This window comes from Carcharodon carcharias, chromosome 15 (genome assembly GCF_017639515.1).
Source record: "Carcharodon carcharias isolate sCarCar2 chromosome 15, sCarCar2.pri, whole genome shotgun sequence".
NCBI classification, from domain to species: domain Eukaryota; kingdom Metazoa; phylum Chordata; class Chondrichthyes; order Lamniformes; family Lamnidae; genus Carcharodon; species Carcharodon carcharias.
In genome coordinates this window covers 27,262,187-27,323,376 of record NC_054481.1, presented here as the reverse complement: position 1 = coordinate 27,323,376, position 61,190 = coordinate 27,262,187, and the positions used below count along the sequence as shown (strand labels likewise).

The 61,190-nt window shown below is 42.4% G+C and overlaps 2 protein-coding genes across 5 annotated transcripts; one reads left to right on the top strand and one right to left on the bottom strand.

Annotated features, from left to right (window-relative positions):
- Nucleotides 1–8,499: 8,499 nt before the first annotated feature.
- On the top strand, nt 8,500–45,308 carry mettl9 (methyltransferase like 9). Of its 4 annotated transcripts, XM_041207037.1 has the most exons (6): nt 8,757–8,985; nt 10,822–11,012; nt 14,025–14,234; nt 16,750–16,934; nt 43,862–43,956; nt 45,142–45,308. In XM_041207037.1, exons 1-6 carry the CDS (start codon nt 8,893–8,895, stop codon nt 45,163–45,165), a joined length of 798 nt encoding a protein of 265 aa, XP_041062971.1. In that variant the 5' UTR covers nt 8,757–8,892; the 3' UTR covers nt 45,166–45,308. The 4 variants fall into 4 exon arrangements, with proteins under 4 accessions (XP_041062969.1, XP_041062971.1, XP_041062972.1 ...); XM_041207035.1 differs by lacking the exon at nt 8,757–8,985 and adding an exon at nt 8,500–8,567 and having other exon boundaries at nt 43,862–45,308; XM_041207038.1 differs by lacking the exon at nt 43,862–43,956.
- Nucleotides 23,081–41,231, bottom strand: LOC121288498 (immunoglobulin superfamily member 6-like). The gene is made up of 6 exons (XM_041207039.1): nt 41,014–41,231; nt 29,864–30,226; nt 28,103–28,194; nt 26,913–26,969; nt 25,828–25,917; nt 23,081–24,233 (listed from the first exon to the last, which is right to left on the bottom strand). Exons 1-6 carry the CDS (start codon nt 41,081–41,083, stop codon nt 24,177–24,179), a joined length of 729 nt encoding a protein of 242 aa, XP_041062973.1. The 5' UTR covers nt 41,084–41,231; the 3' UTR covers nt 23,081–24,176.
- Nucleotides 45,309–61,190: the final 15,882 nt, after the last annotated feature.

The window sequence follows — 61,190 nt, the reverse complement described above, 5'->3', positions numbered from 1 at the left end:
AGTGCAGAGACCACAGAGAAAATAAACATTGGCTCATGTGGATCCAGAGTCCAGAAGCAAATGAAATATTTCTTTAAGGAAGTCAGTGGGTTGAAAACCAATGCTGTATAATTCTTTAGTGCTTCTTTAATGCTAAGTAGGCAAATGAGTATAGCTTTGGGACTGAGTACATACCTGGGGGTTTGGTGAGTGGGGGAGTTAAGTGAGGAGGTGTTCCATTCCTTTTGCTTTTTCTACTTTTTTCACCCTGTAGGAATTGGTTCTTGCTATAACACAGGGTAAGGAGCTAGCTGTTTGGTGAGTATCTGGTAAGTGGTTAAGGTCTATTTCAGTCCTAAGCTTTAAAATAGTATTCAAACTGGTAGTAGCCTTAATAAAACATATAAAAAAAAAATGAATAATATAATTAAGTAGTTGATTAAAATATATTAAGGATAGCTGGTGGTGTCAAAGCTGCAGCATGTGGGAGCTCCTGAGTCCCAGTGTGATCCAGGACAAACACGCCTTCAGTAAGTCTTTGTGGCTCGAGCAGCTTTGGCTCAGAGTCATTGAGCTGGAGGCTGAGCTACAGACACTATGACACATGAGGGAGGGGGGAAGTTATATGGATGCTTTTTTACCAGGAGGTAGTCACAACACTTAGAATAGGGTCTTCTGATTTGGTCAGGGATAGGAGGGTGTGACTGATTGAGGCAGGTAAAGGGACCCAGAGTGCAGGAGCCTCAGCCTTTGCAATTGTCCAATAGGTTTAAGGTTCTCTCAGCTTGTTTGGATGAGTGTGGGAGCTGCAGGATGGATGAGCAAACTGACCATGGTACTGTGGTACAGAAAACCATGCAAGTGGTGGGAGCCAAAAGAAATGTAGTGGTAGTAAAGGACAGTATAGTGTAGGGGATTGACACTGCTCTCTTCAGCAAAGAGCAAGAGTCCAGAAGGCTGTGTTGCCTGCTTGGTGCCAGGGTTTGGGACATCTGCTTAGGGCTGTAGAGGAACATACAGTGGAAGGGGGAGAATCCAGTTATTGTGGTCCATGTAGGTACCAACGACATAGGCAGGATGAGGAAGGAGGTTCTGCATAGAGAGCATAAGGAACTAGGTACTAAATTGAAAAGCAGAACCTCAAAAGTAATAACTTCTGGATTATTACCTGAGCTGTGTGTAAATTGGCATAGGGTACATAAAATTAGATGAATGCATGGCTCAAAGACTGGTATGGGAGAAGTGGGTTCCAATTTGTGGGGCACTGGCATCAGTACTGGAGAAAGTGGGGCTGTACCGTTGAGATGGTCTACACCTGAGCTGTGCTGGGACCAGTGTTCTCACAAGCCGCATAACTAGGAAAGTAGAGATGGTTTTAAACTAAACAGTAGGGGCAAGGGATCAAATGTGGAAAGATGTGGCAAGTCAAAAGAGTAGAGGAAAAGCAAGAAAGGTATTAATGTGGGAAATGATAAACAGACTTTGACAGGAAGGGACAGGGAGTACAAATCTAGTAGTAAAACAACAAAGAAGGCTGGAGGTTACATAAATAATAAAATGGCAAAACTAAAGGGTCTGTATCTGAATGCACATAGCATTTGAAACAAAACAGATGGCTGCAGATGACATAGATTGGGACCTGAACGTTAAAGGGTACATGACATTTAGGAAGGACAGGAAGCTAGGAAGAATTGGAAGGGTGAGGAGGCGATGCGTGGCTATGTTAATTAGTAGTGATATTAGCACATTAGAGATGGATGACCTAAGTTCAGGAAACCAGGATGTAGAAGTGGTTTGGGCAGAGATGCAATATGATAAAGGCAAGAAATCACTTGTGGGAGTGATGCACGCCCCCTAACAGTAACCATATGGTAGGGCTGGATATAAAGGAAGAAATAATGGGAGCTTGTCAAAAATGTATGGTGATAATCATTGGGGATTTTAATCTGCATACACACTGGGAAAATCAGATGTGCAAACCTAGCCTAGATGAGGAATTCATAGAATGTTTTCAGGATAGTTTCTTAGAATAGCACGTTCTGGCACTAACCAGAGAGCAGGCTATACTAGACCAGGTATTGTGCAACAAGATAGGATTAAATAATGACCTCATTGTGAAGGTGCCCCTAGGTAGCAATGATCATAATATGATTGAATTTTCCATTCAGTTTGAGGGAGAGAAGAATGGGTCCAAAACTAGTATTTTAAACTTAAATAAGGGCAATTATGATGGCATGAAAGCACAGCTAGCTGAAGTGAATGTGCAAATTAGGTTAAGATCAATAGAGATCTAGTGGCAGTCATTTAAGGGAATATTTCAGAATATACAGATACATTCCAACAAGAAAGAAAAATTCCATCGTGGTTAACTAAAAAAATTAAAGATAGAACAAACTTAAAGGAAAAGCATATAATTATGCAAAGATGGGTGAATTGATAAGGAAGGAAAAATTAGAGTATGAGAGAAAGCTAGCTAAAAATATAAAGACAAATAGAGTTTCTTTAGATATTTTAAAAAGAAAAAAGTTAAAGTGAGTGTTGATCCTATAGAAAGTGAATTTGTGGAATTAATAATGGAAAATAAGGAGATGGCAGATGAATTGAACCAGTATTTTGCATTGGTCTTCATTATAGAGGATACGGGTAACATCCCAGAAATAGCTGTAAGTCAGGAAATGGAAGGAAGGGAGGAATTCGTGGAAAATTACAATCACCAGGGAAGTGGTACTGAGCAAATTGTTAGAGCTGCAGACTGACAAGTCCTCGGATCCTGATGGACTTCATCCTAGGGTCTTAAAAGAAGTGGCTAGTGAAATGGTTGATGCATATGTTTTAATTTTCCAAGTTCCCTAGATTCAGAAATGTTCCATTAGATTGGGAAATAGCGAATATAACTCCCTTATTCAAAAATGGAGGGAGACAGAAAGCAGGAAACTACAGACCAGTTAGCTTAACATCTGTCATAGGGAAAATGTTAAAAGATGTTATTAAAGATGTTATAGCAGGGCACTTGAAAAAATTCAGCATAATCAGGCAGGGACAACACGGTTTTTTGAAGGTAAAGCATGTTTACCCAATTTATTGGAGTTCTTTATGCTGTGGATAAAGGGGAACTGATGGATGTACTGTATTTAGATTTCCAGAAGGCATTTGATAAGGTGCAAAAAATAAAAGCTCATGGTGTAGGGGGTGACATATTGGCATGAATAGAAGAATAGCTAGCTAACAGGAAACAGAGTTGGCATAAATGGGTCTTTTTCTGGTTGGCAAGATGTAACAAGTGGTGTGTTACAGGGATTAGTGCTGGGGCCTCAACTTTTTACAATTTATATAAATTATTTGGATGAAAGGATAATAGGGATGGTTGCTAAATTTGCTGATGACAAAGATAGGTAGAATAGTAAGATGTGAAGAGGACACCAAGAAGGCTACAAAGGGATATATAGATAGGTTAAGTGAGTGGGCAAAGATCTGGCAAATGGAGTATAATACGGGAAAATGTGAAATTGTCCTTTTGGCAGGAACAATAAAAAAGCATATTTTTGAAATGGGGAGAGAATGCAGAGCTCTGAGATGCTGAGGAACCTGGGTGTTCTAATGCATGAATTGCAAAAGGCTAGTATGCAGGTACAGCAAGTAATTAGGAAAGCTAATAAAATATCATCAGTTATTGTGAGGGCAATTGAATACAAAGGTAGGGCATAGTTAAGACCACTGTAGGATCGGAATCCCATCCACCTGGACTTTATCAAGCAAAATAGGCCAACCCTCAACCCAGAGGCAGGCTGTACAACAAAGCAAATGCCATCAGACAATCCAATTAAAGAAACTGGGAGACCATCACAGCAAATGGCCCTAGACAACAGCCACCACACAAATAAACATCAACAACAGCTAAGGAGAAATGGATCTTATCACATGCACATTAACTTGAGATCCAGAGACATCACACTGGGATGGGGTCCATTGTTGTGAAAACAGCATCGTGATGAATGGGTTGTCTGAACCAAGGCAGGAACTAGACTAGAGAGATTAAGCACTGACCATCCAAACAGAATGTGCTCCAGGAAATGCACTTTGATACTATAAACAAGATTTGTAATAAAAAGGCCAAGGCCATGGGGGTCTGGCACTGCAGTCACCAAGGAGGATCAGGAATGGTCAACCTGATTCACAGACATTCAGCTCGCATTGGAATGACTACCAGATGGGGGGTTGTAAGTATTGGCCAGATCCATGGATTTTGGGGCTGAGAATTAAGAATAGCTTTAAGGGTAATAACTAAATCCTGTAAGGGGGTTTGAGTTGGACCGAGTAAGTTTTGGGGCAGAAATGTGGGGTTGCCTGTGGCTCTACTTTTCAGTGGAGTTTTATAAATGAGCTTGCGGTTTAGAGTGTTGTGCAGCATCATTACAATAGTTCAGAGTTCTTGTATTAGGGGCAGTGGAGGAGTTCTGTCAATAAATAAGTTTGTGCTTGAGCCTAAACCCCTGTGTCCCTGTGAGTTTGTCCTTTATAAAATCCTAAAGTCAAGAACCACCAGTAAGGGTAAATGAGTACTGACTGAATCCCTTACACCACATTGAGGGCTGTGTACAATATTGGTCTCCTTATATGAGGAAGGATGTAAATGCGTTGGACGCAATTCAAAGAAGATTTACTAAACTAATACCTGGATTGGGTGGGTCTTAAGAGGGGGATTGCACAGGCTAGACTTGTATCCGCTAGAGTTCAGAAGAGTAAGAGGCAACTTGATTGAAACTTATAAGATCCTGAGGGGATGTGGAGAGGATGTTTCCTTTTGTGGGAGATTCTAGTACTAGGGGCCACTATTTAAAAATAATTGATCACCCATTTAGGACAGAGATGAGGAAAATGTTTTTGTCAGAGGGTTGTGTGTATTTGGAACTCTCTTCCTCAAAAGGTGGTGGAAGCAGAGTCCTTGAAAATGTTTTAGGGCAGAGGTGGATAGATTCTTGGTAAGCAAGGGGTTGAAAGGTTATTGGGGGGTAGGCAAGAATGTGGATTTGAGGTTACAATTAGATCAGCCATGGTCTTATTAAATAGCAGAGCAGGCTTGAAGGGCCGAGTGGCCTACTCCTACTCCTAATTTGTACATTCATATGTACGTACTTTTCCAGTGGTGTTGACTTTGCACAATGAGATAGGCATACAAAGATGAATCTGTTTTGTAGGTTATGGTACAGAATTTCCAGCAGAAACAGAATAAATGGAACCAGGTGTCCAACCTGGGCCAGAGCTCCTTGACTGAGAGGTTGCTAGTCAGTTGATAAAAAAGCAGATTGAGACTTTGCAGTTCAGCAAGGCAATATTACTGGTTCCACAAACCAAATTCCCATGTCACACGACTTGCATCTCTCCACACTGTCTTTGACAAAGGATGTATACCCCTTGTCTGCGTCGCCAAGATTGTTAAATGTCTCAACCATTAAGAATTGAAAGGAAGGTGGTGGGGCACTTTGTCTTAGCTGACAAGCAGACTCCTGATGCCCAGCCTGGGTTATGAAATGCAGATGGCATTTGTATAGCTCTTTTTGAATTTGGCCTGTGCAGCCCACAGGGGGTTGTTAGTAGCTTTTCAGGGATAATGATGTGCGAGTTTCCCTGATACTGCCAGGTAGCTTATTTTCTTTGGGGTCACACATGGACATGGATTCAGCCATTTTAGATATTTGTCCAATTTGAATGTGCATATGTTTTATTAAAAAGATATACAGAGTGAGGTCTTATTCCCTCACAATATAGGAGTAACCATCCACATTCAGTGTGTGCTGACTGAAGACTTCAGATGTGGAAATCCAACAAATCTTTTACAAACAGAAAGGAGATCATTGATGGAATATGAACTGACAACCAAGTGTGATCAGTGTGTCGTGGAAATGGTATCCATTCTTTCAAGAATTAAGTATCGCTTAACAGTTTTGTTTTTAAGGTCACTCAGTGATTTCCGCAATGACAAACCTTAAACATGAATCCCCAGTTTAATTGGGGAAGATGACCTCATTACCTATTTTGTGAGATTTGCTATCTCCATGGTCTAAAATCTTGAGCAGGAAGTGGATGCCTTCACTCACTCAGATTCTAGCTCCTTACTGAATTAAAGTGGACACTGAGGAGAGACTGAAACAAAACAAAAACAGAATTACCTGTAAAAACTCAGCAGGTCTGGCAGCATCGGAGAAGAAAAGAGTTGACATTTCGATTCCTCAACGTCAACTCTTTTCTTCTCCGATGCTGCCAGCCTGCTGAGTTTTTCCAGGTAATTCTGTTTTTGTTTTGTTTTGGATTTCCAGCATCCGCAGTTTTTTGTTTTTATCACTGAGGAGAGACTGTATTGACTGCAGAACCCATGATTTATGCAAATATGTTTTGCACAAATTAATTGTATCAGTGTTTTTTTCAATGTTGCAAAAGTGTCCATCCGCAAGATGGAACTGCACTCAATTTGTTACAAAGAATCTCTCATTTCTCAGAGGTGCCCATGCTTTAGAAAGAAAATATTACAGGAATTAGGATATTCTAGAGTGCTTTGAAGTCAATTGAAGTACTTTTGAGATGTAGTCACTGTTGTAATGTGGGAAATGTAGCAGCTAATTTACGGACATAAACAGTGATGTGATAAAGATCAGATCCTCTGTTTCAATTGATGTTGGTTAAGGGATGAATGGTGATCAGGGCAGTGAAGAGAAATACCCTGCTTTTCAAAATAGCTTAATTCCTTATTCCAGAGTTAAAAATCTCACAAGGCCTAAAAAAAAGTTCAGATGCCATCAGAATATTCCAACATACATTTGCATCTAAATATCTTGATTTGCTAAGACTAGGAAAGCAAAGTGATGATGTTGAACTTGTACAAGACCTTAAGTCTGATGTTGGAGTATTGTGTACAGTTGTGAGCATTCAATTGTAGGAGGGAAGTCATTCAGTCCAACATCTGTGCTGGCTCTTTGCCAGAACAATTTAAAACTAATACCACAGCCCCACTCTTACCCAATAGCTTCATCAGGGTGACACCTGAGATGGGTGCCCATCTCTCTTTTCCAATACAGCCCTATTGTACAATTTCAGCATCCTATTTTACTGTCATTTAAATTTCCATTCATTTCAGTGGTATAACTGGAGCTGAAGGTTTTTTTAAAACTATTGATGAAGGAGTTTAGCTGAAAGGCTAGGTTGAAAGAGCTGGAGTGGTTCTCCTTGGAGCAAAGGAGTTTGAGAGGAGATTTGGTAGAGGTGTACAAGATTAATTCAGGTTTAGACAAGGTAAACAAAAAAAAAAGTTGCTCCCATTAGCTGATCGTACACAGACTGTGGGATACAGATTTAAGATTTAGGGCAAAAGATGCGGGGTGATGTGAGGAAGAACTTTTCTTCCCAGCGACTGATAATGACCTGGAACTCAGCCTACAAAGCTAGTGGAGGCAGAAACAATTAATGATTTCAAAGGCAAATTGGATGGGCACTTGAGGGAAATAAACTTGCAGAGCTCTGCTCTTTCCTGGGGATCGAACAGGGAATGGGACTGACTGGATTGCCCTAGAGGGAGCTGGCATATGCTTGGTGGGCTAAATGGCATCCTTCCGTACTGTTATAACTCTGTTTAACAGGTTAAAGAACAAGGAAGATGACTGAAAGCATGATGGAAATGAAAACAATACCAACTTTCAAACCGGAACTGGATGTATACTCAAAAAGGAAAAGTTTGCAGAGTTATGGACGGTAGAGCTAATTCAATGCTCTTTCAAAGAATGAGCAGAAACACGATTGGCTGAAGGTGACCAGCCACACCAGATTTTACGGGACCATCCTGTAATTGGGGCCGATGTCCCACCGCCCTGGGGTCTTTGCTGCCAGGATGCCATTTGTCCTGCATTTCTGAAAGTGTCTTGAAAACTTATTTTGAGCATGTACCTGCACATGTGTACTACCCTCTCCCAAGGTCTTGCCCCTGAACCCCCCCCCCCAACTGTTTCCACGATCTTGCCCCATCACTCCCCCCTGCTCCCATGGAATTGCCCCCTCACCCCTCTGTTCCCCAAGTTCTTGACCCCTCACACCCCCTGCTCCCAAGGTCTCACCTCCTCACATGGTCTTGCCTCCTCACCCCCCACCTGCTCCCACGGTCTCACCCCCTCACCTCCACCATAGTCTTGCCAGCACCGCCCTACATAACCCCTCCCTTCCGAAGTCTGGACTCCAGACACCCAGCTCCCATGGTCTTGCCCTCCTCCACAATCACCCCGCCCCCCCGCAGACTCAACCCCTTCCCCTTCCCCGTCCTCCACCCCCACAGCTTCCCCTCCCCCAAGACAAAGTGTCCCTTATTTTTCCCGGAGAGTTGGTCACTTCTGTACCATTTCATTCTGATATTTATAATAGCGAACATGTCGAAAACAAACATTATCCAGGCGTCGAGCTTGAGTTTCATTGACTCCGAGCGATTATGGGCAACGAGCCAACGCCTCCTGTCGCCTAGCAGCAGAGGGAGGAAGAGGAAATTACATTTAAATTGAACGTGGCCGATGCCGCCCGGGAACGGAAATTTCTGGGACACAGGAAGTCTGCGGGTTCGGTGAACTGGTCGGCGGTGGCGGGGGGTGGGTGAGGGGGAATGTGAGACTGTCGGGCTGGATTTACAAACGCAAATTGAAATTGGGATTTAACGGTGAACTGCACCATTGCCGGGGGCGGGGGAGATTGAATGCAGCTGCTGGCTGTACTTTCCACCGGTCTGCTGTATTTCCCGCTTGTTTGCAAAATGTGTGCCCCCTGTTAACCCAGGACCCCCGAAGGGGGTGGGGGGGGGGGTGTTCCCCCGGGATTCCCAGGACGGCTCTGACGCGCGTGGCATTCCTGCTCTGCTACTTTGTTGCACTCTTACAGCTGAGGAAAATGTGGAGCAGCAAATACCTGCGGAGTCCCCTGACCCGCTCATTGCTCCTCAACATGAGGCATCAGGGCGACGAAGAACGCGACCAGTTCCAGGTGCATCACTCCTATTTTTTGTTTGCGATGGGAGTCTTTTTTTTAAAGTTTAGACGCCGTTGTGGTATTTCAAGGGATCGTCCTCCTGAAGTGACGTGCAAACAATTTTTCTGAACTTATCTACATTACTTTGTAAAAACCTTGTTGCAATGCATCTCTTGACGCAGTTTATTCTTTCCCTCCCTCTCCAATTGTCACACATTGTTTTCATGAAGATACTGAAGATAATTATCCGCCTTGGTTCAGTGGGTGGCCCACTGAGCTGAGTCAAATGTTACCTTGTGGGTTCAAGTTCCACTCTAGAAACTTGAGCACAAAATCCAGGCTGATTCTGTGTAGTACAGGCGGTGCACTGCATTGTCTGAGGGGCAGTATGGAGGGAGCTCTGCATTGTCTGAGGGGCAGTACGGAGGGAGCTCTGCATTGTCTGAGGGGCAGTACGGAGGGAGCGCTGCGCTGTCTGGGGGATGGTACAGAGGGAGCACCGTGCCATCTGGGGGGCGGTATGGAGGGAGTGCTGCACTGTTAGAGGGTCAATGCTGAGGATCAGGACTGAGGGTGTGCTGCTTTGTTGGAGGCACCACTGTTTGGATGAGACTGAGGCCCTGTCTACCCTCTCAGGTAGACCTATGATGACTCAATTCCTTACTTTGTGCAGAAATGGACGCTATGCTGCTCACATAATAACAGTCAGTGCACTTCAGCTGTCTTTCCTCAGAGGCATTTCATAAATTTTTCCTCTTTCTATGTTATTTTTGGCTAGTCTCTGATCTATTTAAATCCAGCCCATTTCTTTCATACCAACCTGATTTTATCCCTGAAACAATTTAAAAACAAAAACAGCCCTACATAATGTACTGGGAGAGGGTGGGGTGGGGGGAAGATGGACGCTTAACCTTCTCCCTTCAGTAAATTAGGGGAGACAGTGGGGGTAGGAAGAGGAAGGAGGGGAAAGATTTTAACAGTATGAGAGTTACAAGATGACCATATTTATTTAATTTGCCTAGAGTACAATGTGTACAGGGAAGCAATGAACTTTTCCATTTGAAGAAACAGCATTGAATTCCATCCTCTCACGTGGACCGATTCTCCCTGTTAATGTTCCAGTTTCTTTCTTTACCTATTTTTATATAAACTCTAGGGGTGTTGCACAAGTTTCCCAGTGTAACTAATAGGCAAATACACAAGTACCACCTCAAACGGGAGCGGGGGGTTGGGGGTACTGCTAGTGAAATCAAAAATAAAATTTAACAAAAGTAAAATAAACTTATAATGTATTATTGATCTCACATTCTGTGCCATGTGGTGCCCACTGGTCACAGGATGCCTCTAACATACTGTGGGTGGGGAGCATGGCATGGTCCTTTGCCATGGCAGCCTGGACACAAAGAGACCAGAAGAGAAAGAGGGGTAAGGTGGCTCCTCACCACCACCACCCCCTGCCACTTTTAATGTAGTAAAGCATTCCACGATTAGACTTAGAACCAAGGAAATAATGGGACCAGTGACTAAAAGCTTGACGAAAGAGAGAATTTTTAAGGACCATCTTAAAGGAAGTAAGAGAGAGGTGGTTCAAGGAGAGAATTCCAGAACTTAGGCCCCAGACATCTGAAGGCATGACCAATGATGGAGTGATTAAAATCCAGTATGTTCAGCAAGAGGCCAGAATTCAGCCAGTAGAGTTGAACGATCTCAAAGTTGCAGATGGGAGTCCAGCCAGGCAGACATTGGAATAGCCAAATCGAGGTAACAAAGGCATGAAGGAGGGTTTTGCGGCATGTGGGATTGACAGTAATTTCTATTGAGGGTGCTGACGCTGTTGTCATTCTTTTGCAGTGGTACGTTTGTGACACAGAATTGCTGCCAACATGCCTGCAGCCGCTGTTTGTTCAGAGTCACCTGGATGTGGGGACCCGTGCGTTCCTCAGGCAGTGCTCCGAGAAATCTAGCTGGCTTTTTGTTCAGATTTATTACTCCCTCGTCACCTCTGTGTTTGGCCTATTCATGTCGAAGACTTCTATCAACGGGTAAAAAGTTTAAATTAAACTTTTGTTCAAATTGATATTTCAGATTCTCCAACTCTTCATCCTGAGCGAAGTGACTCCCAGATCCCCACCACATGGTTTTATAGCCAGAGGTGGTGAACAGTGTGAAAACCAAGTAAAAAGACCTTTTTAACTGAAAAATCCATTTGAAAATTGACCAGCCCAGATGATCAGCATTGCTTTGATACATTTTGAAGAAGAGCAGGGGAGTTCTCTCCTAGTGTCCTGGCCAGTGCTTATCCCTCAACCAACAGGACTAAAAACAGAGATAAAAACAAAAAAACTGCGGATGCTGGAAATCCAAAACAAAAACAAAAACAGAATTACCTGGAAAAACTCAGCAGGTCTGGCAGCATCGGCGGAGAAGAAAAGAGTTGACGTTTCGAGTCCTCATGACCCTTCGACAGAACTTGAGTTCGAGTCCAAGAAAGAGTCGAAATATAAGCGGTTTAAGGTGTGTGTGTCGGGGGGCGGAGAGAGAGAGAGAGAGAGAGGTGGAGGGGGGGTGGTGTGGTTGTAGGGACAAACAAGCAGTGATAGAAGCAGATCATCAAAAGATGTCAACAACAATAGTACAAAAGAACACATAGGTGTTAAAGTTAAAGTTGGTGATATTATCTAAACGAATGTGCTAATTAAGAATGGATGGTAGGGCACTCAAGGTATAGCTCTAGTGGGGGTGTTTTTTTTTTTAAATAATGGAAATAGGTGGGAAAACCCCCAACTTAGTCTACTGCATTCGTTGCTCCCAATGTGGTCTCCTCTACATTGGAGAGACCAAACGTAAACTGGGCGACCGCTTTGCAGAACACCTGCGGTCTGTCCGCAAGAATGACCCAAACCTCCCTGTCGCTTGCCATTTTAACACCCCACCCTGCTCTGTTGCCCACATGTCTGTCCTTGGCTTGCTGCATTGTTCCAGTGAAGCCCAACGCAAACTGGAGGAACAACACCTCATCTTCCCACTAGGCACTTTACAGCCTTCCGGACTGAATATTGAATTCAACAACTTTAGGTCGTGAGCTCCCTCCCCCATCCCCATCCCCTTTCTGTTTCCCCCTTCCTTTTTTTTCCAATAAATTATAAAGATTTTCCTTTTCCCACCTAATTCCATTATTTTAAAAAAAAAACACCCCCACTAGAGCTATACCTTGAGTGCCCTACCATCCATTCTTAATTAGCACATTCGTTTAGATAATATCACCAACTTTAACTTTAACACCTATGTGTTCTTTTGTACTATTGTTGTTGACATCTTTTGATGATCTGCTTCTATCACTGCTTGTTTGTCCCTACAACCACACCCCCCCCCTACCTCTCTCTCTCTATCTCTCCGCCCCCCACATACACATCTTAAACCAGCTTATATTTCAACTCTTTCTTGGACTCGAACTCAAGTTCTGTCGAAGGGTCATGAGGACTCGAAACGTCAACTCTTTTCTTCTCCGCCGATGCTGCCAGACCTGCTGAGTTTTTCCAGGTAATTCTGTTTTTGTTTTTGTTTAGGACTAAAAACAGATTACCTGGTCACTTATCACATTGCTGTTTCTGGGAGCCTGCTGTGTGCAACTCGGCTGCTGTGTGTCCTTTTTTTGCAGCAGTGACTAAACTTCAAGTGAATTGACGTAATTGGTTTAAAATGCTTTGGAAATTCTTGAGAAGTTAAAAGGCACTAGAAATGCATGTCTTTTAGTGAGATCAACGTGCATTCTCACATCATGCCACTTAGCAGTGGAATGCTGCAACACTTGGCCATTTCTTTAAGGCATTTTGTTTTCAAATTGTGTGAGTGGGGTCAGTGAATGTGTTAAAAAGATCCAAAATGCATTCTTCTTTCTCTAAATCTATAAAAAATACTTCTCATTAGCAAGTCAAACCCACCCTAGCGATCACTGCAGAAATGCCCATTGAAACTTTTGCTGATTTTTAAAGGGTAAATTTACCACCTGTTGAATGTGATTTTGGAGTCAATTTCCTTGTCTGAGGCACTGAGGCCAATTAAAGCAAAGTGACTGAGATCAGCTGATTCACCACAATCTTGGGCTCTCCTTGCTTTGACTGACAGGGTGAGTGAATTTACTCATAGCTACTGAAAACCTCTGCTGACCAATGATTTATATTGTGGTTTTATTTTGCTAAAGAGAAGCTTATTTTAATACAGAATACATTTAAGAATTTTTCCTAACTTTTTTTAAACTTGGATATGGGTGACCCCAGATTAGCCCATATTTGCTTCCTGGAGGACATTGAGAGTTAACCATGTTGCAAGGGGCAGAGGTTACATGGAGACAGGGTCAGGGTGGAAGGGTATCAATGACTTGCTTGCAGAATACATGCCAACTCACAAATGAATTCAGTTTCACGCTTTACCAAGGTGGGATTTGAACTCATGACCTCTGGACTGCCAGTCCAGGACCATAATTGCCACGTTACCAAACTGGTGCATGCTCCTGAGCCAGCTCCAGTTTATTAAAAGGCGATGGAGACACTGGAGGAGGTGCAAAAAAAAAAATTCCATGGTCAATACCAGAATTGATAAGTGAAACTGTCAGGAAAGACTGAACAGGCTGGAACTCCCTTCTTCAGAAAAGAGAAGGCTGAGAGTTGACCTGATAGAGATCTTTAAAGTAATGAAGGGGTTCGATAGGATAGTGAATGTGCTTCTGCTTGTGGGGAAAAATAGGCTGGGGGCCATGAGTATAAGATAATCCCTACTTTATTATTAGTGACTTCAGGAGAATTATCTTTACCAAAAGGTGAGGTGAGAATGTGGAACTTGCTACCACAAGATATAGTGGAGGTGAATAGCATAGATGCATTAAAAGGGAGGCCGGATAATGCATGAAAGTAATAGAAGGATACGCTGATGGATTGAGATGAAGAAGGTTGGGAGGAAATTCACATAGAGCATAAGCAGCAGCCTAGACCAGTTGGGTCAAATGGCCTGTTTCTGTGCTGTTCATTCTGTGTCTCTGTCTTCCTATATCGGTACAGGTTGTTGGGAAGAGGATCAATGTTCGTCTTCTCTGAGGAGCAGTTCCTTCAGCTGCTGAGGATGGGACCAGACTGGAAGGCAACCAGGGTGCTTGATCTTGGAGCTGGAGATGGAGAGGTTACTAAAATCATCAGCCCCCATTTTGAAGAGGTCTATGTGACTGAAGTGTCTCCCACCATGAAATGGCAACTTAAAAAGAAACAGTACAGGTAAAAAGAACATTGCTTCACTGTAATTACCTGGGGTTCTACAGAATGATTAGGTGAAACATCTGTTTAACCGGGCAATATTTAAAACAAAATATTAATTCTTAAGATGTGGACATCACTTGCGAGGCTGGCACTTATTATCCAACCCTATTTGCTGGGAGTAATTTTCACGCAACTGAGTGACTTGCTGAGCCGCTCCAGAGCGAATCAGCTATGTAAAGTGGGACTAGAGTCACATGTAGGCCAGACCAGGTAAGCACAGCAGGTTTCCTTCCCTAAAGGACAGAAGTGAACCAGTCAGGTTTTTATGACAATCCGACAACTTCAAGGTCACTTTCACTAATCCCAGCTTTTTATTCCCGATTGAATTTCAAATTCTCAAATAGCTTTGGTGGGATTTGAATTCGCATTCTACTGAATTATTAGCCCAAGCCTTTGGGTTACTATTCCTGCAACATAACTACACCACAGTAATATATGTGACAATCTGTGCCTTTACTATTCTAGACTTCACTATTCTAACGCACTCTTGGTTGGTTTCCCATGTTTTACCCTCCATAAACTTGAGGTCATCCAAAACTCTGCTGTCTGTGTCCTGACTTACACCAACTCCCGTTCACCCAGCACCTTAGTGCCCACTGACCTACAGTGGCTTCTGGTTAAACAATGTCTCAATTTTAAAATTCTCATCCTTGTTTTCAAATCCCTCCATGGCTTCGTCCCTCTCCATCTCTGTAATCTCCTCCAGCCGCACAACCGTCTGAGGTCTCTCAGCCCCTCTAATTCTGGACCTTTGAGGATCCCCGATTTTAATCACTCCACCATTGGTGGCTGTGCCTTCAGGTGTAAGGGCCCTAAATTCTGGGATTCCTTTCCTTCATCTCTCCATCTCTCTTTCCTCCTTTAAGACATTCCTCAAAACCTAGCTCTTTGGCTGAGCTTTTGGTCACTTGACTAATACCTCCTTACGTAGGCCTGTGTCCAATTTTGTTTCCTGATACCTTTGTGCAGTGCCTTGTGATGTTTAAATCTGTTAAAGGTGCTATATAAATACAAGTTTTGTTATTGTAACAGTATGCAAGGCAACAGAGCCCTTGCATGTAACAAAGTATTTATTGATAAAATGTTACAATCATTTAGAATAATTTGCATTTAATTTACCCATGATATAACACAGAGCAAAAGCAATTTAATTGATACTCAACATTGTAACAGTTACAGACAGGAAAAGACCTTCGGCCCATCTAGTCCACACATCCACCATTTCTTAGGTGCATTTCTAATGATCCTGGATCTCATTGGTTGACGAGCACCTATCTGGTTTCCTTCTTAAAACACATTAAAATTTCTTATTCAGTCCCTGTGCCTCTGTAATCTGTTCCACACACTGACCAGCCTTTTAGTAAATAATACAAAAATGTTTGCTTGCATTTCCTTCAGGAGCAGATTGTGTAACCAAGCCATTTATACAGGTGCCTTCTTATGAGCTATTTCTCTCAGGATGTGAACAATATTGACAAGGCTACATTGAAATTTACCACATTTACAAGGCCACATCTCTAGTGGTGGTGCCTCTCACGTAGCCAGTGTTTGTACATGTGCTTGTTAGTCCACTTCTGAGTAATGCTGGTAAGGCCAGCAATCATTGCCCATCCCTAATTGCCCTTGAGAAGGGGTGGTGTGCTGCCTTCTTGAATAGCTGCAGTCCTGGTGGTGTAGAAATGCCCACAGTTCTGTTCGGGAGGGAGTTCCAGGATTTTCACCCAGCGACAGTGAAGGAACAGCAATATATTTCCAAGTCAGAGTGGTTTGTGACTTGGAGGTGCTGGTGTCACATTTAGGTCAGACTAGGCAGAGGTGACAGAGTCCCTGAAGGATAGTTGTTGGATCTTTATGACAATTCTGAAGCTTTGATGGTCATTTCTTCGGTGCCAGACCATGAATGAGCTGAATTATTGAACTCAGTTCTGCAGTTTACCCTGGTAGGATCTGATCTCATGATCTCTAGGTCATTGAATCAGTAATACAACTGTTTGGTTATGATTCCCTATCATGGTTGATCAGGTTTGACATTGAGTACCAGAAGCTATCAATTATGGCATGGAAGCCCATTTGGATCCTGACCCTAACCTTACTCTGTTGAACCATTCGTTGTACAGTTCTAGGCCACTACAGAGAATTTGACTAAAGATAAGATATAATGACACCAGATGGGGATTTTTTCCCCAATCATTTTTTTTCTACCATCTTCTTCTGAAGGTGGTAGCAGCCACCTTGCAGCGTGCAGTCCATGTGTCATGGTACACCCATAGTGCTGTTAGGAAGGGAATTCCGGGTTTTTGTCCCACTGAGAGTGATGGAACAGCGATATAGTTCCAAGTCAGGATGGTGTGTGACTTGGAGGGGAACTTGCAGGCGACGGTGTTCCCATGTGTCTGCTGCCCTTGTTCTTTTAGATCGAAGATGCTGTATTGAAATAATCTTATTTAAAATGTGTTTCCTTTGCATTTTATAGAGTCCTGGGGATCGACGAATGGCAGGATACTGGTTTTCACTACAATGTGATTAGCTGCCTGAACTTGCTGGATCGGTGTGATCGGCCCCTGACCCTCCTGAAGGACATCAGGAATGTTCTGGAACCAATTAAAGGCCGACTGATACTGGCCGTGGTCTTGCCCTTCCAACCCTATGTGGAAAATGGTAAGTTCTACAAAAGATAGTAGGGTGATAGGAAGGAGTCACAAGCCCAGAGAACCATGGATGACCAGAGACATTCAGATTACGATGAGAAGGAAAAGAGATGTTTTTATGAGGTACAAGGGAAGCAAATCAGCAGAGGCATTAGTGGAGTACAGAAAGTGCAGGGCGGAGCTTAAGAAAGCAATTAGGAGAGCAAAGAGGGGATATGAGAAAGCTTCCAAGATATTCTATAAGTATATCAATGGGAAGAGAAAACCAGGGAAAGAGTAGGGCCCATAAGGGACCAAGCAGACAATCTATGTGTGGAACCAGTTGACATCGCTAGAGTGTTGAATGAATACTTCACATCCATCTTCACCCAAGAGAATGAGGCTGAAGGTATCGAACTTGGGGAGAGAGACTGCGAGGTTCTTGAGCAAATTGTTATAGGCAGTGTCAAGGTATTGGAGGTGTTGACAGGCTTAAAAGTGGACAAATCTCCAGGTCCAGATGATTTGTGTCCCAGACTGCTGAAGGAGGAGATCGCAGGGGCTCTGATTCAAATTTTCAATTCCTCTCTGGCCACGGGGGAGGTGCCAGAGGACTGGAGAACAGCTAATGTGGTTCCACTATTTAAGAAGGGTTGTAGAAATAAGCCAGGGAACTACAGGCCAGTGGGTCTCACATCAGTGGTAGGGAAATTATTGGAGAAAATTCTGAAGGAGAGAATCTATCTCCACTTGGAGAGGCAAAGTTTGATCAGGGATAGTCAGCATGACTTTGTCAGAGGGAGGTCATGCTGAACAAATTTGATTGAATTTTTTGAGGAGGTGACCAGGTGTGTAGATGAGGGTGGTGCAATTGATGTAGTTTATATGGATTTCAGCAAAGCCTTTGACAAGGTCCCACATGGGAGACTTATAAAGAAGGCAAATGCACATGGGAAACGGTAGTTTGATAAGGTAGATTCAAAATTGGCTTAGTTGTAGGAGTCAGAGGGTGATGACAGAATGATGCTTTAGTGATTGGAAGCCAGTGTCCAGTGACGTACCACAGGGATCTGTGCTGGGTCCCCTATTATTTGTCATTTATATAAATGACATAGATGACTATGTGGGGGGTAGGATTAGTAAGTTTGCGGATGACACAAAGATTGGCCAGGTGGTTAACAGTGAGGTTGAGTGTCTTGGGCTACAGGAAGATATAGACAGGATGGTCAGATGGTCAAGTGGCAGATGGAATTTAACCCTGAAAAGTGTGAGGTGATACACTTTGGAAGGAGTAATTTGACAAGGAAGTATTCAATGAATGGCATGATACTAGGAAGTTCTGATGAACAAAGGGACCTTGGTGTGTGTGGCCATAGATCTCTGAAGGCAGAGGGGCATGTTAGTGGGGTGGTTAAAAAGGCATATGGGACACTTGCCTTTATCAATTGAGGCATAGATTACAAAAGTAGGGAGGTCATGTTGGAGTCGTATAGAACCTTGGTGAAGCCACAGCTGGAGTAGTGTGTGCAGTTCTGGTTGCCACATTATAGGAAGGATGTGATCGCACTGGAGGAGATGCAGAGGAGATTCACCAGGATGTTGCCTAGGATGAAACATTTAAATTATGAAGCGAGGTTGGATAGACTTGGGTTGTTTTCGTTGGAGCAGAGAAGACTGAGGGGCGACCTGATCAAAGTGTACAAGATTATAAGGGGCATGGACAGGGTGGATAGGGAGCAGCTGTTCCCCTTAGTTGAAGGGTCAGTCACGAAGGGACATAAATTCAAGGTGATGGGCAGGAGGTTTAGGGGGGATGTGAGGAAAAACATTTTTACCCAGAGGGTGGTGACGGTCTGGAATGCACTGCCTGGGAGGGTAGTGGAGGCAGGTTGCCTCACATCCTTTAAAAAGTACCTGGATGAGCACTTGGCACGTCATAACATTCAAGGCTATGGGCCAAGTGCTGGTAAATGGGATTAGGTAGGTAGGTCAGGTGTTTCTCACGTGTCGGTGCAGACTCGATAGGCCTCTTCTGCACTCTGTAGATGTGGGGTGGGGAGTGGATCTGGACACTGCAACTATTAAATTAGTTCAGTCAGAAATATTTTGCGTGCAAAACTAATGTGAGAAAACAAAATTGGAAACATAACCCCAGTGTCAATCTGGATTAGAAAGAAATGTCATCTTGTTAAAACAATCTTTGTGGAAAAATTAGTCTAGATTATTTTTCCTTCTGCAACCTTCCTCTGTCAACTGGGAGTGTGGAACTGTCCAGTTTATAATGTGTCCATCATTCACACAGCATTGTCACTGGGCTGTTTAATGCAGGGTTGTCTAATGCATTTGTCACTAACTACATGTGATTCTTGTTGGTCATGTGATTTCAATTCTCCTATTCACTCTGAGCATTGACCTTGTGTGCATGCATGCATGCATGAGGTGAAAAGCAGAGAGTTTTGAGTGTTTCTTTTATCATTGTGGCTGGCTTACTTCCTCAGTCACTGTTTGGTGGCAGGTGTTTGTTGAGTAAATGTCCACATATGAGGAACATTTACCTGGCACTTACCCTCAAGGAGAGGAACAGACCTGTGGGAGAAACACAGACTGGGGAACGGATACATAAAGCCCGAGGAGCGAGACCTACAGTACTTATCTTCAGGGGGCGAGGCAGAGAAGTCCAGGAGCACCCTGAGTTTGAAAAAAACCGTGAACAGTGATGTCACAGGAAAGCTGAAAGTTGATTGGCTGGTGAGTATTGTCACTTAGGGACTGAGTCTAAATAACTGGGAGTTCAACAAACATTAAAAATATTAATGATGAATTATAAGTAACAAGTAAGTAGCTGGTGAGTCTTATCTTTTATTTTTAAGGTATATTAAATAGTAGGAGGATTTATTAGTATTAGTAAGGTTTATTAATAGCAGTAAGCTTTATTTGTGTTGCTAAGGTTTATTACCAACAAAGTTTTATTAGTAGTAACAAGGCTATTAATTAATAATTAGAGGAATTTTACCCAGAGAGTGGTGACAGTCTGGAATGCACAACTAATAGAAACAAAGAGGGAATATGAAAAGAAATGGCATCCAACATGAAACCCAAAGTATTCTGTAGTCATAGAAGTAGTAATAAGTAGGTAAAAGGAAGAGTGGGGCTGATTAGGTACAAAGAAAGGGGTTTACACATGAAAGCAGAGGGCATAAATGAAGTATTAACTCACATCACAGACTCTTTACAGTGCAGAAGGAGGCTATTTGGCCCATCAAGTCTGCACTGGCTCTCTGAAAGAGCATTCCACCACTCCCCTGCCTTATCCCTGTAACTTTGTATATTCATTCTTTCAGGTAGCAATCCAATTCCCTTTTGAATACTTTGATTGAACCTGCCTCCACCATCCTTTCAGGATGTTTGTTCCAGATTCCAGACACCCTCTGGGTGAAAAAAGTTTTCCTCACATCACATTTACTTCTTTTGCCAATTATTTTGAATCTGTCCCCTCTAGTTCCCGATGCTTTCTTGAGTGGAAACAGTTTCTCACTATTTACCCTGTCCATACCCTTCGGGATCTTGAATACCTCTTTCAAGTGTCCTCTTAGCCTTCTTTTCTCCAAGGGAAACAGTCCCAACCTCTCCAATCTATCCTCACAGCACCAGTTCTTTATCCCTGGAATCATTCTTGTGGATCTCCTCTATTATTCCCAGTGCCTTCATATCCTTCCTCAAGTATGACGCCCAGAACATGACACAGTACTCCAGATGAGGCCAACTACCACAGGAATTCATCAAAGCTCCTGAGGCAGCACCTTCCAAACCCATGACTGCTACCATCTAGAAGAACAAGTCTGCAGATAGATGAGAATACCACCACCTGGAAGTTCCTCTCCAAGTCATACACCATTCTGACTTGGAAATATATCTCCTTTCCTTCACTGTCACTGGGTCAAAATCCTGGAACACTCTTCCTAACAGCACTGTGGGTGTACCTACTCCACATGGACTGCAGCGGTTCAAGAAGGCAGCTCAGCACCACCTTCTCAAGGGCAACTAGGAATGGGCAATAAATGCTGGCCCAGCCAGCAAAGTCCACATCCCAAGAATTAATTTTTAAAAACTAGTGTCTTATACAAGTTCAACATGACCTCCTTACTCTTGTACTCAATGCCCCTATAAATAAAGCCTAAGATGCTATATGCTTTATTAGCTGCTCTTGTAACATACCCTGCCATCTTCAATAACCTATGTATATATACACTGAGGTTCCTCTGTTCCTGCACCTCCTTTAGAGTCTCTCCCTTTTATTTTATACTGTCTCACCATATTCTTCCTGCCAAAATGGATCACCGTACACTTCTATGCATTGAACCTCATCTGCTACCAGTCTACCCAAAACACCAACATGTCTATGTCCTTTTGAAGTTCAAGACTATCCCTATCACAGTTGACAACATTTTCAATCTTCGTATCATCTGCACATTTTGAAATCATGCTCTGCATACCATGATCTAGGTCATTAATATACATCAGGAAGAGCAAGAGCCCCAACATTGACCCCTGGGGAACTCCACTATAAACCTTCCTCCAATCTGAAAAACAACCCATTTATCACTACTCTGTTTACTGTCATTCAGCCAATTCCTTATCCAAGTGCTTACTTTTCCTTTTATTCCATGAGCTAGAATTTGGCTCTCAAGTCTGTTGTGTGGCACTCTATCAAGTGCCTTTTGAAAATCTATATACACCACATCAACAGTGTTTCCCTTATCAACCTTCTTTGTTAACTCCTCAAAAAACTCCAAGTTAGTAAAAGATGATTTTGCCTTAATGAATCCATGCTGGCTTTCCTTAATTATCCTGCACTTGTCTAAGTGACTATTGATTTTATCCCAAACTATACTTTCCAGAAGTTTCCCTGCCCCTGACGTCAAACTGACTGGTCTGTAGTTGGTGGCTTTATCCTTGCGCCCCTTTTTGAACAAGGGTGTAACATTCACAATTCTCCAGTCCTCTGGCACCTCCCCTGTGTCTAAGGAAGACTGGAAGATTATCACTAGTGCCTCTGCAATTTCCACTCTCACATCCCTCTTTTCCTTGGATGCATCTCATCCGGTCCTGGTACCCTATCTATTTTAAGTAAACATAGCCTTTCTAACACTTCCTCCTCCTCAATTGTAAATTCTTCTAGTGTATTTACCAAGGAAGAAGATGCTACCCGGCCATGGTGAAAGAGGAGGTAATTCAGACACTAGAAGGGTTTAAAATTGATAAAGAGGGTTCTTCCTATCAAAGTGAATCACTTCACATTTCTCTGCACTGAACCTCATCTGCCACCTGTACGTGGGCTTCCAAAGGCGTTTAATATAGCGCCGCACAATAGACTTGTGAGCAAAGTTATAGCTTATGGAATAAAAGGGACAGTAGTAACGTGGATACAAAATTTGCTGAGTGACAGGAAACAGAGAATAGTGGTTTAAGGATGTTTTTCAGGCTGGAGGAAGGTTTGTAGTGGAGTTTCCTAGGGGTCAGTGTCGGGACCCTTGCTTTTCCTGATACATAATTATTGACCTAGACCTAGGTGCAGGAGCAGAGAACCCTGGGTGTATATGTGCAGAAATCATTGGAGGTGGCAGGACAGGTTGAGAGCGGTCAATAAAGCATACAGTATCCTAGGCTTTATGAATAGTGGTTTAGAGTACAAGAGCAAGAAGCTTATAAGTGTCTTGTATAAGACACTATTTTGACCTTGGCAAAAGTATTGCATCATGTGTGTACATACAATGTGCACGTAAAAATGTACTGACTGAGAATGTGGTGGTCGATTGAAGCATTCAAAGCGGAATTAGACTTATCTGAAAAGGAAGAATGTGTAGGGTTACAGGGGAGAATGGCACCAAGTGAACTGTTCATTCGGGGAGCTGGTGCAGACATGATAGTCAAATGGCTGCCTCCTGCTCTGTGTGTATATGTTGTGTGAAGGGATTTCTATTAAAATTGGTGCATGTGACTAAAATGTTGTTGCTGTAGCAACACCTATAGCTGGCCAGCGATTTCTATTGGATGACACAAGATTATAGTAATGGTGCTAAACAACGCCAGGTAAATATCATCACTGCTAAAAACAATCCCTTCAATGAACATTAACTTATTATGCCAAAAAATAACAGTACAATCACAATAAAGCAGTTAATTGTGTTGCTCGACACTGCACTTTACTGAAATCTTAGTGACACTTCCAGTTAGCAGAGGCTAGGTTCTCCGCATTCTTCTGTGCCTGATCATGTGACGTGGCCAGGTGATGGCTGCTGTAGTCGAAGTTTTGTCCTCTCAAGTTCTTTCAAAAAAAACATTGTTCTCAGTTGTGGGTGTCACTGGCTGGGCCAGCATTTATTGCCCATCCTGAATTTGCTTTGAGAAGTTTGGGGTCTGCTGCCTTTTTGAATCACTGCAGCCCATGCAGTGTAGGTACACCCACAGTGCTGTTAGGAAGGGAGTCCCAGGATTTTGACCCAGCATCAGTGAAGGGACAACAACGTAGTTCCAAGACAGGATGGTGTCAACCAAGTGGGTGTACTTGCAGCTGGTGTGTTCCCATGTGCCCATTGTCCTTGTTCTGCTAGGTGGTAGAGGTCACTAGTTTGGAAGATGCTGTCAAAGGAGGGTTGGTGAGTTACTACAGAGCATCATGTAGATGGTACGTGTCGTTGTCACCGTGAGCTAGTGGTGGAAGGTGTGAATGTTTTAAGGTGTTGGACACGGACTGCTTTGTCTTGGATGGTTTTGAGCTTTGAGTGTTGTTGTAGCTGTGCCTAAGGTTTCTGTTGGAAAAAAATGAAAGCCCTCTGACTGTGGAAGGCAAATTGACCCTGGAAACAAAAATTTTGGCGTTGACCAATCTGACCTGCATTGGTGGTTAGCAATTCATAATAGGCTTCAGGTACTGGTCTGAAGTCAACCAGTGCAAAGGGTAGGTTGAAGTATAGGAAAGCAATGTTGTCCGGATATGACAAGGTGAGCATCTCAGAGTTTTAAAAAAAAGACTACCCTTTCCTGGATTAAACGCAGATCAAAATCCCCTTCTGCATTGTTGCCTGATGGTGAAACTTGTTGATTGTGAATCTCCTTTAGTTTCTTTTCTAGTTAAGTGAAAGTCCATTATCACCAACTTGAAAAAAATGTTTGGGAGAGAAGCCCATCTGGTGTCATTATATGTTACCTTTATTCAGATTTTTTGTAGTGCTCTGAACTGTACGTTCATCTCTCTTGTTTGGTGATTGAACCCTCAGGCATTTTGATAGATGGTGTCATCGTACTGAGCACAATTGGGTTGTGTCTCTTGCTACAAATACAAAGAGCAGAATAGACATAATTATACAGTGACAATGAGTATAACTGCATGAGTATAACTGGGTCAAAACTTCCTCGGTTGTTCATGAGACTGAATCTGACAATGCCAAGATAAACTGGGCCAAGGCAAGAAAATGTTCCGCATTGTGTGTTGATGCCATGTTCAGGCTGCACTTTGTTTTGGGTTGGATCAAGATCTGAGTCAAGCAGCTGGGGAAGGTTGGACTGCTGGGGGGCGTTCAGCATGGGTGATGGGAGGGCACAGTAAGGGTGCGTGAGGTAACTTTTTATGTGGCACCTTATCAAATATCTTCCGGAAATCCAAATACACTATACCTTCTGGTTTCCCTTTATCGAATCTGCTTCTTATATCCTCAAAGAACTCTAGCAAATTTGTCAGACATGATTTCCCTTTCACAAAACCATGTTGATTGTGTGAGGGGAGGGAAGATGAGAGTACTGTGAGTCACTCATGAAGTGTGTGTCCCAACTGCTTGTAGCCTTTCCAATCAGCCTAGCAGAGATTGGTCCACTGTCCAAACTGGGAGTGGCTAAATTGGAATGAGTTTTTCATTGAGACCAGCAGACTCCTACCTAATGAAGTGAAGAGTATGATGTAATACTTACCACTTGTCTGAATGAGTGCACTCAAGAAACTCAACAATCTCCAAGACAAAGTAGCCCACTGGATTGGCATCCCATCCACCATCTTAAACATTCACTCCCTCCACCACTGGCACACAGTGGCAGCAGTGTGTACCATCTACAAGATGCACTGCAGCAACATGCCAATCTCCCTTCAACAGCACATTCCAAACCCATGACCTTTACCACAGAGAAGGACAAGCGTAGCAAGATTTTGGAAAAACTACCACCTGCAAGTTCCCCTCCAAATCACACACCATTCTATATTGCTGTTCCTTCATTGTCACTGGGTCAAAATCTTGGGACTCCCTCCCTGACAGCACTAGTGTACCTACACCACACAGACCACAGCAGTTCAAGGAGGTGGCTCAGCACCACCTTTTCGGGGCTATTGGGAATGGGCAATAAATGCTGGCCCAGCCAGTAACGCCCACATCCTGTGAAAGCGTTAAAACAAAATGCTCCTTCATAGCCACAGATTAATCCTCAGGTCACAGTAATTCATCCCAAAACCATCAGCTGCAGGATATAATTCTGAAACTGATGGGCAGGTACAAGGGGATATTACCAGATAATATTCGGTGCAGGAGGGTCTTTGAGTTTTCTGGTCCTAGTTTCCCATTATTCTGCTTTCTGACGATATTTAACTACATGATAGTGAGAGTAGGATCAGCAGAGCAAACTTTCACAGCATCTGTCAGAGGCCACATGCAAACTGAAAACCTCCTCTAAGAAGCATGTGTTTTAAAAACTCATGGTGGGGGCATTGGGGGGGGTCTCTGATTTTAATTCTGTAACTCACTCAGATCCCATTCAGTTGCACAGTCTCAAATACACAATTCAGCAGGAACCTGCTTTCTCCCATTCTGTAACCTCTCTGTACAGAGCTCTTTACAAACAGGGGCTAGATTCACTTGGGTTCTCACTCGTACTGCACTTACTAAAGTTGCCTTCTGGTTTTTATTTCTGTATTTTCTGTTGAACTCCAGTGCAAGGTCTTTGAAAGCTTGGCTCTTCTGCTCTTCATTAAGCTGTGGGCAGTGGGCAGAAAATGGTCAGATAGAGAAGGGAAAGTTGGAGGGACAAATTGAGAAAAGAAAGACTTGCATTTTGATGGCAACTTTCACAACCACCAGACATCCTAAAGTACTATAAAGCCAATTAAGCACTTTTAGTTGTGTAGTCACTGTTGTAAGGTAGGAAACATGGCAGCCAGTTTGTGCAGAGCAAGTTTCCACACACAATTTGCCAATGACCAAATAATCTGTTTAGTGATATTTGAGAAATAAATATTAGCCCAAGACATCGGGGTGAACACCCTTACTATTCCTCAAACCTGTGCCTTCTACATCCACCCGTGGGGGCAGACAGGCCCTTGGTTTAATGTCTCAGCTGAAAGACTCAACCTCCAGCAGTGCAGCAGTCCCTCAGTGATGCTCACATCCCGTGAAAGAGACTTGGCCTTGATTTTTGTGTTCAGGTCTTTGGAGTGGGACCTGAACCCACAGCCTTCTGACCTGGAGGACAGTGTGCTACCCAATGAACCATGGCTGACACTGGCTTTTATCAACCAGTGCCCTGGCATAAGGAGGAGGATAGGCACAACTTAATGATGAGATACCTGATAGAGGGTAAGTGGAGAGTTATTTGACTCTGAAAAGGAAGGGTCTGCATTTATATAGCACCATTCGCCCCCTCAGGATGTCCCAAAGCTACACAGCCAATGAGCGACTTCTTGAAGCGCATCCACCACTTGCTGCCCAGAAAGATCCCAACAGTTAAAGAGCTAAATAAACTGTTAATCCATTTGCTTTTCTTGCAGGTTTTGGTTGAGAAAGGATTGTCAGATTGGACATGGTGGGGAGGGAGGGGAAGCCATTCCCTGGTCTTCCAGTGTCCCAACCAGTATTCTGTCCCCATGGGATCTTTACTTTCCATTAGTATAGACAAACAAAGCCTCAATTTATAACATCACTCTTAAAAGAATAATGCATTTCCAATTAAAAGGGTAATAATATCAACGTACAATGTTGCTGCTGTGATTTTGAACGGAATTAGCCTTTTGCATCAGCCTGATGGTTTGCTGTAGAGAGATAAAGACAGGTGAGATATGGAGGTTGCAACTATTAACCTTTGTTACACATTTTCACAAGTTCAGTACTCACCCCTTAAATCACCCAAGTCAGGCAAATGGCACTAACCAATTTCCATTTACTGTTATTGTCAATTACAGCATATTAAGCGTAGCAATGGTTTCAGGCAGCTCTGGTTATGTTGCTAGACTAGTGGGACAGGGGTTGGGTCCAGTAATCCAGAAAAGGTGAATTTGAATACAGTTTAAGAAAAAGAAATTGGAAGTTTAAAAAAAAACTTGGATCAATAGAAATGACCATGAAGCTGTTGGATTCTTGTCAAACCCAACTGGTTCACTGTTGTCCCTCGGGGAAGGAAAACTGCTGTCCTTGTCTGGCCCGGAACTATATGTGACTCCAGTCTCACTCAATGTGATTGATTTAAGGGGCCTAGCAAGTCACTCCATTGCACCCTCATCTTCGAGGCAATGGGGGATAAGCAATAAATGGTGGCATTGTCAGCAGCGCCCACATCCTGAGAATGAAAATTTTAATAAAATTCGCAACAATGGTATAATTTTAAAGGGGCTCAGGAACAAAGACACCTGGGAGTTCACATGCACAAATCTTCAGAGGTGCCAAGAATATATGGGATCCGTAGCGATATAAACAGATGCATTGAGTACTAAAGGAATTTGTGGTAAACCTTTTATAAAATACTGGCTGAGCTCCAGCTGGACTATTGCTGTCAATTCTGGGTACCACACTTTAGGAAGGCATGAAGGCCTGGGAAAGGATGCAAAGGAGGTTTACTGGAATGATGAGCCGGGATGAGGGACTTCAGTATGGGGAGAGATTGGAGAAGCTGGGATTGTTCTCCTTAGAGCAGGGAAGACCAAGGATAGATTTAATAGAGATCTTCAAAGTTAAAAGGGATTTTGTTAAAGTAATTAAGGGGAAACTGTTCCCAGTGGCAGGGGGGATGGGCAATAAATTCCAGACACAGCCCAAGAATTAATTAAAAAAGAACCCTGAGCGGCCCCAAAATTCCTTTTTTCTTTGAGCTTGTTTATTTTCTCTCTCCAAATTTGCTTTCTTTGGATGGCAATAGAAAAGACGTCGAAATAAACTGTCAGCAACTCACTACAAGGAGAATGGTGATGCTGATGCTGTATAGGGAGAGAATGATTATCAGCGTTGATTGGAGCCATAGATCTGATTCCTTGCCAGTAGATTCTGCAATTAAAAATACACAAATCTCTTATTTAATCTTTGCTGGAACATATTAATCATCAACCAGAATTTGCTGAGCTTATGTTACCTTTTCATGGTAATTTATTTTGTTGTACTCCTCTGATCAGAGTTGTCACAGTTCCTGAAATTCCTGTACTTCCCAGGAACTCAGATCGGGAGCGGGTCAAGATAATGAGAATGCATCCATTTTGTACTGTCATCTGTCAAAGGGCAGTGGTTAAAGCCAGCCTGGAATGGTCATAATCAGAGACAGGGCAGAGGGGAAGCAGGAGCCAAGGAAGGAGGAATTGCATGTGACATATGGCACAGAAACAGGCCATTTGGCCCAACTAGTCCATGCTGGTATTTTATGCTCCACTCAAGCCTCCTCCCATACTCTGTCTAATCCTATCAGCGTTTTGCTGTGATATAACCTTAATTCATAGGACTTAAAATATACATTTTAACTTTTTTACTGCCAACTATATGGTATTTCATGATGTGCAAGGTTTCTTTAGGAACATAAGAACAGGAGGAGGCCATTTAGCCACTGGAGCTAACGAGGTTATGGCTGACCGAAGACCTAACTCCATATACCCATCTTTGCCTCAGATCCTTTAATACCTTTAGTTAACAAAATATATCCATCTTGGATTTAAAATTAATAATTGATCCAGCATGAATTACAGTTTGAAGAAGAGAATTCCAAACTTTTACCACCTTTTCTGTGTAGATGTGTGTCCTGATTTCACTCCTGAAAAGTGTGGCTCTAATTTTTAAGCTATGCCCCAAAGTCCCAGACACCCCAACCAGCTGAAATAGTTACTCCCAATCTACCTTAGCTATTTCCTTTAATATCTTGAAAACTTTTATCAAACCACCCTCCTAACTTCATGAATTTCAGGAAATACAACCTTAGTTTGGGTAATCTTAGCTTAACCCTTGAAGTCCAGGTATCATTCTGGTAAACCTGCTCTGCACTCCTTCAGGCTAATACTGTATATCCTTTCTATGGTGTGATGTCTAGAACTGCTTGCATACTCCACGTGTGACCTTACCAGGGCTTTGTACAGCTGAGGCATGAATTCTGCCCTCTTGTATTACATTCCTCTAGATATATTCCATTAGCCTTTTGGATTTACCTGTTTGTGATATTATAATGATCTATGTACATGGAACCCCCCTGCTCCCCAACCCTGTAACCAAATCCCTTTGGACCTCCACTATTTCTGGCTTTTCATCATTTAGAAAGTACACTGTTCTATCCATTTTAGGTCCACAGGGGATGATCTCACATTTGCCCATATTGGTTACATGGCTTTCTATTCCATCGTCTTAAGTCGGTAATGAATAAAGTGAATAGTTGAGGACCCAACACAGAGACTCTTGCAGGACACCACTCGTCACATCCTGCTAATTAGAATACCTTTATCCCTTTATCCCTACTCTCTGTCTCCTTCCACTCTGCCAATTTTCTAACCAGGTCTTTGATTCAATTTCACCCACTGTCTGTCCCCACCCACCCACCCACCCACCCACTTGCCACAGTTATGCCCAGTCACTTAATCTGTGCAAATGTTTCCAAATGTGCACAAGTTGGTGCAATGATTATACAATGTGTTATTGCAATGGTATCCAGTGCACTGACACCAGCCAAGCCTATGTAACTTACCTTTGACCACCAGCATTGTACCATTTCCTGTTTGTTTGGACTTGGCTGAAGAGGATCCCTGAAAGGCTACGCCACAATAATACATGCCACTGTCAGTTTTGGTCACATGTTGAATTCTCAAGGAGGCATTACCTCTGGAACTCGAACCGGACAGAGTAAACCTCTGGTTAGTCAATGTGTTTGAACAGGCTCCCGAACACAAATTTATCGTTTTGTTCGTGTTGATCCTGAACCACAGCACTTTAACGTTACCCTTGCAATTGATAGGAGTGAAATTGCAGCTGATGATTATGCTGTTGTTCAAGTGTCCTTCAATGAAAGGTTCTTGGTTGATGGTTACAGTACATTCTTGAGCAGCAAAGCCTGTTGAGATTACACATTGTTATTTCATTCTACATTTCCTTGCAGCTGAATATTAAATGTTAAACATGGCATAAAATGTTGAACATGGCATGAGGAAAGATCATTCAGCCCATTCTGCCTTGGGCTGATAAGTGGCAAGTGACACTTGCACCAACAAGTGCTGGGGAATGACCAAATGAAAAAGAATCTCACCATCTCCCATTCATATTCACTGCATTACCACTGTTGAATCCTCCATCAACATTGGGGGGTTATTGTTGACAAGAAACTCAACCAAACCAGTCATATGATCACTGTGGCTACAAGAACAGGTCAGAGACTGGGTATTCTGTGCTGAGTTACCTACGTCCTGACTCTCCAAAGCTTTTCCACCATCTATAAAGGCACAAATCAGGAGTGAGATGATATCCTCTCCACTTGAACTTCTGATAGCTAGGTGGTGAAGTAGCAAATCAAATGCCAGTCTTTTACTTAAAACTAGATTTATTTACAGAATGGAACTTTAAAAATGCCTACAACCTCCCTAACCAACACCCACTGTCCCAGGAGTCTCTTTATATATTTTTAAATTAGCATTTGGTCAGTTTTGCAAACACGGTCTTCAAATGGGTTTGCAATTCCATCTCTCATCAAAAAGTTCTCATATTCCAAAGCTCAGGTCTGAGAGTTGTGCAGATCACATTACACTTTTGACATTTACGTCTGCCACTTTCTTGGCCTCTGCTTGGTACTAGGGTTTTAGAGGAGCCCTCACCGCTTGTGCACAGATTCAAGAGTTTAACTCAGTCCAGCCTGCCTCCAGAACACCACAATTTTCACTTTGCTCCTCTCACCGCCTCAGCAAAGCAAGTCTCTCTATATATTCTTTTAATAAAACAAAAATCAGTAAATGAAAGGGAATGACACCCAGTTGGGCACTGCAACTAAAATAAAAGGTCAAAGGAAACTTGATTAACTAAACCAAAATATAATTTCCAGGGGTGATGATGTACTCCAGCCCCCACAGCACCAGTCTCTATATAGACTCTAATGAAGAACAAATTTTTAAAAATTTAATAAATCAAAGGGGGGTGACAACCCCTGGTGGGACATTGTAACTAAAACAAAAAGGTGAAAGGAAATGTACAAAATCAAATCAAAATGTCATTTTCGGGGGTGATGATGCATCCCAGTCCCCGCAGCACCAGTCTCTCTATATATGTGCTCAAGGTCCTTAATCAATGCCTTCCACCTGTATGTCCTTAACTTTAATAATACAATTAGCATACCATTAACAAAGACACTTAACACCTTCCAGGACAAAACAGCCTGCTCGATCAGCACTTCATCTATCACCTTAAACATTCACTCCCTTCACCACCACACACAGTAGCAATAGTGTGTACTATCTACAAGATGACCAAAATATGGTACATTAGTTACTATACTACAGCAACTCGCCAAGGCTCCTTCAAGAGCACCTTCCAAACCTGCAACCCTTACCACTTAAAAGAACAAGAGCAGCAGATAACAACTAGTATATATATATCCCCTTTAAAATATTGAAACATTTCAAGGTGCTGCACAGAAATATTATAAAACAAAGCATGACACTAAGCCACATAATGGCAATATTAGGTCAGGTGACCCAAAACCTTGGTCAAAGAGGTGGGTTTGAAGAAGTGTCTTAGAGGAGGAGTGTGAGGAGAGTGAGACTTGGAGAGGTGTAGGGAGGGAATTCCAAAGCTTGGACCTAGGCAACTGAAGGCATGGCTACCAATGGTGGAGAAGCTATATAGGGAATGCTCAGAAGTCTGGAATTAAAGGAACAAAGATATCTTGGAGGGTTGGAGGAGATTACAGAGATGAGGAGCAGGGCCACAGAGGGAGTTGAAAACAAGGAAGAGAATTTTAAAATCAAAGCATTGCTTGACTAGGAGCCATCATAGGTGTAGGAGCACAGGGATGATAGGGAACAGGAATTAGTGAGAGTTAAGACACAGGCAGCTGAGTTTTGGATGACCTCCATTTTACAGAGAGTAGAATGTGGCAGACCAGCCAGAAGTGTATTGGAGTAGTTGAATCTAGAGGTCAAGGGATAAAAATAATTTCTTTTTTTTTGAGGGCTCTTCTTCAGATTTTCTGGAGGGCTATTTTTTCCATTCTCACTAACCCCTTTATTAGATGATACAGTCATGTGGTAACATTACCTTCTGTATTTGTGTTGACATGGGGTATTTGGACTCACACAGAAGCAGCATTAGAAGAATTCCTCAATACCCTCCTTAATCAATCACCCCTTCATTAAACTTAAAGCCGCAACTAACACACCATATTAATTTCCCAGACATCACAGTATTTAAAAAGGCACAAACAAACAACAAGCATTAGCTAGCAACAGAAGTTTTTTTCCCCCAAAATAACTGACACATTTCTACGCACAAAAAGCCATCACCCTGAATACGCCTTCTGTGAACTGGTGAGGTCACACCTGATTTATTTTCATTGCATACGCACAAAGCTGGAAGATTTTTAACCAGGCAGTTACTACCCTTTATACTGCATCTCAGATCTCAATCTTAGATTTAAATTTAACAATTGATCTAGCATCAAGTGCTGTTTGTGGAATAGAGTTCCAAACTTCTGTTGCCCTTTGTGTGTAGAAATGTTTCCTAATTTCACTCTTGAAAGTTCTGGTTCTAATTTTTAGATTATGGTCCCTAGTCCTAGACTACCCTAAATTAATTGATCATTTGTCCCATTCCATTTCCTTCATTAAAACAGTGACTACACTTCAAGTATTTCATTGACTGTAGAGCTCTTGGGATGCCCTGAGATCATAAAAAGCACTACAAAATTGCAATTCTTCACTACTATTTGGGATCTTAGTATATGCAAAATAGTTGCATGTTGTGTCTAGCACAGTCACTGCACTACAAGTAATTCACGGCATGTGAAGTGCTTTGAAATGTGAGAACAAATGCAAATCTTTATGAAATAAAATTGTTCAGCATTAAATTATTCAATTAATGCAGTGTGAATTATAATAGCATCCACCACATTTTTTCCATACAGTATCTCCTGAACTTATGCAGCCTTAAACTAGAGCCTCCAGATTAATTTGCAAGGAATCCAGTACCTCAGTGACTTCCAAGTTTTTATGGCTCCCAGTTAGCTGAGTATTCCTTCACTGGCAGATTTGAAACTCTTCTCTCACATCCTCAGCCTCTCCCACTCTTCGCAGCTTCCCCACCTTGCAGCCTGTCTCCCTTTCCGCACTCCTTCCCCTTCGCAACTTTTCCACACCCCTGCAAGCTCTTCCCATCCCTGAAGTGCCTCTTCCCCCTGCAGCCTCTGTTACCCCACCAACAGCCTCCTCCCTCCCCCCCACAGCCTCTGTAACCCCACCAACAGTCTCTCTCCCTCCCCCCACATACCCTGCAGTCTCATTTGCCCCTCCCATTGCAAAAGTAATTGGTCAGTTGTTAAGTGTGTGGGACATCCTGAGGACATGGAAGGTGCTATCTAACTCCAAATGCCTATGTGACTATTCAGAAGGCATTTGGCAAAGTTCCTTGTGCAAGGCTGGGGAGGAAGAAGGAGAATTTATATGATTACTGAAATGACAAATGGAAAATGCACTGGAAGGAAAAAAGTGTAACCAGTGCTGTTCCCCAAGATGTGTCCTGGGATCCTTATAGGGAAAATCTCCTGGGACGCTGTGAGAAATCTTCTGAGACCCCAAACTATTCACTATATTTAGGTAGCTGAAAAATAAAAGGATTTAAAGTTGATTATTGATCATATTTGTGAAGCAATTATTAACAAGCTAACACTGGGATATATCTAAAAAGGATATTAGAGTATAAATCGGAACAAGTTACACTGACAGGGCAAAGGGTCAATGCTGAGGCCACTTCTCATCTATGGCACACTGTTTTGGTCAACCTACCTCAAAAATGATAGAGCTATATTACTAAGGGTTCAAAGAAGAGCAACTCTATGATTCCAGGTTTTAACAGGCTAGATTATGAAGAAAGACTCTAGTGACTAAACTTACTTTCACTGGTGGGAAGGGGGCTTTATTCTTCATTCATGGGATGTGAGTGTTGCTGACAAGGCCAGCATTTGTTGCCCATCCCTAATTTTCCCTTTAAAAGGTGGTGGTGAGCCACCTTCTTGAAATGCTGTGGTCTACCCATAGTGCTGCTAGGGAGGGAGTTCCAGGATTTTGATTCAGCAATGTTGAAGGAATGGAGAGATATTTCCAAGTCAAGATGGTCTGTGACTGGAGAGGAACTTGCTGGAGAGTTGTGTTCCCAGATATCTTCTGCCCTTGTTTTTCTAGGTAATAGAGGTTATGGATTTTGAAGGTGCTGTTGAAGGAGCCTTGGTGAGTTGTTGCTTCTTGTTGCCACTCTGCACAGGTAATAGAGAGGGTGAATGTTTAAGATGGTGGATGGCTGCTTTGTCTTGGATGCTGTTGAACTTCTTTAGTGTCGGCAAGTGGAGAGTGTCCCATCAGACTCCCAACCTGTGCATTGTAGTTGGTGAACAGACTTTGGGAATCAGGTAGCAGAATTCCCAGCTTCTGACCTGTTCTTCTAGCCACAATATCTAAATGGCTGGTCTAATTAAGTTTCTAGTCAATGGTAACCCCCACAACGTTGATGGTGGGGGTTTCAGCAATAGTTGTGCTATTGAAAATCAAGGGAACATGGTTAAATTCTCTCTTGTTGGAGACGTTCATTGCCTGGAACTTATGTAGTGCAAATGGTACTTGCCACTTTTCAGTCCAAGCCTGAATGTTGTCCATGTCTTGCTGCATGCTTGTGGGCATGGAATGCTTCAGTGTCTAAGGAGTCACGAATGGTGCTGAACTTTGTGCAATCATCAGTGAACCTTCTTCTGACTTCTGACCTTATGATGAAGGGAATGTCATTGAAAATGCAGCTGAAGGTGGTTGGACCTAGGACACCACCCTGAGAAACTCCTGCAGCGATGTCCTGGGGTGTAGATGACTTCTAACAACCACCACCTTTGTGCTCGGTATAACTCCACCCAATAGAGTTTTCCCCTAATTTACATTAACTTCAATTTTGCTAGGTCTCCTTGATGCCACACCTGGCCTTGATGTCAAGGGCAATCAATCTCACCTCACCTCTGGAGTTCAGCTCTTTTGTCCATGTTTAGACCAATGCTGTAATGAGGTCTAAGTGGCCCTGGCGGAACCCAAACCGAACATCAATGAGCAGGTTATTGCTTCATAAGTGCTGCTTGATAGCACCGTCTGTGAGACATCTTCCATCACTTTGCTTATGATCAAGAGTAGATTGATGGGGAGTTAATTGGCCAGGTTGGATTTGTCCTGCTTTTTGTGGACAGAACATATCTAGCCAATTTTCCACGTTGTTGGGCAGATGCCAGTGTTAGCTTGACTAGGGGTAGGGCTAGTTCCAGAGCCCCTTCAGTACAGGAACCAGGATGTTGTTGAGACTCATAACTTTTGTTGTGTCTATCACACTCAGCCGTTTCTTGATATCAGATGGAATGGATTGAATCGTGTGAACCACTATACTGTGGTTGGTGGGAGATATGACAGATCTTGACAACAAACATATAGAAAAGGATGAATAGGCAAGTCACTAAATGTGGATAGTGAACCATGATTACAGAACTCACAGCCTTTAAGGTGAGAGATGTGGGGAGATTTTCTCCACAGGAGAGTAGAATTGTAGAATAAACCTCCTTTAAAAAGGAGCTGATTGATATCTGTTGAGGAGAAACTGGAAGATTGTAGAGAAAAAAAGTTTCATTTGTGTGGAACTTGGTGTCACTTGAAGTAGGAAATCTGCAGGTTGGGGAAGGGAATCCACAATGGGATAATCGTTCATGGTGAAGGAGGGGCTGAAGAGGCGGAATGGCTTTTTCATTGTTCTTATTTTTCATTATAACCTCTGGCTGTCATCTTACCTCCTGTGCTCCTCACTCTTGGTGACCCTTTGGTGGGAGATGTCAGATGAGGTCCAATTGATGTTGGGTTGCACCATCTCCTACATTGAGTCACGAACTTAGCCCGTGAGTCTGTCTCTTTGCTGATGGTGCTGGATGTAATGGGCTGTCCCTGTATAATATACAAGTCTTGCATGGGGCGAGGGTTTGGGGGGGGCGCCTCCAGTCAGACCAAGACATAAACCAATGAGATATTTTAAATGGAATTCCTACAAACATTTGCCACTCAGGATAAGGGAGCACAATTTTAGTGGAAATTGGTTTTATTTATCAGTTGAGTATAGAAGTATTAGAGAAGTGAGCCAGTCACTTATGGGGAGGCAATGGTGGAGCGGTATAAGACCATAATAAGATCATAAGACATAGGAGCAGAAATTAGGCCATTCGGCCCATCGAGTCTGCTCCACCATTTAATCATGGCTGATAAGTTTCTCAACCCCATTCTCCCGCCTTCTCCCTGTAACCTTTGATCCCCTTACCATTCAAGAACCTTTCTATCTCGGTCTTAAATACACTCAATGACCTGGCCTCCACAGCTTTCTGTGGCAATGAATTCCATAGATTCACCACTCTCTGGCTAAAGAAGTTTCTCCTCATCTCTGTTCTAAAAGGTCTTCCCTTTACTCTGAGGCTGTGCCCTCAGGTCCCACTAATGGAAACATCTTCCCCATGTCCACTCTATCCAGGCCTCTCAGTATTCTGTAAGTTTCAATCAGATCCCCCCTCATCCTTCTAAACTCCATTAAGTATAGACCCAGAGTCCTCAAACGTTCCTCATATGTTAAGCCTTTCATTCCTGGGATCATTCTTGTGAACCTCTTCTGGACCCTCTCCAGGGCCAGCACATCCTTCCTGAGATACGGGGCCCAAAATTGCTCACAATATTCTAAATGTGGTCTGACCAGAGCCTTATAAAGCCTCAACAGCACATCCCTGCTTTTACATTCTAGTCCTCTCAAAATAAATGCCAACATTGCATTTGCCTTCCTAACTACTGACTCAACCTGCAAGTTAACCTTAAGAGAATCCTGGACTAGGACTCCCAAGTCCCTTTGCACTCCAGATTTCTGAATTCTCTCCCCATTAGAAAATAGTCTATGCCTCTATTCTTCCTACCAAAGTGCATGACCTCACACTTTCCCACGTTGTATTCCATCTGCCACTTCTTTGCCCATTCTCCTAATCTGTCCAAATCCTTCTGCAGCCTCCCCGCCTCCTCAATACTACCAGACCCTCCACCTATCTTTGTATCATCTGCAAACTTAGCCAGGATGCCCTCAGTTCCTTCATCTAGATCATTAATGTATAAAGTGAAAAGTTGTGGTCCCAACACTGACCCCTGCGGAACTCCACTAGTCACTGGCCGCCATCCTGAGAAGGACCCCCTTATCCCCACTCTCTGCCTCCTGCCAGACAGCCAATCTTCTATCTATGCTAGTACCTTGCCTCTAACACCATGGGCTCTTATCTTACTGAGCAGCCTCCTGTGCGGCACCTTGTCAAAGGCCTTCTGGAAGTCCAAGTAAAAAACATCCATTGGCTCTCCTTTGTCTAACCTACTCATTACCTCCTCAAAGAATTCTAACAGATTTGTCAGGCATGACCTCCCCTTGATGAAACCATGCTGACTTTGCCCGATTTTACCATGCACTTCCAAGTATTCTGAAATCTCATCCTTAATAATGGACTCTATTGTTGCTGGGCTAGTAATCTAGAAACCCAGGATAATGCTCCGGGGACCTGAGTTCAAATCCAGTCACGGCAGATAGTGGAATTTGAATTCAATAAGAATCTGGAATTAAAAGTCTTATGATGACCATGAAACCATTGTTGATTGTTTCGCCAACATCGTTTAGGGAAGGAAATCTGCTGTCTATATGTAACTCCAGACCCACAGCAATGTGGTTGACTCTTAAATGCCCCCTGAACTAGGGAAAATAGGGATGGGTAATAAATGCTGGTCTGGCCAGTGATACCCACATCCCATGAACGAATAAAAAAAAAGCCAGGTGTTAATCTTGCATGATACTGTTAAGGGGCATGGTCTCCCTGGAAAAACATTTGACAAATCTTTTTTCTTTAGTTGACTACAAGTGCTCAACATAAGGACGCAATTGTCACTGAAATGCATCATTGTAACTTCTCCATTGCGATAAAGCCAATGTTTGTTGTAGCACTGTATCATGTAGATTCACAGATTCCCCCCCAGTCTGTGCTGGGAGATGGAGCAGGAAGAAGAGGGATTAGATGAAGCAGGGTTCTTTATCTTAATTGCTCACCAATGACCCACTATCAGCAGTGCACACGCCCAATGAGGGTGGGGACTGGGCTCAGCTGTGATGCCCATCCCCTTCCTCTTTCCCTGACTACAACCAACTAGCTGGTGACACTTGCCATCTAAACTGGTGAGGGGAAAAAAACCTTGGGGAAGACTGTGTGGCATGAGTCAGTGCCATCAGGAGAGAGGGAAAGTGTATTTTTACCAAGTGCTGCTTTCAGAAGGGCATTGATTTCATGTGATTAAAAGTTATGCAATCATACGAATAGCGGAATTGAGTTCCTGGCATTGAATTACATTCGTTTATAAATAGGGCAATGTTGGGCAATTGAGGAAGTGGGAGCATGTATCTGTAGAACTTATAATTTTGAGTGACAATTATATCCAGTACATTTTTGCCAGATGTCAGTTAACTAGGCTCCTTCAGATAGCCAGCACAAGCGCGACAGGTCAAATAGCCTCCTCCTGTGCAGTAACTATTCTGTGACTCTGGGAATAACCCAATTGGACTTTAGTGACTTTTCCTGAAGAAAAGCCCCTGTCCCAGATTTCTCATTACTTCATATTTTAGTTATTGTCTTTATAGCAAATTTTGTCCTGCTTTTTGCCTTTTGTTGATGAAAGTTTTTGAGAGATATTTTTTGTCCTCGCTAAGTACCAGTAATTCACAAATAGCCAGCTCCTGGTCAAATATTTTTGTTCTGGAAATTATTCCATTCACCTGTTTAGAAACCACTTAAAGAAGTTTTTCATCGTATTTTTAAAAAAATAAGTAACAAGCGAACTGCCGATAGTCTTATTTGCAGAAACGCAGCCCTGAGAGAGCTGGCTCTTTTTACTGTGAAGTAAAAACCACAATTATGACTTAAGTTGTGCTTAATTCCTGCCAATAGCAACAACTTTACACCAAAAATTGCCCCACTACTTACCCAAAAAAGGTGGATTGGAGCTTAGAGTAAAAATAAAGGGACATTTAAACAGACTCTTACAAACTCTCTCAGAAATATTCCAAAGCACTTCATGTAAGATGTATTATTATTATGTGTTGTTACTGTTCTAGTGTAGGAAAATGTGACATCTATTTTGGATACAGGAAGATCTCATTGGTAAAAATAATCATTTCATTTGTTTTTAGTGATGTTCATTAAGGCACTAGGAAAACTCCCTGCTCTAAGATCCTTTATATCCACATGAACAGGCAGAAGAGACCAAGCTTAATATCTCAAAACAAAAACAAAAATACTTGGAAAAACTCAGCAGGTCTGGCAGTATCTGTGGAGAAGAACACAGTTAACGTTTCGAGTCCGCATGACTCTTCAGCAGAACTAAGGAAAAATAGAAAAGGGGTGAAGTATAAGCTGGTTTAAGGGGGGTGGGGTGGGACAAGAAGAGCTGGATAGAGGGCCAGTGATAGGTGGAGATAACCAAAAGATGTCACAGACAAAAGGACAAAGAGGTGTTGAAAGTGGTGATATTATCTAAAGGATGTGCTAATTAAGGGTGGAAAGCAGGACGAGCAAGGTACAGATAGCCCTTGTGGGGGTGGGGTGGGGTGAAGGAATCGAAAAAGGCTAAAAGGTAGAGATAAAACAATGGATGGAAATATATTTAAAAATAATGGAAAAACATGGGAAAAGAAAAATATATAAATTATTGGAGAAAACAAAAAGAAGGGGGAAAATCAGAAAGGGGGTGGGGATGGAGGAGAGAGTTCATGATCTAAAATTGTTGAACTCGATATTCAGTCCGGTTGGCTATAAAGTGCCTAGCTTAATATCTCATCTGAAAGACAGCACCTCCAACAGTGCAACATTCCCAGGGCTGGTATAGTATGTGTCAGATACAGAGTAAAGCTCCCTCTACACTGTCCCATTAAACATTTCCAGGGCAGGTACAGCACAGGGTTAGATACAGAGTAAAGCACCACTGTCCCATCAAACAGTCCCAGGGTTGCTATTAGAAGTAACAATTCAGAAACAAGCCATTCCACTCCTCCTCCTCCTCCTCCTCCTCCACCACCACCACCACCCCCCCTCCCCCCAACCAACTGCCACCCACCCCCCCCTCTCCCCACCCCCCCCCACTACCTACTGTGTTCCTCTATCCTTTTGTTTTTTGTATCTTCACCCAATCAATGTGGAACGTTGTACTTGTTTCTGGACTATACAGTCCAGGAAGGTCGCAGGTCCAACTCCACCCCTCCCCCGCCACCTCAGGCTGCACTGAGTTAGTTGATACCAACGGAGGGTGGTACTGTAGGAACCAGCAACATCAATCCAAGTACCTACTCCCAGGAACTCTTCATAACACTGAGCACAAACTGGATTTAGCTTGTCAGTGATGCCTCTCATGGTTAATTTGCTGTTTCATATTCACTGTGTGAGCTCACATGTGCAAAGGACGAGATATCTAAGGAATGTTGCAATCCATTCAACATCCACCCTGTCATAAGGCAGGCTCTTCATTGGGAGGGGCTGGGGCTGAAAAGTATAGTAAAATGAATTGAAGAGTTTCTCACCTGCTATGTGAAGGCCGGCAGTTTGAAGGTAAAGGAACAGAATCTTTCCAAATCTCATCAGCAGTACCATTGTTCAACCACTTTGAGCTGAATTTGAGAACTCTGCGTGCTTGTTCCTCGTTGGGAAATTATTTCCTTTCTGAAGCTGTAACTGCAGCATCACTGGGAGGGGAAGTTGTGTGAGAGTATGTGTATGAGTGGCAGTGTGTGTCTGTGTTTTCATGTCCTTCTACAGACGCTGCATAAGAACAATTAACTCAATGTTGCACAATGTGGAGACAGAAGTATTAAGGTTTGACTCATGTCGTTAACTCTTGTGAGTCAGTGTATGGATCAGCTCACTGAGTCTATGTAGATTCTGCATATGGATTATGTATATTTATGTGTGTACATAGGCTTTCACAATTGTTTGTGTTTGGATTATCAGTGTTATGTATGCATATCGATTCCCTACCTGCAGATTGTATGGATTATATATCCTTTTGCATGTATAGATTCTCTATAGATTGTGTTCTGTACATAAACAGATTGAAAGAATTGACTATGTGTGTGGTTTTTGTGGCTGTCACATGCTGTGTTTGCAGACTTACAGTCTCTTGGTGTGAATTGTGTTATAAACAAGCAAAGACATTTGATGCTTACTTTCAACATTGTGTCTTATGGAAGTAAACCAATTTTAAAATTATTTACCCAGATGTTTTTTTTTAAATTGATGTGCAGTCCCCAAAGTTTAAAAAGGACACCTGATTCTGGAGCAGGAGTTGGGCAGTGAACTTACCTCACTTTTCCCAGTTTTTCCCTTCTTATCCCAGGAGTAGGTCTGTTCCTGGGACAAACGTTCCGCAGGATCCAACTCCCCTTCCCCTACCCACCCAATTATTCTTTTTATATATAAACACAGGCTGCTGGGAGGCAATTCCACTGTGGAGAATATCACAATTGAGCCCAGTCATCACAAGACAAGAAGTTAATGGCAAAAACATTAAGATAAAAGCAAAAAACTGCGGATGCTGGAAATCCAAAACAAAAACAAAAATACCTGGAAAAACTCAGCAGGTCTGACAGCAGCTGCAGAGAGGAACACAGTTAACGTTTCGAGTCCAAATGGCCCTTCAAATATAAGCTGGTTTAGTGGTGGTGGTGGTTGGGGGGGGGGGTGCGGTGGGACAAGCAGAGCTGGATAGAGGGCCAGTGATAGGTGGAGATAACCAAAAGATGTCACAGACAAAAGGACAAAGAGATGTTGAAGATGGTGATATTATCTAAAGAATGTGCTAATTAAGGGTAGAAAGCAGGACGAGCAAGGTACAGTTAGCCCTAGTGGGGGTGGGGTGAAGGAATCGTAAAAGGCTAAAAGGTAGAGATAAAACAATGGATGGACGCAGACTGGATGACCGCTTTGCAGAACACCTTCGGTCTGTCCGTAAGCATTACCCAAACCTCCCTCACTTGCCATTTCAACACTCCACCCTGCTCTCATGCCCACATGTCCGACCTTGGCTTGCTGCATTGTTCCAGTGAAGCTCAACGCAAACTGGAGGAACAACACCTCATCTTCCGACTAGGCACTTTACAGCCTTCTGGACTGAATATTGAGCTCAACAATTTTTAGATCATGAACTCTCTCCTCCATCCGCACCCCCTTTCTGATCCCCCCCTTTTTTTCCAATAATTTATATAGATTTTTCTTTTTCCACCTATTTCCATTATTTTTAAATGTATTTCCATCAATTGTTTTATCTCTACCTGTTAGCCTTTTTCGATTCCTTCACCCCACCCCACCCCCACTTGGGCTATCTGTACCTTGCTCGTCCTGCTTTCTACCCTTAATTAGCACATTCTTTAGATAATATCACCAACTTCAACAGCTCTTTGTCCTTTTGTCTGTGTCATCTTTTGGTTATCTGCACCTATCACTGGCCCTCTATCCAGCTCTACTTGTCCCACCCCCCTTAAACCAGCTTATATTTCACCTCTCTTCTATTTTTACTTAGTTCTGTTGAAGAGTCATACCGTTTCGAAACGTTAACTGTGTTCCTCTCCGCAGATGCTGCCAGACCTGCTGAGTTTTTCCAGGTATTTTTCTTTTTGTTTTAAGAAGTTAATGGCAGCTGAGGAAGGCTATTCAGGCCATCTTAATACTATTCACCAAGAGAGACCCTACACTGCATGAGGGAAATATCTAGTTGTCTCTTAAAATCTCTTAAATGACTCCCAGATTTCTGCCTTCATTCAGAGTCCATTCCACATGTTGACCACTCTTTGTGACTATCTCAGTCCTAAGTTTACCTTTGTACTAGTTTGACTGCATGGCCAGTATCTTACTCTCGGTTTAGTTTAGATTAAGTTACCTTTTTTCAGGACCCTTAACTAATGTATTCTCCTCAGGCTCTTCCCTTTCAGGCTGAGAGGCCCAGATCTGTCCAATCTTTCTTCATAACTCAGAACCCTCACACATGGGATCAGCCTCCTGACTCTCCAATCCTAGCAAGATATTGTGTCTCCCAAGGTTGACTAGCTCATTGTGACCCTTGTTATCTATGATCACCAGTGAGGAATGGCAACTTTAGCAAGACTGGCATTTATAGAACAGTTTAAACTGAGCTGGGAGATAATTGGAAATGCTGGTTCATTTTTTAAAAAAAAATTCATTAATAGGATGTGGGCGTCGTTGGTTAGCCCAACATTTATTGCCGATCCCTAATTGCTTTTGAGAAGGTGGTGGTGAGCTACCTTCTTGAACTGCTGCAGTCCATGTGGTTTAGGTACACCCACAGTGCTATTAGGAAAGGAATTCCAGGATTTTGACCCAAATGTACCTGCTGTGATTTTTAATTTTTTTTTGTAGGTGGTAAGTGGGAGAGACCCTCGGAATATTTGGAAGTAACGGGAGAGACATGGGAAGAGCAAGCGGCCAGTTTCAGTAATGACGTGTTCAGCAAGGTGGGCTTTGCCATCGAATCCTTCACCCGGCTGCCATATTTGTGTGAAGGGGACCTCTACAATGACCACTATGTCCTGGATGATGTGGTGTTCATTCTTAAACCAGTTTAATGCTGCACTGCCCAGATGTTTCATAACAAAAGAACAAGACCTAATTCCGATCACCTAGAATGGATTCGATTTTCTAATCTGTCAAATAATGTTAAAACACAAATTGTTTAAGTATGCTCGAATATTTTGTGAATTATTTGATAGGGAGAGTACAGTCTTTTATATATCCAACTCTGTCCTTCTTGCCCAAAGTTATTTCTGTTCCTCTGCCAAAAGGTTGTTCTTGGTTGTTGAAGTATTTTCCCCATTTAATCCTCCCTCATCTCTTTCTGCTGGACTGAGCAGAACACCCCATGCCTCTCACTCCTCAAAGCTTCATGTTTTGGTGAGGCAGAAGGTGGGATTACCTGCTCTCCAGGGTTGGCCTGGTGTCTCCAGGAATTAAAGGTTAATCACCCAGACAGTACTGTCAACAGAATGTGAGGAGGGGGGCAGTGGGGGTGTGCAGTGGTGTTGAACAAAATCATAGAAGCATCTGCAAAAGATAATTGTGCTTTTCTCCCATTTTCTTTGAATACCTTTTTGTTTATTAATATTGGGAAATCAGGAGATCATGTGAGGAAACCTCCAGGGATACCCAACCTAGAGGTGGCAACACTAGGGGTCGGTGAAGATTTTGATGGTGCTTCCACTCATTCCAGGAGGTGGTTCTCTGCTGCCACAACATGTCAACAATGTCAGAACTGGAAAAATTCAGCCAGAAACGATCATTCAAAAGGCAGTCCTGTACCTCAGTATAACCACAATGGCTGGACCAGTGCTGGCAATGAGTTTAATCTGAACCCAGTGATGTGAATGATTTGTTGAAAACGTGCCTGATATTGTGTTCGACCAGTGTGCTGCTTTACTCAAAAAGCTTTAAAACCTGGTTCAGCTGTAATGTACCTTCTGTAGGTTTTCACAGGAGGTGATGAATTGTAATGGTTTGGGTTTAAATGGAATCGTTTAAACCATCTCAAATATTTCACAATGCCAGATTTTACAATTTAATGAGCAGTCATCTGATTTTGTTACAAGAACTAAATGTAAATGTTTAATATTTTACATTCAAAGTTTGATTTTTTAATCTTGTAGGTTATTCACTTTGGAAAAATGTAGACACAGTCAGAGGTGGACGTCAGGTGTCACCTGCAGGTGTAAGGGATGGCCAAATGTAGATTTCCTCTATTTGGTTCTTTATATATTCTGTCTTGCCTACTGTTGCTGGAATTGAAGAAGAATAAACTTTCCTTACATTTGAAGTTGTAATGTCTAATGCATAGTGTCATGATAGACTAATGACTAAAGTCAGAGCATGTGGCGTCAGGAGACAAGTAGCAGGATGGATTGTTAGCTGACTTCAAGACAGAAAGCAGTGGGTAGGTCTAAAGGCATATATTGAACGTGTCAGAAGGTGGGAAGTGGGGTCCTACAAGGACCAATTTTTCATAATTTATAATTAGCAATTTAGACTTTGGAGTGAAAAAAAACACAATTTCTATATTTGTGAACATTAACATGGGAAGGATAGTTAACACTGAGGAGGATTGCAACAAATTAAAGAAGACATTAATAAACTTGCAGAATGGGCACATAATCAGCAAATTAATTTCAACACAAATAATTGTGAGGAATCATATTTTATAAGAAAAATGAGGTTCTATTACGATCCCAGTTGAGACCAATAACACTTAAGAAATCCCCACTGAAGCCAATGGAAAGGAAATTGATGCACAAGATTTAACTTTGCAAAATGTTTACTGTAACAAACCAACTAAACTTCAAACATTAATTAATAGGTGAAGGATATCTCAAATAAAAAGATAAATTTCACTTCAAATAGTCAATACAACAAAGGTATACCTCACGTAGTTATAAGCACTCGTGCTACTTCCTGCACAAATATGTTACCATAATCTATCTCATAGCCTTTCCAACTAGGCCCTCATTTTGTAAGTTCTCTCACTTCACTTTGTGGTAGGCAAAACGTCTTCTTCGCTACCACTTTTGGACCTGAAAAGTGCCCAGTCTATCTCAAATTACCCTAGAAGGGGAAAAGCATCTCAAAAGTTAGAACAACAGGTTAAGGAAGTCGTTTCATGCTTCTATTATGTAGTGGCTCGACAAGAGATACTCTCCGCCAACAGGATTCTGCCATCAGTCAAAAAGTCATTCTTCCTCCCACACAATCAAGCAACGTCATATATGAATTTTGGTGCCAGTGCAATGCCAGATATGAAGACTGTACACCCCTGTGATTGACTAATGGAATCAAACAGCAGGTTCTTTCAGTTCATAATAGGCAGTGTACAGAACATAATCAACCAGCCTGCACTTGCAAAGCCCAAAACAAATTGTTTACTATTGGATGTGATTGTGCAATTGGGCAGCACTTGTTGAACAATCCTGAGTACACTAATAGCTACACTAACAACCAATTTAAGATAATCAGTCAAGCAAGTAATGTGGTTCATTTACATTTGCTAGAAGCAACATACATTCCAATCGCAAGGATTGTTCTCTGCAAAAAAAAAATACAGGAATATGTTCAATCTTTGCATCTTTTTTGAATTGCCCAAGAGCTTGTGAAGCCAATAGTTTCATGTTGCCTTCTCTATGGCAATGCCTTGGCCAATCAAAGTTGACCTGATAACCCAGCACCCTTTTCTCCTGTAGTATAAATTGTTGTGATCGTTTGAAATTTGACATTCTCGCATTTGCCCTGATGAGTGCAAGATGAAAAGGTTCAGCAACAGATCTCTCTTTTCAGCAACATCCAAGTCAATTAAAAGGGCAACCCGGTCAAAATTCCAATAGATTCCAGTAGTGAGCCTAGGACCTGGAAAGAGCCCTGGTTTAGGTAACCCACCCTCAATGGGAAAATTCAATCCTATGTCTCACCACTTCTCTCTTTCCCTCTTACCAATTGTCTCTCTCTCTCTCCCTCCCTCCCTCCCCCTTACCAACTCTCCTCTCTCTCTATTCCTCTTACGAAACTCCTCTCTTACCAACACCCCCCGCCTCTCTTAGAAACCACCCCCTCTCTGTCCCCCTTTCTCCCTCTAACTAACTCTCCCTCTCTCTGTCTTACCAACTCTCTCTTGCTCTCTCCCCTGTTGGGGAAGGAAACAATTAAAGGAGTTCAATTGCTAATTATTAGTCAACAACCTAAATTCCCATTTGGTTGTATGAAAGGGATAACAGTCCGGTCCGACTGTTCACGGCCGGGTGTCCCTGGAGAGGGAACACACTGTGTCCACCGGTACTAATGAGGCCTTCCATGCCTGGTGGGCACCGCAGGGACTGGGGTGGTTTATCAACCCCTCAAATCACATTTTAATTAAGACCATAAGAAGTAGGAGCAGAAGTAGGCCATTCAGCCCATCAAGTCTGCTCTGCCATTCAATGAGATCAAGGCTGATCTGAAAATCCTCAACTCCACTTTCCTGCCTTTTCCCATAATCTTTGGTTCCATTACTGATTAAAAATCTGTCTATCTCAGCCTTGAATATACTTGACAACCCAGCCTCTACAGTCCTCTGCGGTAAATAATTCCACAGATTAGTTACCCTCAGAGAAGAAATTCCTCCTCATCTCTGCCTTAAATGGGCAACCCTTTACTCTGAGATTATGCCCTCTGGTCCTAGACACTCCCACAAGGGAAAACAATCTCTCAGCATCTGCCCTGTCAAGACCCCTAAAAGAATCTTATATGTTTCAATAACGTCACCTCTCATTCTTCTATAATCCAATGAGTACAGGCCCAACCTACTCAACCTCTCCTCATAAGAAAATCCTTCCATACCCAGGATTAACCTAGTGAACCCTCTCTGGACTGCCTCCATGTCAGTATATCTTTCCTTAGATAAGGGGACCAAAACTGTTCACACTATTCTAGGTGTGGTCTAACTAATGTCTTGTATAGTTTTAGCAAGACTTCCCTATTTTTATACTCTATTCCCTGTGAAATAAAGGCCAACATTCCATTTGCCTTCCCTATTACCTGCTGAACTTCTATGTTAGCTTTTTGGGATTCATACATGAGGACTCCCCGATCCCTCTGTGCTGCAGCTTTCTGCAGTCTTTCTTCATGGAAATGATATTGAGCTCCTCGATTCTTCCTGCCAAAATGCATAACCTCACATTTCCCCGTGTCATATTCCATCTGCCAAGTTTTTGCCCACTCACTTAACCTGTCTATATCCCTCTTTAGACTCTGTGTCATCCTCACCACTTACCTTCCCATCTATTTTTGTGTCATCCGCAAACTTGGTGATAGTACATTCACTTCCCTCATTCAAGTCATTTATATATATTGTAAATAATTGTGGCCCTGGCACTGATCCCTGTGGCACTCCACTAGTTACAGGTTGCCATCCTGAAAATGCCCCTTTTATCCTAACTCTCTATCTTCTATTAGTTAGCCAATCCTCTACCCATGCTAATATACTACCCGCAACACTATGGGCTGTTATCTTATTAAGTAGCCTTTTGTGTAGTAGCTTATCGAACACCTTTTGGAAATCCAAATATATTACATCTGCTGGTTCCCCTGTATCTATCCTGCTTGTTACCTCCTCAAAGAATTCTAATAAAATTTGTCAGGTATGATTTCCCCTTCATGAAGACATGCTGACTCTGCTTGATTACATTATGTTATAGGATGCAACCCATCAGGTCCAGGGGACTTATTGCCTTTAGTCCCATTAGTTTCCCTAGTACTTTTTCTCTAGTGATAGTTATTGTATTTATTTCCTCACTGCCTTTTGCCCCTTGAATATTTAGTATTTTTGGAATGCTATTAGTATCTTCTACTGTGAAGACTGATGCAAAGTATTTATTCAACTCCTCTGCCATTTCCTGGTTCCCCATTATTATTTACCCAGCCTCATTCTCTAAGGGGCCAATGTTCACTTTGTCCTCTCTCTTCCTTTTTATATATTTAAAGAAGCTCTTACTGTGCATTTTTATAAAACTTGCTAGTTTACCCTCAAAGTTTATTTTCTCCCTCTATTATTTTTTTGGTCATCTTCTGTTGGTTTTTAAAACTTTCCCAATCCTCTGGCTTACAGATAATCTTTGTTTGTTTTTTCTTTCAATTTGATACTATCCTTAACTTCCTTGGTTAACCATGGTTGGTGTATTCCCTTCCTAGAACCCTTCTTCCTCACTGGGATATATCTTTGTTGAGAGTCGTCAACTATTTTCTTAAATGTCTGCCATTGTTCATCAACAATCTTTTCTGCTAAACTCTTTTCCCAGTCCACTCTAGCCAACTCTGCCCTCATTCCTTTGTGATTACCCTTATTTAAGTTTAACACAGTTGTTTCCAACCCACACTCAAACTGAATGCTAATTTCTACCATGTTATGGTCACTGTTTTCTAAGGGATCTTTTACTCTCAGATTATTTATTAAACTTGCCTCTTTACACATTACCAGATCCAAAATAGCCTGATCCCTGTTTGGATCAACAAGATATTGTTCTAGGAAACCGTCCCGAATACACACATCAATTCTTGCTCGTGGTTACCTCAGTCAATTTGATTTTTCCAATCTACATGAAGATTAAAGTCAAACCTGATTATTGTACTGCCTTTTTTACATGCCCTCACTATCCCCTGATTTATTCCCTGTAATACAGCATAGCTACTGTTAGGGGGCCTATAGACTACTCCCACCAGTGTTGTCTTCCCCATGTTATTTCTTACCTCCACCCATATGGACTCTACATCCTCCAACCCTTGTAAGTTTCTTTTAAGATTCGTTTTTCCTTTTGCAGTACCCCTTTAAGGGGCTGCTTCTTACTTTGTCCCTTGTTGCCTTTAATTTAGTTTATTTGGGTACTCAAAGGAGTAAAAAGGATAACAGTCCACCTGACTGTCTGCCCCTCTTCCGCGGCTACGTGCGTGGATGGGTGAACCTGGAGACGGAGCACGCGGTGTCTGCCGGCACAGTCGAGGCCTTCTGTGCCTGGCGGGTACTGCGGAGTCTGTGGTGTTTTATCAGTGCTGGCAGTTAAGTTAATAGACTATGCCAAGGCATCAAATATGGACAGACTTCTCGTTCTGACAGGAGTTAAATTTGCAAAAAGACACCCGCTGCTAGAACAGATGTCAGAAGCTCTAAAAAAAATCCTGGGAAGACCTTCCTTTCCGACAGTGTTCATGGCGCAAATGAGCCATTTGGCGGTTAGACAGAAAATGGAGGATACAATGTTAACGGGATGGCGAGATCGTTTAGAAACAGGAAGCAGGCATCAGTACGGAAGGAAATTTGTAACTAGGAACGATGAGGACAGAAACACCTTCGACAATTATGGCAGGAGAAAATAATTGGGGAATTATAACAAAAGGATGAACCCCAGAAATGCCCAGGGTGTGGTCAATCAGTGTCTTAGATGTGATTCAAAATAAAATTATGCAATGAACTGTCCTAAATGATAAGGTGTTTGAAATTAAATATAAGACAGAAGACTCAGAAGAAGAAGATGAAGATATTGATCAAAAATAGGGCATTGTATTAGTTACAAGAAGTTTCAGCCTAGTGATGAATGTTTTGGTTGCAGAGTCCTTCAACTGTGCGGTGCTAGATAGCGGAAGCACATCTACAGTCTGTGGAATAGACTGGTTAAAATGCTACCTGGACTTTTAAATGACAAGGGCCGAAATAAGGTCAAAGAATTTGAGATTTCCACCAGTTTTAGATTTGGAAATGATAATACCCTAAAATCTTTAAAACGGGTAGTGATTCCCTGTAAGATAGCAGGAGTCAGTCATTTCATCAGTACGGACACAACGTCTAGTGAAATACCATTACTGTTGAGCAGGCCATCGATGAAGAAAGCACAAATGAAGCTGGACATGGAAAATGACAAGGCCATTGTATTTAGAAAACCTGTGGATGTACAATTTATGCAATCTGCACACTACTGTATTCCTTTTCTACTAAGAACTTTTCTACTAAGGAGGTTAAATATGTGTTTATTAGTGTCAGGGGACAGGAATTTAGAAGACAAAAAGCTAATAGTGTTAAAATTGCCTCACCAGTTTACCCACCATTCTTCAGAAAGATTAAACATTTTGCTAAGGGTAATTTTGCAGGAGTAATGGATGGAGAGTACACTAAACGTATAGAGGAGATAAGCGATAGATGTGATATATGTAAGAAATACAGAAGGACACTGTCACGGCCAATAGTGAGTCTACGCTTAGTGAGGGAAGGTTGTGATTGCACTGGAGAGGATGCATTAGAGATTCACCAGAATGTTGCCTGGGCTGGAGCATTTCAGCTATGAAGAGAGACTGGATAGGCTGGGATTATTTTCCTTAGAGCAGAGAAGGCTGAGGGGGGACCTGATAGAGGTGTACAAAATTATGAGGGGCGTAGATAAGAAGAAACTTTTCCCCTTAGCAGCGGTGTCAATAACCAGGGAGCATAGATTAAAGATAAGGGGCAGGAGGTTTAGAGGGGATTTAAGGAAAAACCTTTACACCCAGAGGATAGTTGGAATCTGGAACACACTACCTGAGGGGGTGGTAGAGGCAGGAACCCTCACAACATTTAAGAAGTATTTCGATGATCGCTTGAAATGCCATAACACACAAGGCTATGGGCCAAGTGCTGGAAAATGGGTTTAGAATAGTTGGTACTTGATGGCCAGGCATGCTGGGCTGAAGGGCCTGTTTCTGTGCTGTATAACTATGATGCTATGATTCTATGGGGAATTTCAATGAAGTTGTGGCGATGGATTTAAAGGTGCGGGATAAAGAAAAGAACATTTTTATTTTACATTTCATAGATTTGGCAACAAGGTTTAGCCAGTCGACAATCATATACTGTAAAGAAAATAATTGTGGATCAGGTTATGGAAAAATGGATAGGGACCAGATTGGGACCACCGGCAAAATTCTTCACTGATAATGGGAGGGAATTTGTCAACGATGAGTTTCGGGATGTGTGTGAAAACATGAATATAATAGTAATGAATACAGCAGCAGAAAGCCCTTTTAGTAATGGAGTATGTGAAAGGAATCACGTGGTGATAGATGAGATGCTTCATAAAATATTGGTGGATAGACCAAGCTGTAAATTAACATCAGCTCTAGCATGTGCTCTCCATGCCAAGAATCCACTGCAGGTGGTTGGGGGCTATAGTCCATATCAGTTGGTTTTTCGTAGAATCCCAAAATTCCTTCAGTCCTGAGTGATCATCCCCTAGCTTTGGGAGGGAACTACGATTAGCTCTACCTTTTCTGAGCATTTAAATGCACTACATGTGGGTAGAAGAGCGTTCCTTAAAGCCGAAGCTTCAGAAAGAATTCAGCGAGCTCTAAGACACAATGTACGACCATCAGAAACTATTTTTAATCAGGGAGATGTGGTATGCTATAAAAGAGAAGGACTCAATGAGTGGGAAGACCTGGGAAAGGTTATAGGTAAAGATGATAAAACAGTCATTTTACAGCATGGGAACCAGACTATTTGAGTACGCTCATCCTGGCTATTTGGCGCGGACTACAAACTTGTGGGTCTGGAACGGGTCGTAGGAAGGGACGAGGACCCATGTATTTCTCATACCCGTATGTTGCATGATTGTGAAGACCAGGTGACTGAAGTTGACAGGATATCTGAAGATGAACACAGTAATTCAGGCGAACAAGATGAGGTGATTTGTCCCAGAGGACAACTGCCGAAAGCTGGCACTAAAGTTACAAACTTGCCAGGAGAGGCCAATCAATGGCAGGATGTGACGATTGTAGGTAGAGCAGGAAAAGCCACTGGAAAATATAAAAACTGGTTAAACGTACGAGATAAAGGACAGGGGGTAGGCCTATGGATTGGGAACATGCAATACAAAAATGGAAGTCATGTGAAACACAGTATCAGTTCAGACAGTGGGTCTGGGAGTGAACACGCCTCTAGGAAGAGATCACGAACTGTTTAAAGAACATCAATAAATAGGAGAGGGAGATCAAACTGTAGCAGTCCAGACCAGGATAGAGGGCATAGCTTAACAAGGTCAAGGAATGTGGCACAGACTGGTAATGTTACAAGGAGCAGAAGCCCATGTGATCAAGAAGTCTTAATAGCTTCAAAGAAATTAGGCGATAAAATAACAAAGGATGCCAGGCACCAAGAACTACATAGTTGGAAAGAATTTGGGGTATACACAGAGGTGCCAGATAGGGGACAACCAGCTCTGTGTCACAGATGGATATGCACGGAAAAGGTACTTCTTGGTAGGACTTATAAAGCTAAAGCCAGGCTAGTGGCACAAGGGTTTGAAGAAAAATTGGGTGACCAGGGTAACATTTTTATTTCAGATTTCCAGTATTCACAGCATTTTGCTTTTATAAAAGAGTAGATTCACCTACAGTAGGAAAAGTTATTCTGAAGATCTTTTTGGCTCTGTTAGCTACAAATGCTTGGGATTCTAAGTCTATTAATATTAAAGCTGCCTTTTTGCAGGGACACCATCTTCAAAGGAAAGTTTTTCTCCATCCAACAAAAGAGGCGCTAAATGCAGAAGGGACATTCTGGAAGCTAAATAAATGCATGTATGGTTTAAATGACACCTCCAGAGTTTGGTATTTCTCAGCGAGGTCAGTTGGAAGATGACCCAGCAATGTTTTATTAGCGCCATGGAGGGAAACATGCAGGCATCTTTATGATGCATGTAGATGAATTTTTGTGGAGTGGTAATAGCAGATTTGAAACAGTTGTCGTTAATGGGCTCAGAACAGTGTTTAAAATTGAAATTCAGGCTTCTGGTGCATTTAAGTACATTGGATTGAAAATCAGGCAGAGCGGATCACACGTCCTTTTACATCACCAATCCTACTTGGAGAACGTCAATCCCATTAATATTAGTTGTGGTAGGGCCTCCCAGAAAGATACAATGGCTTCTGAAGTGGAAAAAGACGAACTCAGAAGTCCACCCCTCCATCACTTTTACATGGTCCATCACTGACACTTCCCTTCCCTTCCTTGACCTCTCTGTCTCAATTTCTGGTGATAGACTGTCCATCAATATTCATTACAAGCCCACCGACTCCCGCAGCTACCTCGACTGCAACTCCTCACACTCCGCTTCCTATAAGGACTCCATCCCATTCTCTCAGTTCCTTTGCCTCTGTCGCATCTGTTCTGATGATGCCATTTTCCAAAACTGCGATTCTGACATGTCTTCCTTCTTCCTTAACCGAGGTTTCCCATTCACGGTGGTTGACAGGGCCCTCAACCATGCCTGACCCATCTTCCGGGCCTCTGCCCTCACACGTTCCTCCCTCCCAGAACCATGATAGGATCCACCTTGTCCTCACTTTTCACCCCACCAGCCTCCGCATTCAAAGGATCATCCTCCGCCATTTCCTCCAACTCTAGCATGATGCCACCACCAAACACATCTTTCCTTCACCCCCCCCGTTGGCATTTCGTAGGGACCTTTCCCTCCGGGACACCCTGGTCCACTCCTCCATCACCCCCTACACGTCAGCTCCCTCCCACGGCACCTTCTCATGCAAGCGCAGAAGGTGCAACACCTGCCTTTTTACTTTCACCCCCCTCCTCACTGCCCAAGGGCCCAAACACTCCTTTCAAGAGAAGCAGCATTTCACTTGCACTTCCCTCAATTTGATCTATGGCATTCGCTCCTCCCAATACAGTCTCCTCTACATTGGAGAGACCAAATGCAGACTGGGTGACTGTTTTGCGGAACACCTTCGGTCTGTCCGCAAGCATGACCCAGACCTTCCTGCCATTTCAACACACCACCCTGGTCTCATGCCCATATGTCCATCCTTGGCCTGCTACAACGTTCCAGTGAAGCTCAACGTAAACTGGAGGAACAACACCTAATCTTCCGATTAGGTATTTTATAACCTTCTGGACTTAACATTGAGTTCAACAACTTCAGACCATGAACTCTCTCTTCCATCCTCACCCCTTTTTAATCCCCTATTTTCAAATATTTATTTTTAAATTTTTATATATACATTTTTTTACACCTATTTCTATTATTACTATTTAAATTCATTTCCATTCATTGTTTTATCCCCACCTTTTAGCCTATTTTGATATTTTCTCCCACACCGTCCCCTCCCCCCACTTCACCCCACCAGGGCCATCTGTCACTTGCTCATCCTGATTTTTACTCTTAATGTCACCATTCGCACCTCCTTTAACCAGTATCACCACCATCAACACCCCTTCGACCTTTTGTTTATGACATATTTTGCAATCTCCCCTTTGCCTCCACCTATCACTGGCCTTCTATCCAGCTTCACCTGTCTCACCCCCCTTAAACAGTATATATTTCACCACATTTCTATTTCTCTTTGGTTCTGAAGAAGAGTCATCTGGACTCAAAACTCTGTCTTTCTCTCCACAGATGCCGTCAGACCTGCTGAGTTTTTCCCAACAATTTTTGTTTTTGTTTAACCCAGAAGACTTATTGGGCAACTGAACTGGCTAGGCAAACAAACAAGGCCGTTTTGACATTTTGGATTTACGCACTAAAAATGAATGACCCTAAGGTTGAAGAAATCATTCGGGCAAACAAAACATTAACTAAATCAAAAATGGAGCGGTGTGTTTTGAAATTCTCATCCTTGGGTAATCTTAGAAAAATGAAACTGATTTGCATGTCTCATGCAAATCTATGTGATGGATTTTCGAGTGTGGGAGGATTTATAATATTTCTCATGGGGGGGAACAAGGTAAATGTTGCCCTTTGACATGGGACTCTAAAAAGCTATGAAGAGCTGTAAAAAGTACTTTGGCAGTGGAGGCACTCACCCTTTCTGAGGCAGTAGATATGGCATTCTTTCTATCAAAAATGCTGGCAGAAATTTTAAATGGGGGAGGCAATTCTGGAATGGTACTTATCGAATGCCTGATAGCCAATAAATCACCTTGGGAAAATGTTCACTCTATGAAGTGTATTAACAAGAAGAGATTGTGAATTGATATTGCAAGCTTAAAACAGATGCTCAAGAATAAGGAGATTGCCAAGATCAAATGGCTTGTATCCAATGGAGTTGAGAAGAGTAAGAGGCAATTTGATTAAAACATAAGATCCTAAGGGGTCTTGAGAGGGTAGATTTGGGGAGGATGTTTCCTCTTGTGGGAGAATCTAGAACTAGGGGTCACTGTTTAAAGTAAGGAGTCACCCATTTAGAACAGGGATGAGGCAAAATTTTTTCACTCAGAAGGTCATGAGTCTTTGGATTTCTCTTCCTGAAAACATGGTGCAAGCAGAGTCTTTGAATATTTTTAAGGCAGAGGTGGATAGATTCTTGGTAAGCAAGGGGGTGATAGGTTATCAGGGATAGATGGGATGCAGATTTCAGGTTACTATCAGATCAACCATGATCTTATTAAATGGCAGAGCAGGCTTGAGGGGCTGAATGGTCTACTCCTGCTCCTTGTTATTGTAGCAGCTACCAATTATCTGACTGTTCACCAAAAGAGGAGCGAGCTCCAAGAAGTTATTAGAGATCCTCAAAGACGAATGGCTTTTTCTTTAAGATGACAAAAAAGGAATAATCCTTTTGTGTGGACATATCTATGTGTTCTCTTTTTATTAAGGAGGGGTAATGAGGTGAATTTATAAAATGAAAAATATATATTGATTTTTTTTATTCTATAAAAAGTAATCCTTAAGTTTAAGAAGAGGGGAATCTGTTGGGGAAGAAAACACTTAAAGGAGTTCAATTGCCAATTATTAGTTAACAACCCATTTGGGTTGAATAAAAGGGATAACTCCCGTGGGCACTGCGGTGATTTATTGACCCCTCGAATCACATTTTAATTTGATGTTGTAAGTTTCCTTTGAGATTAGTTTTTCCTTTTGCAATACCCCTTTAAGGGGCTACTTCTTACTCTGTTCCTCATTTTCTTCAATTTAGTTTATGTGGTTGCTCATAAAAAAGAGTAAAAGTGATAACAGGTGAGACAAGTTTTGTCTGTGGAGAGTCTTATGACCAGTAATAAAACACTATCTGAAGGAGTGTGATTTGGTTTTGGTCTTCATTTCTAAATAACTATTGGAGCTTAACATCCCCCTCTTACCAACTCTTTCTCTCTACCTCTTTTTCTCTATGTACATCTCTCCCTCTTGCACCATCTGCCCCCCTCACCACTCTCCTCACAGATACGCAAGTGACAAATTCCACTAAGAACTTTCCTCTCTTGTTCCTTTAAAGCTCGACAACACAGTCCCTTACCAATTCACTCCCAGTGACCCTTCAAAACACAATTCACTATAAATGGATTAAAGTGACAAGAAGGAGACAATACCTGGCGATAAGACAGAGATAAGGAGAAAGTTTTTGCTTTGAGGATCATTAGTTTGTGGAATTCTCTTCCCCAGAGAGGATGGAGAGAGGATCATTGAATATTTTTAAGGCAGACTTAGATAGATTCTTGACTGACAAGGGAATCAAAGGTTATAGGGGATAGACAGGAAAGTAGTCATGATCTTATAAAATGGCAGAGCAGGCTCAAGGGGCCAAATATCCTACTCCTCCTAATTTGTATGTACAGATGTTCATATATATGTGCTTGGAATGCTGCAGACCAGAAATTTAGACAGTAGTTTCTTGCCAATCCTGGTTGGATTTGCACTTTGACCTGTTTGGACTGGACACTTGTTTACTTTACACTCATTCATACTGAATGGGAAACTGCACATGCATCCAGTGAAACAATGTACATCTTCAATTGGTTGAATTTGGTTTGGATGGAAATATAGATGGGAGCACTGCCATTACAAGGAGGCATTAAAGGGAAGTTCATTTAAAGTTGCAATCCCAACACAAACATCGTGTACCTTGTTTTGCTTAAACCACCTTCCAGTCCAAACTGGAAAGTGAACACTTCATTATGCTTTTGTTATCTTTAGACTCAGCTATTGCAATGTTTTCCTGGCCAGCTCCCATCTTCCACTGTCAAACCATCTAAATTCTGCTGCCCTTATCCTAACCCATACCAAGTCCTGTTCACCCTTGTGCTGACTGACCCGATTCCCAGACCAGCAATGCCTCGATTTTTAAAATTCTCATCCGAGTTTGTTTTTAATTCATTCATAGGATGTGGGTGTTGCTGGCTAGGACAGCATTTATTGCCCATCCCTAACTGCCCTTGAGAAGGTGGTGGTGAGCTGCCTTCTTGAACCACTGCAGTCCCTGTGGTGTAGGTACACCCACAGTGCTGTTAGGGAGGGAGTTCCAGGATTTTGACCCAGTGACAGTGAAGCAACAGGTATTCAAATCTCTGCACAGCCTCTACCCTTCCATTCTCTGTAACCTTCCCCAGCTGAATTCCTCCAACCCTGACCTCTTGCCCACCCCCAACTTCTTTTGCACCACAATTATCAGCCTTGTCTTCAGTTGCTTGGGCCCTAAACTCAGTAGAAGAGTTACACGGACTCAAAACATTAACTGTTTCTTTTTTTTTATTGGATGTGGGTATCACTGACTAGGCCAGTATTTATTACCCATCCCTAATTGCCCTTGTTCAGAGAGCATCTAAGAGTCAACCACATTGCTGTATGTAGGTCAGACCAGGTAAGGATAGCAGGATAGCAGCTTTCCTTCCCTAAAGGGCATTAGTGAACCAGATGGGTTTTTAACATTATCATCTTTTATCATAATCTGTGCTTTTATTGATTTCCAGTTCCACCATCTGTCTCTGGGATTTGAACCCAGGTCAACAGAGCATTACGTTACACCGGGCCTCTGGATTACTAGTCCAGCTATAATACCACTACACCATCACCCCCACCTTGTTCCTCTCGGCAGAGATGCTGTCAGACCTACTGAGTTTTTCCAGCATTTTCTGTTTTGATTTCAGATTTCCAGCCTCTGCAGTATTTTGCTTTCACCCTAAACTCAGCAATTCCCTTCCTAAGCCCCTGGGCATTGCTACCTCTCTCCCATCCTGAAAGAGCTCTGAAAACCTGGTAATCTGTCCCAATATCTCCTCATGTGGCTGGGCCTAATGTTCATCTGATAATTGCCTTGGGATATTTTATTACTTTAAAGGCGCTATATAATTGCAAGTTATTGAAAGAGGACAGGTGTAACCGGACACCTGACTAACGTCAGCGAGGGGTTAGAATAAAAGTTCCTTGTTTGTTCAAAAGTGTCTGGTTGCTGAATCAAGAGCTGGGACAGTCCAGTGAACATTAAAAAAAAGGAAAAACCGTTTTCAAGAGATCATCGAGTTTTTGCACAGGTACCTGCTCTTTTCTCTGTGTCTTTTCCTGGTCAACAAGGGATCTAAGAATAAATTCCGGCGGAGATTGGGCATTTTTGTTGGTTTCACAAACGAGTTTGGCCATTTCACCTGCAGCTCATTTGCATAGTGGACAGTTGAAGCATTTCCTTCTCAGGTGAAAGGAAGAATGTGTTAAATCTGCAGGGATGAGAGGTTTTTTTTCATTTCTTTCAGTGCACACTATTAATTTAAAGCCTGTAAACGCAGTGTATGCATGTGCCCCAGAATGTCAGCGGCCACTTGTTAATTTTAATTCCTATCTTGTAACAGATTGAACAGTGAATCGATTGTCTTGTCTCCTTTTGAGGACTCGTTCCCATCTTGTCACAAGCCTGAAAATAAATCCGATTTTATTTTCTTCTCCGTTAACAGCTTGATTTGCAATTCCAGCTCAGATTTATCGCCCTCATTTTCAAACGGCCTTTGGCATATTTCACTGCGTGAAGTGGAATATTTTGAATCTTTAGGTTTAAACATCGCTTGTGTTCTTCGTCATTCAGGAACGTTTGCATAGCTGGAAAATCCGCTTTTATAAATCAAATTATGCAAGTTTATCATAATTATTCGGATGTCGAGGTTTTATTTAACTTTAGATATTCTGCGAAAGAACCGGAGTGGATGCAATAATAACTTTAAAAATGGAATTAATCAATACTTTAAAAAGGAAGAATCATGTGCTGGATGATTCCAAACAAAGGGTAGAAGGTATTTTGGACAATTTACCTGAAGTACAAATTTAAAAATATAATTCCAGAGGCTGAATTTATTAATGGAGTGCAGGTGTCGCTGGCAAGGCCAACATTTATTGCCCATCCCTAATTGCCCTTGAGAAGGTGGTGCTGAAATGCCTCTTTGGAGCTGCTGTAGCCCTCATGGTGTAGGAACACTCACAGTAAATCCAGAAACATAGAAAATAGGAGCAGGAGTAGGTCATGGAGTCATAGAGTTATACAGCACAGAAACAGGCCCTTTGGCCCATCGTGTCCATGCCAGCCATCAAGCACCTTTCTATTCTAATCCCATTTTCCAGCACTTGGCCCTTAGCCCTGTATGCTATGGCATTTCAAGTGTTCATCTAAATACTCCTCAAATGTTGTGAGGGTTCCTGCCTCTACCACCTCCTCAGGCAGTGTGTTCCAGATTCCAACCACCCTTTGGGTGAAAAAAATTTTCCTCAAATCCCCTCTAAACCTCCTGCACCTTACCTTAAATCTATGCCCCCTGGTTATTGACACCTCCACCAAAGGGAAAATTTTCTTCCTATCTATGCCCCTCATAATTTTGTATACCTCTATCAGGTCCCTCGTCAGCATTCTCTGCTCTAAGGAAAACAACCCTAGCCTATCCAGTCTCTCTTCATAGCTGAAGAGGTCATTTGGCCCTTTGAGCCTGTTCCGCCATTCAATTTGATCATGGCTGGTCCTCTATCTCAACGCCATACTCCCGCTCTCTCCCCATACCCCAGTACTTCTTAGCAAGGGAGTTCCAGGATTTTGACTTGGCAACAGTGAAGGAACAGTAACATAGTTCCAAGACAAGGAAGGTCTGTGACTTGATGGTATGTGACTTGGAGGAGAAATTGCAGGTGGTGATGTTCCCAAAGGCCTGCTGTCCTTGCTTTTCTAGGTAGCAGAGGTTGTGGGGTTGGAAGGTACTCTTGAAGGAGCCTTGGTGCATGGTGGAGGGATTGGCATGATTTAGCCTAGGGGCGAAGTGAAGACCAAGCAGACTGCTTTGTATTTGATATGAAAACACAAAATGCTGGAAATGCTCAGCAGGTCTGGTAACATTTGCGCAGAAAGTTAACATTTCAGCTTGATGACCTTCCATCAGAACTGGGAAAAGTTGGAAATGTAATATGCC

Excerpts from the sequence above, each read along its gene's own strand:
- LOC121288498 (XM_041207039.1), bottom strand. The coding sequence starts at position 41,083 with ATGGTACTGCTGATGAGATTTGGAAAGATTCTGTTCCTTTACCTTCAA. Across the intron at positions 25,918-26,912 it reads AAAATCACAGCAGCAACATT|CTTAATGAAGAGCAGAAGAG; the intron begins GTACGTTGATAT and ends CACTGCCCACAG. Across the intron at positions 24,234-25,827 it reads AAAACCAGAAGGCAACTTTA|CAAGAGACACAACCCAATTG; the intron begins GTAAGTGCAGTA and ends TTGTATTTGTAG.
- mettl9 (XM_041207035.1), top strand. The coding sequence starts at position 8,523 with ATGCCGCCCGGGAACGGAAATTTCTGGGACACAGGAAGTCTGCGG. Across the intron at positions 8,568-10,821 it reads GGGACACAGGAAGTCTGCGG|TGGTACGTTTGTGACACAGA; the intron begins GTTCGGTGAACT and ends ATTCTTTTGCAG. Across the intron at positions 16,935-43,861 it reads CCAACCCTATGTGGAAAATG|GTGGTAAGTGGGAGAGACCC; the intron begins GTAAGTTCTACA and ends TTTTTTTTGTAG.